Consider the following 71,174-nt stretch of genomic DNA (forward strand, 5'->3'; position numbering starts at 1 on the left):
CGGTAGAAAGAAAGCATGGGCGGCTCGCTAATGGATTTTGCTTCAGCACATTGTGTAGTTCAGCTAGGTTGGCACCCTGGTCTCCAAAAAAAAGTTTATTTGCACCTTGCGATCAAAGTGGTGTGACTGAATTCCTCTCGACAGACAAGCCTAAGATTTTGGTCCTTGTAAGTAATTAAGTATCTCACAGATAATGCTGAATATTTATTGGAACCAATTTTTCAGTCTAATGCCTTCTTTTTTGTGTGGAATTGTTGGTCTAATGTCTTATCTAGCTAGACGAGTGGTCGTTGTCAACTCCGTCAGTTATTGTTCCCGGCAATGGAGTTGTCATCAATTGTTGTGAAAATATGAATATTTATTTAGAGGGGATAGGGACTAGAATGCCCCTAGCCTTACAAGAAGGCCACATGACCAGGGATGAGTCGGTCAGCTCTGCCTCTACTTGAATCCTAGCCGGTCAGCTCTGCCTCTACTTGAAGACTGACCAACCGAGCTCACACCCATTCTCAATTAAATGAGACACATGAGAAGATCCTAAGGATCCAATATGAATATTTATCACCATTATTTCTAGATTTTCGTGTACAGTTCTAGCATCAACTACGCAAGAGGTGGAGCAAACAATTCATTGGCAGCATCAACCCATCGCCAAAGAGATAGTGTACTATTTGGGCAAGGCACATGATAGACATTGGCTATCCCCGGAGAAACATCTACTGTGCAAAGAATTGAAATGCAAATGCATTGGTCTAGCACTCTAGCATCGTTGGTCCACACAATTGTGCGCCAGAGCTCATGGATTCTCTATCTCAGATATGTGTCGAATAATTATATTAAGTTAGTTATATATAGGATTTGAAGTTGTATTAGTGGTATATAGTAAAATTCTAGTATTACTCTAGGTAAAATCCTAATAGAATTATTGTAACCATACCTCCTCATAAATATGAGAGAAGGGCTACTATTTGTAACCATGACGATATAACGATAGATTTGCAAGGGCAGTGAATCTGTCGGAACACCGGAAAGCGACAGGTGTTGCTAATTGGGGAGGAGCGTCCGTAATCATTTCTATAGGGATGTAGGCTTCGACTGAACCTCGTTAACAAACATTGTGCATCTGGTGTCGTTTGTGATCATGTGTGTTATCTTGGCAGATCAATCTGTTGCTTTCGTTGATAGCTAATTTCCTAACAATAGGTATCAGATATATGATTGGATTGGATCCAGAGATGTTGCGTGAAAGATCATGTTGAGATGCAAGGATTATGCTTCTACAAGACATTGTGCAACGCACAAATAGTACAGGCGGACACAGCGCAAGGTGAAGCAGCGATGGTGATAGACATGGTGGACTTTGGAGGTTGAGGAAAGTGTTCGAGGGTTGTGCAATGGATGGTGGTTTGGTCTTGCAAGAACCAAGTGGCACGTTTGGCATAGGAGCTCGTGATGGTACAGAGGTACGCGACCAGGAGACTGATCTAGGTTCGTGAGGGTGCACGGCTCTAGCCCAGGACATCGACTTGGATGCGAACGTACATGCCTAGGAGAACTGGAGCGTGCATGGCAGACACGGTGCTAGGCTGGAGACACATACGACGCGTGTAGAGCTGGTCTGTGGACAGAGCGCCAAGAGTTTTGGGCGGAAGCTATCGTGGCTCGGTTGTGCACGCACGTGCGATTGAGTGGGAGCTAGGAGGCCGTGTGGCAAGGGGCACGTGCTGCGAGGTGAGCAGACCTGGTGGAGGTGGATGCAACCACCCTCACTGAGTCGCCGCATGGTGGGTGGTCGTGACCTAGCGCACGGAGATCGGCCCGACTGGAGGCATGGCCCGAGTGGGCATGGCCTGGCTCGGGCGGGTCAGCCCAGACAGGCTGCGAAGTGAGGAGTGGTTGGTCGAGGTGGGTCAGGGCAACTGTGTCGCGACCCAGCTGAGTGGCCAGGGGCACCATCGTCTTGTGAAGCGTGTGGGCTGGACAGACGGCTTGGCCTGGTGAGCGATTGGTTGTGGGCTACTGTGTTGCGCTGGCAGGTGGCGATCGGGGTGGTTTTTTGAAGTCCAGATGGAGTTGCGCACAGGAGTTGGTTCTGGTTTCAATTGAGAGATGTTGGTGTCAGAGTCCAACACAAAATCAAATAGGGCTTGTACAGTGTCGGCGGCCGAGCAATAAAAATAAGAGTCGTGCAACAAAGAAGAATGCGAGGGCAACCAAGAAGGAGTCTATGCATTGCAAAAAAATTACAATCGTACTATTTATGAACTGTTGCTGGTGACGGTTGACGGCGAACGACATGTGGCGATCGAGTGGGTCAACTTCATCGTACGCGTGCAGCATGGTTGTTGACGTGGCTTGAGAGTGACGGATCATGCACATGCGATGTGCACATGGTTCGACGTGTGCATGGTGGTGTTTAGCGATGCAAGATTGAAGTTTTGGTCAGCCGCTGGATGAATTAGCGTATAGGTGACAAGGCGTGTTGCACGGACGTGCATGAGATGCACAGGTGTTAGAGTGCGACAGGAGGTCGCATACACGAGGTACGCAGGTGCTGGAACATGATAGGAGGTCACATACACTAATGAATATTGCAACAGATGAAGGAGGAGAGGCAATTGACTGGTTGGCCAGACCTCAAGGCGATGTTGCGGTGGTCGATGATGAGCATGGGCTGTCGATGGTGTTTGGTCATGATGCACATAACGACTTATAAGAGTTCGACAGTAGTAGCCGGACAGTTTGCGGGCATATGGCAGACCGTCCAAGGATGACTGACGGATAGTTCACTTGGAGGGTGAACATACCGTGGTGCAGTGTGGAAAGGTTGGTGACGATAGGCTAGTTATACCACGGGATAGGAAAGATGAAGAGACTGGCAACAACGACATATGAGTATGAGGGCCGGTGGTGGCTATTCTATGTGGCATGGCAACACGTGGTGTGAGCTCAGGATGCAGGATGTCATTGGATAGGACTTGCGTGCTTCCAAATCAGCAAGAGTGCGGATCGATTCGAGTTGTAAGCATGGGTTTCTGAAGCGTGGATTGATGGGCATGAAGAAGCTTCATGGGTTGAATTGAAAGAAAGTAGAGATTATGGAGATCTTTATTTGCAACTAGAGTAATCTGATTGGTCTAGGACTGAATGAGGTTACGGTGTAAGACATTGAAGAATCGTAACATTAACAGTCAGGTGAAAGAGCAATGCTAGTGTGACAATTTCTATGTGTGACTCGAAAAGCAACAGTGAAGTTTTCAGTATCAAGAATCGGTCAATTGGGAGCGTGGATGTCAAATTCAGTTGGCGTTTTCATGTAACGCATAATAAGGAACAATTTTATTCATGAAGTCTGGTGATTCTAGTTTTATCTACTTATGTGATGATTTAGGCTACCGTACTGTTGAAGTAAGGTACTGTCAAAATCAAGATTTATTATGGTGTTACATGCTTCGGGGAGTCAAACATGTGTCAAGGCTAATGAGGAATTTGATTTCGCTCAAGGGAGACTGTGTTGATAGAAGAGAAATATGCTTAGTTGCATGTGGAGTCATAGAGTCTGAAGTTGCAGGGATGGCAGTATCTCTAGAATGTGGTGAGTCTGAGTAAAACTCATCGGGTAGCTCTCGTTAAGAAGCAAAGGCGACAACTCAAGTCTGGTGTACATGGAGGTTCGCGCATAATGGCTTCAAGGTGGTAGATTATTCACTAAGGTGAAGTTTATTGGATATGTATCGAATAATTGTACGAAGTTGTCTATGTATAGGACTTGGAGTTGTATTAGCGGTATATACTGAAATCCTAGTAAGACTCTAGGTGGAATCCCAGTATGATTGCTGTAACAAGACCTCCTCATAAATATGAGAGGATGACTACTGTTTGTAAAAATAACGACATGGCAACAGGTTCGTAGGGGGCAGCGAATCTGCTGAAACACTGGGAAGTGGCTGATGTTGCTAATTGGGGAGGAGCGTCCGTAGTCATGCCCTAGGGATGTAGGTTTCAACTGAACCTCATTAACAAATACCATACCTCTAATATCATCAGTAATTGTATACATTGTGTCATAGCTAATTTCTTAACACTCTGGCTAGCTAGGGGTGACGCGAACACCAAGTTCTTCCATGTTCAGGCATGTCCCCCACGCCACAAGAATTACATTGACTCGCTTCATGGCCAGGGAATGACGATTGCTCAGGAGGAGCAAGAGGCAGAAGCGGTGTTCAGTTACTTCCATGAGGTGCTCGACACACAACACACCCGATCGTATCCCTCATTTGTAGGCCCACCCAGCATCGACCTTGCAAGCTTAGATTCCTGCTTCTCTAAAGATGAGATTTAGCGGACAATTAAGGACATGCCGGTGGAAAAGGCGTAGGACCTAATGGTTGCACGTTCCTATTCTATAAAGCGTCATGGCCAATTATCAAGGAGGATGTCGTATGTTGCTCCAACACGTTGTGGTCGCTAGACAACCGTAGTTTTCACCTAGCAAACGAGGCTCGAATGATCCTGCTACGCAAGAAACAAGACAACCATAGTTTTCGCAAACTCGATGAAAATATTCAGCTTCTCCTTATGCCACTTTGCTAACTCAATCTAGCGCATTGTCCAGATTGTTTACGTATTGACAAACCTAGGGGCATTCGCAGAAAAAAAAAAATAGAGGAATCATATGATGGGCAGTTGGGTAAGTGATGTAGGAGCAAGCAAAAAGAAAATGATTTTAATTGGGGTGACAGTCCTTTTTTTGCTATTTGGAATTGACACAATAATATTATCTTTGACAAGAAAACAATAATCATTTTTATGCAAGCATTTTTCAAGGGCACCAGGCATGGACCCGGCTAATGCATGCACATGCATGCTAATGCCAGCTGGCACGCACACCCCTAATTAGGAAATTCTCTAATTAGTTGCTTTCCTAATCAGGCCAACTAACCCATATTAGGATCCCACGCGTGCCCACCCCTAATTAGGAAATTATCTAATTAGTTACTTTCCTAATCAGGCCAACTAACCCATATTAGGATCCCACGCGCGCAAACCCCTAATTAGGAAATTATCTAATTAGTTACTTTCCTAATCAAGTCAACTAACCCATAGGATCCCACGCGCGGACCGCATCCACGTGGTGCACACGAGGCGATCCCTAGGCTGGGCCCACAAAACTAGCATCATCGCATCGCCGATCTGAAGAACTTGCTGACTTGTTGCATATCATGGCCGACCTAGGAACTCGTCACCCTCGCATGGTAGCCATGCCCAAGCATCGGTGATTAAGCCAAAGACCATGTTGCATCCCTCCTCTGTATGATGATGATGCATCCCTCCTTCCCCAGACGGAAAAGCAAATCAATACAAATCTAGAAATCAAGGTTGGATCATCCAGATAAGCAAATCAGAAAAATTGAGAGGCAAATTGATGCAAACAAGAAAACAAATCAATATACAAATCTAGAGAAAGCAAAATGATGAACCCGAAAGAAGCAAATCAGATAAAAATAAGAGGCAAGTTGATGAATTGATGAAAAAACAAAATTGCGATCAGAAAGCAACTTTTCAATTTATGAAAGCAAAATTTAACAACTCGAAATGTAAATTAGTTTAAACTTTGGAGAGGAGAACCAACTAACAAACATATATCAGTCCAGGCCTCAAAAAACCTCACAGTAGCAGCGTCACCTCACCCCTCAAATCCAGACAACTCCATCTATCCTCTCCATACTTGCAAGTAAATCACACAATCTAAAATAGCAAAAATATATATAATTCGGGCATTGCTACAACGCAAGATTGAGACACATTGAGTTGTCGGTGCCTAGATCTGTCAGCCTGCTCTAGCCCTTTTCGCAAGCCGGGTAGCCCCGTTTGCACCCTGCCCTGCAAGGGCAGTTACATGTGGATGCCCCACGCTCACCGCGCAGGCCTGCACGACACATCATGTCACCGCGATACGCTTGGCGTCCACAGCATGAACTCGTTGTACACCATGTCGCACACAGGTTGGCAATGGGCTGGCTCAGCGCAAAGGAGCACGTTGAGCGACACGGCCAACTCATCGCAGAGGAGCCCTTCAAGCGTGTGCTACCCAGCTGACTTGAGCCTTGCTAGAGGTGAGGGAAGAGAGAGAAGGCTAGTGACCTCGATTTGGGAGTGGAGAGAAGTAGGTGAGAGCAGAGAGAGGATCGATGTGCTCGATTTGGGGGCAGAGAAAAAAGACATCGAGGCTGCTGGAAGCTGGACCCTAGAAGAGATAAGGCACGTGTGGGGCCCATGACGATGGGGAGTGCATGTGAATCGGGTGAGAATAGGGCACATATTGAAACTTCCACGAATATGTTCCCATCGTCAGATGCGCAGCGAACGGAGGTTGGAAGCGTGCGTGCCGAGTGACAAACAGACGCACGATCGAAAATAAGTCTTTACCATAGGTCAATTATCTTGATTCATAGCTTCAGCAAGCCATGCTCTAAGGTGCTAGCATCCCATGTGGCGCCATGGCTACACCTCATGGTCAAACCCAATCTGAGCACTTTGATAAAAGGTTGACACATATATGATAACTAGTTAAGTGCATGTGTGTTGCAATGAAAACATAATCATTGGAAGCAGAACATCAATCACGTACTCAAGATATGAAGATGTAGATATGCCATGGGAGCGCTGCCGAACGAATATGTCAGGAACGATGCTGTAGTTTGATTTCAGACAGGATCCAAAAAAAGAGGAGAAGATTATCCGCTAATTTCACTCCTATTTTTTATTTTTATTAATAAAAAGGTCATATATCTGTAGCCAGTAACAAGGTAGAGAGACTAGAGGATGAGACTGAATGGCAAAATGAGTAAATTATTCGAATTTTAGGAGTTTTATTAGATAGGAGGATAGTAGAAAAGAGATGACACTGTAACAACTCGTGTTTTATATACATGATAACTTCCGAATGGTCCAACTAACTGCCAAACAGCTGCATAACAAGAAGAAACCAAACATATTGCTCAAGGTAGAAATCGCTAAAGCCCTTTTGATTCTGTTTCTTGGGCCCACCTCTTGGAGATCCTACAACATTTGGGCTTTTTGTGGCAATGGAGGAATTGGATCTCTACTCTCCTTGCTACTGCCAGCACCAAGATCATTCTTAATGGTCGTGCTGGTCACCATTTCTGCCGTGCCCGGGGACTACGCCAAGATGATCCGCTATCGTGCATGCTCTTTTTATTGGTTATGGAAGCACTGAACACTTTGATCTGTCGTGTCGAAGTGCATACATTTGTCAGCAATCTTGGCCATGCTGCAATCAAGTATTGAGGGTCGCTCTACGCTAACAATTTGGTCGTTTTCCTCGCCTCGAAGCGATAAGACTTGCTTGCGATCATGGTGGTGTTGGACGTGTTCACGACGGTGGCAGGATTGCACACCAACATGTCCAAATGTGTCACGTCCTAATTTCGTAATCACGTCAATAAACATAATCATGCATCATAAGTATCATGTCTAATTGTTGAGTGCTTGTTAATTTCTTTTGGTGGTTTAAATTTTTTTTAAGTGTTATGAAATACCCAACGTTAGAGTTTTCCTTAACTTTAAACTCTGCTTATGCGTTGTGGGTGAATCCATTTAAAATGGGTTCATCTTATTTTGTTATCATTGCACCATAATTCCTAAAATTATTGGAGCACTAGAGCATCCTTGGGTTAATAAAAGAGACAAAGATATGAGAGTGCAGCTGAAATACTTTTCTCTCTTGCAAGTGGGACCGACCTGGCCAGCCCCACATCACCTCCCCTCTCCCACACGGAAGTAGCAGCCCCTACCCTCCACTTCACTCTCTCCGTCACGTTCACTCTCTCCCTCTCCAACAGTAAGTGCAAAAGAGACAACACTCTTTCTCATTCTCTCTCTCTCAAACTCTCTCACTTTCTACATAAATCCCACCTCGAGCACTGGGATATGAGGTATGCATGTTATACTGCGGTTTTCCCCTCCTTCTTAGCTTCCTTTCCATCCAAGAATCTCTTGCATGCATGGAGTATTGAAGGAATTGCGAGCAATTTTATCACCACCTTTTATCTAAAATTTCAGCAGCACTTTGGTTTCCTTTCTCCAAGTTCTTCCCTTCGGTTCTTCCCCAAATCAACGGTCACAACCCTTGGCAAAGGACTACGGGTAAGTCTCTAGTGTAACTTACTAGTAATGTACATTTTAGCTCGGTTTTGGATGGATTTGTGGGTTGCAATTGAGGAATGACGAAGTAACGTTGTGTTCTTGAAGTGATAGAGCTAGAATGAAGGTTTGGATGAGTTAGAGCTAGTAATTCGTGTTTGTAGAGTGGATAAAATAGGTCTAGAACCCTTAGTTTAGTGCCTATGCATGTTTAACTGGTTGGAAATTTGACATGCAAGTTGAATCAGTTGAAAAAACATCACAAAACATGTATTTTACGGGAACTCGGAGATTCATAGTAACAACCCGGAGGTTTCGGGTGATTCTAACCAAAAATACCCAAGGACCCCCACTCAGAGATTCACCCAAAGACTCTGAAACCCGGAAGGTCCGAGTTCAACCCAGAGGTTCCAGGTGATCCTAACAAAAAAATACCCTAGGATCCCCACCTGGAGGTTCATCCAGAGACTCTGAAACCTAAAGGGTCCGAGTTCAACCCGGACAAAGCTGTCCAAGTGGGTTGTGCCTACTAGGCCAGCCCGAGGCACGATACTGTAGTCACGGTCCCAGTGTAGCTGGCCCGAACCGACACGGCACGGTGTGACGGGTCATGTCTAGGCCAAGCGCGCGGCAAGCCGGGCCAGCACGACACGGCCTGAGCAGGCCGGGCCAGCCCGGGCACGGCCCACCCCACCTCGCCCCGGCCACCCCGCCCCAGCCTCGCCGCCACCACCCACCCCGCCCCAGACGCCTACCCAGCCCCGCTGCCCCCGCCCTGCCTCGCACCGGCAGCCCGCCTAGCCATGCCAACTCCGAGCCGCTCTGCCCCGACCACCTTGGTCGTGCCAACCCACCTCCGCCCGCCCCTCCATGCCCGGCCAGCCCACCGTGCCGCAACCGTGCCCGGGCTGGCTCGGCAAAGCACGGTCAGCCACGGGCTGTGCCTTGGGTCGCGCCGCCGGCACGCGGGCTGGCCCAGCAAAGCACGGTACGACCCGTTTGCTTAGTCAGGCCTGTCGGGCCATGCCTTAGCTGGGCCGTGCCTAGTCGGGCCCGTATCGGGCTGGCCTGGCAGGCCCATTTGGACAGGTCTGAACCCGAAGCATCCGGATTGTACTATTTATCAGACATTTTTTTTATTTACTTTGCTGATAGCTTGTAAATTTCATAATTAATTCATACAAACTCCAAAAATCATGAAAGTAGTTGCATTAGCTTTGTATGAGTATAACTGCATGTTAAAAATGTTAGAACTCAAGAAAATACCTTTTGATCAATTAATTAAATGCATTTTAGCTTAATTAAATCATGGTTAATTAATACTATATCCTAAAATTATGAAAACCACTTGGACAATTCATTTTTTGATCAGTGCTATCTAGGAAAAATATACTTTGGTATGAAAGTATTGTTTAAATTATTGAAGTTCATTTAATCTTGATATCTAGTTTAGTTACGGTTCTTTTTGGATAGCTCTTAAATAAATCATTTATACCATGAGTCTATGTGCTTCAATTTAAGTGTTTCTTGCTGCATTATGTTCATTACCCAGTACCACATCCCTATTAAAATTTTGTAGCATTTTTATAACATCTTTTTCATGCTCATCATTGCATGCGTTCTTCTTAGTGAACGAAGGATCGAAATTTGTTTCCCTTGCTTGTGAAGCTAATTAACAAGGCAAGCATCGGAGCATTTTTATCTCATTACTTTATATCATATATTGTGTAACTTAGTAAGTATGACCCGAGAATCGGGCGGGCGATAGATGGCTCGAGAATAGAGTCTCGGATGCTATAGACTCACTTGAATCGATTAAGCATCGTCTGTTGTTGCAGTTGGCTTTATTACTTGTCCGTACTTACCACGTATCCATATATGGGACGGATGAGCCAAATATCTTATGTAGCTGTGATTTTTTGGCGTACTAGTCTCGGGTGTTGTTGGCATAATAGGCTTGAAAGGAGTATATAGTTTGCTCTAGGAGTAGTTCTAGATGACAACCGCATGCTGAGGCACATGTTCAAACGGTTAGAGCTTATTTAGGAAAGGTTGACATGAGTACCCCTTGTGTGGATCTGTGTGGTCGCGCAAGCCGTATGGTCCTCAAGTCGTGTGTGTAATGGAGTACCCCCTGCAGGGTGTAAAACAATTCGAATTACCATGCTCTCGGTTATAAGTACGTTTCTGTCCATTTGCATCAATCTTAGAGTTCCGGTTGTGGTTGTGATGGTATGTTGGGAAATGTATGGTGATGTTGTTGAAGTTTTGATACGGTTTAAGTTATAATTATGGTATGGTAACGATCTCAGGATAGAAGTTTGTTTATGGTCAGGTGTAGATGCTTACATTTGAGTCAAAATTGCTCTTGCATATAAAATTCACTTAACCTTGTGGTCGGGTCCTTGCTAATTATCCAAATTGCATTCTCCTTGTAGTCGGCCTATTTATAAGTCCTCATTATGGATTAAGTCTTATGAGTACCTTCGTATTCACGTGCTTCGTTGCTTTTCAGGTGAGAAGGTCTAGTCTTTGGCTACTTTACGCCCACCGATGTTGGCTACGGGCAAGAGTAGTGCCATTCTACTCAAGTGTTGTTATTTTGGGGTGGTGTCTTAGGGCAATGGCGCTACCTATCTTTTGTCGTTATGTAACTCTTTCCGTTGTGTAGCTACTCTAACAATATTCGGTTTATGCTTTAGTTGTAAAGTTAATCTACTTAAAGACTTGTAACTTAATTTAATTACTCGCTATTTATTATGTCTTGTGATGATGTGCTTGTTGTAAAGACGTGTGTTACGATCTTGAGCACAAAACACATGTCAGGACTGCCAGAGTGATATTCTGGTTAATCATATAGTCATGATTACACAAATGATCGACTTAATGATTAATTAGAATATTATCTGGACCGTTCTGCACAAAATGCTAGGGATGGTAGCCAGACCCGTGGGTTTCCCCACGGGTACTACACCCGTCGAGTGCAGGCTCGGTTTAAAATGTCGCCCACAGGTTTAGCGGACTGGGTACTCGACATGAATCGGGTGCGAACACGGGTTTGAAATTACCCCCGTGGGTGACCCATGGACACCCAACGCCCAAAAGACTGTTCGCCTAGACGCAACTACGCGGCCCCACTCTGTCGTTCATATCCACCCACCGACCCCATCCCTAATTGCCCACCCATCGTTCTTATCCATTTGCCCTGCTCGTCACTCCATCAGCCATTCCACCCCCATCCCTATCACCCACCTGTGCCACTACGTGTTGGCCCCCCTCCGCGCCACCCCTCCCAGTGCCACCCCCATCCTTTGCGCGGCCCCCTCTCCGCTGACCCCCTCCGCACGGCCCCCTCCGACAGGAGAGGTGGACAGATGGGAAAGGAGCGGGAGCGGAAGGAGCAAGTGGCCACAGTGCACGTGGTCCTAGGCGAGGGGATGTCGGAGACGAGGTCACCATGGCCGCTGACGAGTTGCAGGAGGCAAGGGGGAGGGGGACAGGGCTGGTTGGCGCATGTGAGGACGGCGTCGATCGAAGGATACAGAGTCGACCAGTGGGGCGGAGTCGACTGGAGAGGGCGGAGACAAGGTGGCTCAGCGCGGCGGCGCTGGTAGGCCGGTGCAGATGCCAATGGGGTGGTGGCATCGGATGCTCTGTCGTGTTTGTCCCGGTCGCCTTTATGCTTGTGCCTGGGCCTAGTCGCCATTGTGCTTGTGCCCGGGCCCGATTGCCACCTATTCTATCTCTGTCTACTATTGCCAGCCACCGTTGTGCTTGTGCTAGTGTCCGACCGCCATTGAAGCATGTGCTCCGGCCCACGCCATTGTAGCGCGTGCTCTGGCCACTTTAGTGAGTCTGGTCGACACATTGTTGACCTATGTGCTGGTCGTGTCTGGTCTTAACCCTATGGGCACCCGAAACCCGACAGGCACCCAGCGGGTGTGGATTCAGGTGTCAATTCTCACCCATTTGTCATTTCAGGCTCGAGTCGAGTTCATTCTAGTGGGTTTCAGGTCGTGTGTGATTTTGCTCCACCCGGCCCTGACCCGACCCGACCCATTCCCATCCCTACCAGATGCCAAGTGTCACCAATCCGTTGTGGGGATGATGAGCTAGCCTTGGTTCAGTGATACTTCCCATGTCAGGTGGCTCAATTCCCATGTGAGTACATGGGAATTCTACTCTCGGTATGCAAGTTGAGGAAATCTAATCTGCAACCTGTGGTACAGTGGCAGAGCTAGAAAAAAAAAAAGAGGGGGCCAATCAGATTAGGAGCCAGAATAGAGATCAAATTAGTAGTTTATTAGCATTTAGTAGTAAATTTAAGTGTTTCTAATTTTCAAAGTTAGAGAAGGTCATGGCCAATCTTGACCCACTATCCTGCAGCACTGATGTGATGCCGTCGCGGACAGGATGCCGACATGAAAGTCGGGGTTGCTCTCCTCTGCTGGTCGGACAGTACTCACCAAGGTGACACTACCATCCATTCCCACATATCTATCAATCGCAACAAGTCTGTCCCCATGGATCATCGAAGCTATCAACAAGAAACGGCGCGCTTTCCTATGGCGTGGGACAGAGATGGTCTCCGAAGGGCACTGTTTGGTCTCTTGGCCAAAGGTTTGCAGGCCGCTAGAGCTTGGGGGCCTCATCAGGATTCTAAACCTGGCAACGCTCGGCTTCGCACTTCGCCTGTGCTGGGAGTGGCTACGCCGGGTTGACGACTCGAGGACTTGGGCGGCATTGCCTTGCCGGACAGAACATATCGTCAAATCAACGTTGAGGCGTCAATCACGGTCGAGGTGGACGATGGAGCCAAGACTCTGCTCCGGACTGATTGATTGCTTGGTGGCTCGTCCGTTCAGGATTTGGCACCTCGTCTGTTTCAGGCGGTCCTCAAGAGAACTAGGAAGTCAAGGCTCGTAAAAGATGCACTGACATGTCGTCGTTGGATTCACGACGTCACCGGACCACTCACGGTGCAGGTGCTGCTAGACTATCTCAGACTATGGAATCGGACTGAGCAGTTTCATCTCAGAGATAACAAGCCCGACGCACTCATTTGGAAGTGGTCACCTTCTCAACAGTACTCGGCTTCCTCGGCATCTCGCGCCTTCTTCCACGAGCCACGAAACAACAACAATGGCCGTAGCTTCGCTTTTTTGTTAGATAGCCACCCAAACATTTAAGTTGGCAATATACCATATAATCTTTCTTCTTCTTTTCTACTTACACTTTATCACCCGAAACTGAAACTGCATGGCAGATTTGAACTCAAGCACGCTATACTAAAATTACATGTGGTAAGCTGTCACAAAGTATCGGTTAATATGTCCCGTGCAATTTCCGTCCAGCATTTTCTTTATCAAATTAACTTGAACCAAATATATTCACAAACAATACTAGAAAGTTAAAATATAAACAATACCTCGCATACAAACCATTACAGGTGAACAGTCCCAACAACAACCTACTCCTATATTGTGATCGTAAATATAACAACATATATTCCAGGTAATTTCAGTTTTCCTATATTTGGATTTTCGTTTGGTCCTTGCAACAATCTTGTACACTTGGATGCAACCACATTCTTGTCGATAGGCAACGGGCCCCCGTGCCATTCTCAGCGCAGCCAGCCAATCTATCAGGCTAGGCAGTTGGCCAAATGGCGCGAGAAGGGAAACAACCAGATCTGTATGAGATGCGCGCCTTCTTTCTCCGACCCGAACATCCACTCCTCCTCAACGCGCCTCTCAACCATGTCGAACGCCAAAAGCTTCCAGGGTGCCCACAGGTACACCACCTCCCTCTCCGGGTGGAACGCCATGAACAGGAAGGTGACGGCCTGGCTCGAACCGTAGATCTGCTCGTCAGCGATGACGTCCTTGACTCCGATCTCGTGCTTCATTGCCCAATCGCCTCCGCCCGCGTCCCTGAGCTCCCAGATTCTGAGGCGCGAGCCGTCGCTGGACGCGTAACGAAGCCGGCCGCGGCAGTGCCCGGCGCGCGCCCGGCAGCTCACTGGCGCCGGGAGCGCGGTGACCGCACACGCCATGGTGTCCAGGTCGATGCGGACGACGTGGCCCGAGTAGGCCAGCACGTGGAGCGCGCCGCCGAAGCAGTGCATGGTGGCTGACATGGCATTGGTGTCGAGCCCGAAGTCGACCTCGTGCTCCCGCCACGCGCCGGCCTCGGAGTCGAACACCTCGATGGACGCGCCCCGGGGGAGCCACCCGGTGAAGCACACCACCTTGTAGTGCGGTGAGGCGCTGGGGTCGAACGCCAGAACGGAGAGCAGCGTCTTCCCGCGCGCCGCCGGCAGCGCCGCCCACCGCTGCGTGGTCGGGTTCACGACGTGGAACGCCGTCGGGTACGACGCGTAGTAGAGCAGCAGGCCGTTGCACCCGTCGATGATGGTCGACGTGTCGTGGCACGGGAAGAAGCTCATGTCGGCAGCCTCTGCGACGCCGCCGCCGTCCGACGCGCACGCGTACGTGTACGCCTGCTTCCTGCCACCGTCACCACCGCGCGGGCCGTCGTGGAAGAGCACCCCCGACGTGATGAGCCGCAGCCTCCGACGGAGGTAGTCGCTGGAGATGATGCGCTGCCACGACGTGGACACGCACTGGGACCGCGCCAGCGACTTGCACGGCAGCCTCGCGAGGATCTCCGTGAGCACGTCCTCGCTCATCTCGCCATCCATCTCTGATCTTCCAAAGACTGTACTAGATCTCGAGCTTTTCTTCAGATAACACTACACCTTCATACCGGTAATCAACAACAGAGTGCGATATTTATATGGTTTTGGGCTAACCTTTAATTTGGTTTCTCCACCGAGGTTTGGATGGCGACGACACGCAGAGGATTCCTGTGGTGCACAAGAACTGCGTGTTATCAGAGTACCAGACAAATCAAAGGCGAGATATAGCGATAACGAATCCGAGTAACCTGAAATGAATTATACACAGATTTCAGGGCTTTCTGCAAACGTGAAGCCCTTGCCCACTTGATACATACTAACAATTGTACATATATTTCACACACGTGAAATTAATCTAGGATATACTAATATATAGAAGGTAAGTATTGGATGTCTAAGTATGTAAGATAAATAATAAGATATTGAATATATTTTTAGAATGTATAGAAAATAAATATTAGATGTTTAGATATGAAAGATAATTAATATGAGATTAAATGTAGTTTTGAAAAGATGAACGGAGAGAATTTTTATATAGTGACTGTTTGAGCAACTCAGATGAACGGTGGAGATCGTCCGTTTTTATAATAACTCATGTATTTTATAGTAATATAGAAATATAGATATAGATATGCGTATATCACTTTTTGACTTTTCGTGCCGAAACTGATAGTATCAGATATTCGTGCTGAGTTGGGGTGAGCGGAAGAAACCCCAGACGCGACGCTAGGTTTTTAGCGTGTTTTGCGTGTTGTTGCCACTATAAACAAAAACGCAAAAATTTATCCGGTGGTGCCACACTATTGGATTTGCGTGTGTAAACGGAGAGCGATCTATCATGAGCATCGGATGGTTACATCTGGAAGAAGAAAGCGAGTTTCATAGGTAAAAAGATATCTGGGCGGAAACACCTGAAGCGTTATTGTTTCAGTGACAAGTAAAGCTCCATTTTTTTTTTCAAAGATAATGATTAAAGTTCACTGATCTGTAAGAATAACCGAAAGGCTTTGCGTGCTGTGAATAATTGATTCAAAGAAATCGTTCGATGGAGTTATAATCTCCACTATCTGGCGGGCAATGAAACAAAAAGGAAAAAACTCTTTTTGTCCTTTGCCTACAAGCAACAACCGGCTAGCTAGAGATCAGGCCGTCGTGATCATGTCCGGCCGGTCATGCACGCCTGCACGGTGAGGCGTCCACGTAAAGAGTTGGGATCATCGAGCTGCCATTTGTGCATATCTCATCAGATATCGCCCGTGTCCTTTTTTATTTAACAGATAGAAACAAGAAGCACCAGGGATGCTCAGCTAGGTCCTTTGCTTAAGGCTTCAAGGCTGACGCATCTGTTGCTTGGACGCGATGCCACGCCTTTCTCGCGACAATCTCAGCTCATCGCCATTGATCGTGCCATGTATCCAGGAGAGGAATCCGGCACCTGTCCCGGGCAAGCGTTCTGCTACTGTCTACGAACATTTTCGCTTCGAGACTGGAGGGTGCTGTGGGATCTCGATCGGAGCGGTTGCCCGGTCGGGGAAGCAAGGAAGTTCGGCGTGCTGTTTTCGGCGAAGCTTGTGTGGATGCCACTCAAAGTTTCTTCTGCCGGTGCTCGCCTGAACTTGGTGGACTGACGTTGACGTGCTTCTCAAAAGAATGTTTCGACGTTTCTTGGAGTGTGCAACTTCTCTGCCAGGCCACCTTCGCGAGTGGCTGTTTCATCTTGTCTTGGCACAGCACGAAGCGTTTCACTCACCACTTGATACAGATGGTAGCGATGATTGAGGGCTGCACGAGACGTGCCAGCTGAAGGATGCGATGCCTACAAGGCTACAAGCGAGACCGCTCGTAGCAAGGGAGAGGTACATATCCATCAATAAACAAAATTGCTACCCAGTAAGTTTAAAGTTCCTGCGAAATCTTGTATTAGAATTTTTTATGTTCATAGTCCATACATTCTTTTTTTGTTCAGACGACACAGTCCATTACTTTCAGAGCAACGAGGCCTTCCTCCATGGGCCCAATTGATAGAGCAAACGCCAGTACGATGACAAAATCAACCAATCTGGGCTTGACAAGTAGGCCCGTTTGACGGATGGAGTCATACGCCCTCCGACGAATGGTCAGAGATTCATGAGAAGGCGAAGCTTTTTGATGTAGCAAGATTCTGCCATGAAGGAAGGATACCCAATGTTGAGGATCACAATCTAGCTAAAGCAGCCGTTACTGACGTTGACACTAGGCATAAGTAATGTCCTATGGAACTGAATATCCGTCAGGCAAGAAAAACATCTTCACGCAAGCAAAAAACTAATAGGCCTGGGTATTGCATGATCGCTTCACGTAATCAGGTTATCGATGATACCATAGTTAGAAGACTAGTCTTCCGAATCCTAGGATGCTTTACTGCTAATACAAGTATAGAATATAAGCTATATCAAGTTGGAAGACAGATTGGAACTCCGTATCAACTGTTGCTTTACTGAGGTTGACACTAGGCATAAGAGAATGTCCTGTTGATCTGAATATCCGTCGGGCAAGAAAAACATCTTCACGCAAGCAAAGAACATGCTCAGCAACAAGCAGCTGAATTCTAGACACAAGCTGCAATTAATCAGCTGACCAGAGGCCGCAGATATATTATCTTCCAATGCAGTTCACATTTTCTATGCATATGAAATGAAATCGTCAACCATCATGTATGGCCTCTTCTATATTTATTTTCAGAAGTCTCCATCAGGTAAACCGGAAGCAGCAGCAACAACAACAAAACACAGCAACCTACTGCAAAACCACTATTGTCTCAACTCTCAACTAACTTAAAAGAGCTCTAGGTTTATGCAGGAGTAAACTTCAATTCATATAGTGCAATATTTTCGGCATTGACTTCACTGCCAATAGAAGATATCTCACTGATGCCTTTCCTGGTGGAAACCAACGGAACACTTGGAGTGTGCAACTTCTCTGCCAGGCCACCTTCGCGAGTTGCTGTTTCATCTTGTCTTGGCACAGCACGAAGCGTTTCACTCACCACTTGATACAGATGGTAGCGATGATTGAGGGCTGCACGAGACGTGCCAGCTGAAGGATGCGATGCCTACAAGCGAGACCGCTCGTAGCAAGGGAGAAGTACATATCCATCAATAAACAAAATTGCTACCCAGTAATTTCTCTAGTTTAAAGTTCCTGCGAAATTTTGTATTAGAAATTTTTTTATGTTCATAGTCCATACATTCTTTTTTTTTTTTTTGTTCAGACGACACAGTCCATTACTTTCAGAGCAACGAGGCCTTCCTCCATGGGCCCAATTGATAGAGCAAACGCCAGTACGATGACAAAATCAACCAATCTGGGCTTGACAAGTAGGCCCGTTTGGACGGATGGAGTCATACGCCCTCCGACTAATGGTCAGAGATTCATGAGAAGGCGAAGCTTTTTGATGTAGCAAGATTCTGCCATGAAGGAAGAATACCCAATGTTGAGGATCACAATCTAGCTAAAGCAGCCGTTACTTTTCATTTTGGCCACCATGTATCCACCTAATATCTCTCGTATACCCATGAATATTGTCATTGGTTAATGAAGTCCTTCAAAGAATGGAGCCGGAGTACGAGATCGACTTCGAATTTGCAAGTGTGCCTGAGGAGCCACATGGCAGCTGCGGACTTGCAGACAAGCCACAGGTTTTGTCCGTGCTCCAGATTCTCCCCAACACAAATGCATCTCCAACCTACTAGTCGATCCAAGACCATGACACAGCAGTCCCGTGTGGGCTTGAGTCACAGAAAGCAACATGGAGAAGGCTGCAACAGTCAACAGGTGATAGCTCCAGGTAATCAGGTTCCGGATGATACTACCATAGTTAGGAGACTAGTTTTCCAAATTCTAGCATGCTTTACTGCTAATACAAGTATAGAATATAAGCTATATCAAGTTGGAAGACATATTGGAACTCCGTACTAACGGTTGCTTTACTGAGGTTGACACTAGGCATAAGAGAATGTCCTATGGAACTGAATATCCGTCAGGCAAGAAAAACATCTTCACGCAAGCAAAAAACTAATAGGCCTGGGTACATGATCGCTTCACGTAATCAGGTTATCGATGATACCATAGTTAGAAGACTAGTTTTCCGAATCCTAGGATGCTTTACTGCTATACAAGTATAGAATATAAGCTATATCAAATTGGAAGACAGATTGGAACTCCGTATCAACGGTTGCTTTACGGAGGTTGACACTAGGCATAAGAGAATGTCCTGTTGATCTGAATATCCGTCGGGCAAGAAAAACATCTTCACGCAAGCAAAAAACATGCTCAGCAACAAGCAGCTGAATTCTAGACACAAGCTGCAATTAATCAGCTGACCAGAGACCGCAGATATATTATCTTCCAATGCAGTTCACATTCAATTAATCAGCTGACCAGAGACCGCAGATATATTATCTTCCAATGCAGTTCACATTTTCTATGCATATGAAATGAAATCGTCAACCATCATGTATGGCCTCTTCTATATTTATTTTCAGAAGTCTCCATCAGGTAAACCGGAAGCAGCAACAACAACAACAAAGACAAAAAGCTACGCGCAAATTCTCATTGGATCTCGGTTGTTCTTAACAGCGATGGCTATTCATTTAAGTCTTCGGGTAGCACCACCAGATCTTCAACAAGGTGGAAATTCTCGTATTTCGTATGTACATGTTCCTGCGGCTCGGATGAGTATAGTTATTTATATCGCGACAGCTATAAACAGTTTCTTGTTCCCATTAACAAAACATCCCCTTTTTCTTCGCTCTTCCGGAACCGGTACAGAAATTGATGCTTTTTCTACTTTGTTTACGTTAGTGACTGGGCAAAACACAGCAACCTACTGCAAAACCACTATTGTCTCAACTCTCAACTAACTTAAAAGAGCTCTAGGTTTATGCAGGAGTAAACTTCAATTCATATAGTGCAATATTTTCGGCATTGACTTCACTGCCAATAGAAGATATCTCACTGATGCCTTTCCTGGTGGAAACCAACGGAACACTGCCTTGTAAGCAATCCAATGTTGAGGCCATGTGCACAAGACAGGAAACCAAATCAAGAACATGCACTGCACAATGCTCATGGACGATACTGGTAGTATATTACCCCATCTCTTCATGGCAATCATACATGGTAACATGAAAGCCCATGGAGGGACCATGCCTTGTTCCTTATAAAGAAGTACACTACTCCAGTTGCATGCACATGCTTTCCAGGTAGATTTGCTTCTACATTCCCCTGGACCTGGAGTGGAACATGGACAAAATAATCTAGTTCTAGTAGTCTACTGCAGCTTTAAAATGACCACAGCATCACAATGTACACCTTCCGTCTGAACTGAGATCAAAGATGATGTTGGATAACTGCATTGTAAGCTTGTCTAAGATCTTTATTACCTCAAAGATGTTAACTTATTTTGAATCAGAAATCTCATGCAATTACAATGTACAGCCGCGACTATGTGGAGTTGTATGCATGTATTACTGTATTACCAAAATGGAGGCTATAATGCAACTGCTTAGCAGCAACACAAGCCATCCGGATCTTACATTATGGAACTTTTCAAAGTTATAGAATCTACAAATTTTGAACATGACACCTATAGACAACCTAGCAATAGCTAAACAAGCGAAAACAAAACTGAGAAATATAACAGCAAAACTCCTGTTCTCCATATCAGTCTGTTTTTGCCAAAATATTTCAAATTCCGATCTGCAGAGACATAACAGCATCATTAGCAAAGTTAAAAACGTATCAAACATTATTTGATAAACATGGCTACAGAGGAACTCAAGTTGCGTATATCATGAATGCAAATATGACTACAGAGGAAAAGCAAAATAAAGACGATAGCTATATGAACCTGAGTAAAACATTATCGAGGAGCAGTTGGTTTAATTGCGAGGAAGCAACTAGCTTCCATGAGAGGATCCCTTCAATTTCCTTCGCCTGAAACGAAGGAATATGATTAGATAGAGTTTTAAGGTAGCAATAGCTGAAGGAAAAGATAAGAAAATTGCATACAAGGCTATCTTTGCTGCTCTCAAGATGCTTCAACTCCAATTTGATCTTCTCTAACAGTACATCTTTGCTATCAATATCAGCATCAAAATCCTTAAAGATTTGCCCGTATCTGCTGTTCAACTCCTCTAGGTACCTCTCCAAGACAGAGAAGCTCACATCAAGAGATTGAACTTTCTGCATTAGCACCTTAAGAACTGTGTCTCCAGGAATCCTGCCAGCCTGAAGTGTCCTTGTCTCTGAAATTTCATCATGAGCACCATTCTTTGATGAATCACCATTTATTTTATCATCTAGTTCAAATTCATCTTCATCAAGGGACTTCTGTGAGGATTCTTTTCCTCCAGTAGGCTCCTTCAAAGGCATTTGCTCAACTGGCTCATTCATTTTATCATCAGGTTTGGGTTTTTTATTCTCAACTGGGATCAAGTTCTCCAACATCTTTTCAACAGCATCCATTCCGTATACTTCAAGCATACTGAGAGTACAGTAGAACTCAGAACCATAATGGCTTAGAAAATTCAGCTTCAGATATCTAGCCCACTTTGGCTCAGGAAAAGTCAAATTCTGAGCAAGTTTCACATTCGCGACAGTGAATCTCCCAAGTGTTTCCCAGTTTTCTGTGGGATATGTCAGACTGCTCAGCATTTCAAATTCTTTCAGATTAGAAGAATAGTGCTCAAAATTTGCAATTGCGATGGTATCCACTAAGGTTTCTTCAGAAAGCTCTATGATGACAAATTTCTCCTCTGCTGAGCAAGGATTGCGGAGATACTTGTCTTTGTCTTTGTCTAAGATGTTGGAAGCACCCTTAGCCTCCTTATTGAAGTCCAGGACCTTAGCTCCTTTTGATGCTGAGGCGTAGTTATACAACTTCCCACTGGGCTCCCTTCGGTGGATCACATTTCCAGTTTGACTAGAAACACCAGTTCCCCTTTCGGCAATTGCTCTCGTCTTGAATTCATCGAGGCCAGGAGGGACAACCCACGATGATCTTGCTGGTCTTGGGACATCTTCACTCTCCACCTTCTCCCCTGGATGAACTCCAGAATCAACATCTGTCTGAGGAAGACTCACACCCTGGCCTCCTGAAAGCTCAACCTGATTATCCTTGGTTGGAACTTCCGTGTCCTCACTCCGTGCCTCATCCTTGGAGCACAACTGATCTTCCTGCATCACCATCTCCTCTGAAAGCACGACGTTTTCATCAGATTTAACACAAGTGTCACCTGACACTACCAAATTCTCCCCATGCCCAGCGGGGATAACAGAACCTTCACTCAAGGCAGGCTCGACAACAGCAAGAGTAATAGCAGAAGCTCCTCCATCTGCAGAAATCAGACAACAGAGATGTAATCCCATTCTTTTAAAATATAAGAGAAATTAGCAGGACACAAGGACATGCAGATTTCAACAACTCGTCTAACAACCATCGGCTTGTATTCAGAACGAGCATAACAACGCGCATGGATCTACCAAGTTCTGACGGAATTCGACTGCGCCGCGCAGTTCGATCAACTCCACCAAACAACCGGGGCCATGGCTTGCGTCAACCGATCACCAATACGCAACCAGCCACATGCCTCATCGAGATGGATTAAAAAACGGTAGAGAGAGAAAGAGCGCGCGCAAGAGAGAGAAGAGGGCAGTTGGCTATACCGCGTTGACCATCGCCGTGTCCGACGAGCGAGTGGAGGAGGAGCACCGCGACCCACGACGAGACAACGAGCGAGGCGGAGAAGCCGTAGAGCCGCCTCTTCATCCCGTTAGCGGCGGCCTCCACTTCCGCGCTCTGCTCCTGCGCCGCTGCTTCCGCCCTCCTCCGCAGAAGGGCTCTCCGCGACCTCTGCATTCCTTCCCCTCACATCCGCGCCAAGGAACCGCACCCGCCCGCGTCAGGGACCAAAGGAATCCGACCGGGCCAAGCCCGAGTAGGAAGGAACACTCAGAACCGCGGGGTCCGACGCGAGGCGGCGCGGGGTGGGGATCGGGGCTGCGGGGAGGGGGGGCGCCGGGTGCGTGGGGGGTTTTGAAACGGCCGGAGCTCCATCGGGGGAAGGTATAGGAAGAGGAAGAGGGAGAGGGAGTCGTTTAGAGCATCGAAGGGGCAGCGTTCGGTTCGCTAAAATATTTTCTTCTCTCTCCCTTCCTCCTTCACGCGTGCAAAAATAAAAAATAGGCGACAGACTGGTCAAAAATATATCGATGTATTTGTAAATATAGTATAGGTATTCGGTACCTTAAATTCTGAAAAATCGATTTCGATATTTAAGACATCAAAAACTTCTATATTTGATACCTGATGTACCAAATACGGTATTATCAGGTGCCGAATATAAGCTGGTTGCTCACGTTGTGTTGGCTCGGTGCTCTCGGTGCGACGGTTGTGTCGTGACGTGTCGTTTCTTTTTTTTAACTCATTCGCTGTCGTGTTTCGTTATAAAATGAGAGCAAACTAGTTTTGTAGCACAATTTAATTTTATCAGGATACGAGCGAATAAATAAAGAAATGAACTAGATGAGTGAGTGTGTATAAATTTGTTTCAATGTAATTTTATCAATATTTTATTATTCATTTAATGTATTTATGTAGGCAGCTTTTTAGAGAAGTAACGTTGAGAAGATACAAAATCTAATTTGTTAAACAATAATAGTTATAAAGTATGATTATCATAGAACTCGGTATAGACGTTATATACGTTGATAAACATTACATGTGATATGGGTTTTTTATCGCTCCACGAATTAATCCTTAATGAGGAGCCTAGGCCGCACTGTCTTCATAGGTGCAAGCTCTCTTCGCACCCACGATCCCCTGCCCTCGAGGTACTGGTCAGTTGGTAGGACCTGAATTCTTAGGATTCTTTTAGATGGAGCTAGCTGTATGGCTAAATCGAGGGGTTCTTCCTCTCGATCAGCAATTGAGTTATTGCGGTGGGTTAGATTGTACGAGCTATTCTGCGTTTCACTTGTTTTACGCTTAACCAGATAGAGCAGTAGCGGTGGCTGGTTTCCTATGGTTGATGGGCTTGGTTAGGACTGGGAAGGCATGGGGTTATTATTGCGGATGAAAACAGATGGGAACGCTCGAGAAAACCCTCTCTAAGTATTTTCACTTTCAGATTTTCTTAGCCGAACGGAAACGAAAATAGGATAGGCAGGAACGGGAAAGGTCAAAACATAATCGAAGGGTTGAAAATGAACCAATCCGATCGAGAAAATACCGGTATCGATAGGGATTCAAAAATACAAAACGAAAACATCGACTTACAGAACCATTAAGACATACCAATATGTATAAGTTTAACATGATCTTCAGACAACACCGAACTAATAAGTTTAACAAACCAATCCAATCAACAAGTCGCATGAAAGTAAAAAATATATCATATAATTTTTTGATTCACATGATATATTATTTTTTTATCAATACTTGACTTAAACAATACAAGATACAAAGATACAACCACATCAATTTTGATGTCCGAGCAGTAGCTCGCTTGGTTCACTCCCAGTGGCAGGGATGGCCCGTCATGCGTTCGATCCCTGGGATCGACCCACGAGCCTCACCGAGGGGTTTCTATGCATTTAGCAAGAATATGCTTGTAGTGTGTGTGCTTAGGACACGCACGTGTGTTCGTGCGTTAGATATGAGTATAGTGTGAGTGAGTTATATGCGTCCTGTTTTGTACCTCTCTAAAAAACCACATATGTCTGAACTCGAGACTCGAGCATACAATAAACATAAGTGATAAATCTTAACCAAAAATATAAGTGAATGATAGGGACGAAAATAGACTGAAACGGTCGAAAAATCCCTAACCGTTTTCACTTTCACATTTTTTTCAGCCGAACGAAAATTGAAACGTGATAGGGGAACGGAAAAAAACGAAAACGAACTGAAAAAACGGGATACGGCACCGGGACGGACAGGATTTTCCCGTTCCGTTTTTATCCCTAGTTATTATATAGATGTTGTGGAATTCCAATGCTTAGTGCTTCTATCCTTTTGGGTCTGTAGGTGGTTTGTGATTTAATCTCGTTTGGTGCACTGCTGATTATGTATGTCTTATGCTAGTGTCACTGACTTGAGGCATCAAGCTTGTATGCTTGTAATTTGTCTGCAGAAGGATTCCCTATTTTTCAATATCACTATTTATTATAGATTACTGTTATGTTCGATCACTCTATTTTGTCTGATCCGTTGTTGAACTGCCCTCTTAGTTACTAGTAAGTAAATCTCCGTTTCACTGCAGTGTCATACCAGCCAACCTTGTTTACCACCGAGATCCCTTAGTAAAAACTTCTCTCTCCTAGTAATGAAATGTCCCAGCTGCTGCTCATGTTACAGAAAAGAGTTGCGCTATCCTGTTGGGTTGTTTGCCCTTTTGATTGAGCACCGACGACAAATGTATATGTGATCAAACTGTCAGCAACTGCAGAGCTAATGAGCTTTACTCACTAACTAGTAGCGTGGTATGACCATCATATATGGATTTATTTGGACAAATGACATTTCAAATTATAGATGTTACTGAAACTTGCCTGGTATGGACATATGAGACTCTTCTATTGCGCTGTTGAGTTTAGAACTGGCTTCATTGTCTTTTTTTGGTGTCATCTCTACGTATGAGAATATTGTAGCTAGGTTGTGTTGCTGTTTGCCTGTTTCCAAGACCTTATCAAATTCATGAACATGATATCTCTTATGTTCTCTGGACCATCCAGGCAGCTGCATTCTGTTGCATTGATTCAGTCATTATCTATGTTTTATTAATTTTGCAACTGTTTTTCTCTCAATAGGTAACTTGGATGAAAAGAGATTCTTATTCAGGCAGGTCATGTAGTAGACCTATCTATACCCCGTGACAAGGAGAGTAATCGTCCCATAGGTTGTGCTTTTGCTGAGTATGAAACTGAGGAAATTGCCCAGTATGCTGTTAGACCTTCTTCGTACTTGTTCGGATCAATGATAAAACACTTAAATTCATGGTAGGTTTCCATCTTATAATCTTCTATCTAGATACATAACTTATGTATATTCATTAATTCTAGATAAAGTGTACTCACATGATTACTACTTTTACCTAGCCGAAGCTCAATAGTAGCTGTTATGTTATCTGACATACTATTTGCAGAAAGATTATAATTTGCTCCGAGTTCCTAGCTTCTTCCATTTCCTTCAAATCATGCGCTAGTCGTTTGATTATATCTTTATTTGTTCAGATATAAGCAAGATCAAATGCTTTTTTTTCTTATTATCGTTCACAGATTGCCTAAGTTCAACCCTACACTGTTACCAAATCAGACTCAATTCGTGAATTGTAGTATTATGACTGTGTCTCATACCCCAGTATATCCAGTGGTAAACGGCAGGATTACAGGTTATGGTTTTTCTCCCAATCCTTATTCATATGGTGTTCCCCCTCAAGGTGAGATTTCTTACCTGGCCCTGTTAATACATGTGCCAGACATATATGCTCCTCTTAATCTAAATTTGATCATCGTTTGTTTCCTCTTACGACCAGCTTTATCAGGTGGACCGGTGCGGAGCCATGGTGAGTTAAGCAACGGTACGTATGATTACAGTAGACAGGCATTTGGTTCTGTTCTGAATGTTGCCTATAGATGTCTTGTTCTGAATGTCTTTGCCCATAAAGCTGCGAAGCAGCCAATGATGTACCCATCCTGCTAGAGGATTGTATGCTCCGAAGAATGGAACATGGTATGTTGACAGAGTAGTCAGGTTCCACATAATGCCGGTTGTGCATATTGTTACAAACCAAAAGTGATCAATAACCGCTAATGCCGGTTGTGCTTGTCCGTTGGGACACACACCCGTTCATCTTGTATATATTCTCGAGTTCTCCCTACTGTCCAATCTCTTTTCTACTTACAATACACATCATACCATTACTCTGTTGCGAAACTACTACGTAGATAAAACTTACTCACAAAAAAGAAAAAGAAAAGGAAAAACGTGGAAAAATTGGAAGTTGGCAATTGATAGCATAGCACCGAAGCACTAAGTTTCACTCACTGAACTCCCTAAACGAGAATTCTTCAAGGTCAGAACCACACTTCAAGCCATGCATCAGAATGGTATTCCTTTCCTCAAGTAAGTTTACTTCTGATGCACCCCAGCACCTCTACTTACCTAGCGCCTATGGCTTCCTTCTCTCCTACCTTTGCACCTACTGAAATCATTTTTGCATAAGTACAACTGCAGGCTGCAGCAGCTTTCTTCTGCACCATTTCTGCCTCCAAACTTTTGCATCTTGCAGCTGCAGCCTTTGCACCTCCGATTGTTTGAAGCTGTCCTTGAGCATTGCAACGATAACACACAGTGACACATGCACGCACATGAACACTTGTTGCTCAGCCTCAAGTAAGTGTGAATGATCTCGCAGCGACCAGAGCCTAGAACTCTCGCCAGTCGTGGGCCGATGAAGGTGGAGAGCGCCGGGATGCAGGAGGCCGCCGCCGGCGACGTCCCCGGCAGCGAAGACGGCGCTGACGATGTCTTCTTCTGCGTGGCCGCGACGTCCAGGGGCAAGAAGAACAAGATATCGTACTTCCACACCAACGCGGTCGGCGAGGACGCTGAGGCGGCCCGTGCGCTTGTGGCGCTCTGCCTCGACCACGCGCCGGAGCACCACCGGTGGCACCACCACACCATCGACGGGGCGAGGTCGTTCGCGTTCCTCTCCGCCGACGACGGCCGCACGTACTTCGCCGCCGCCGACCCGACGCCGGGCGGAGCCGAGATGGTCCGGTTCCTGGAGCGCGTCCGCGACGCGTGCAACTCCGAGCCCATGTTGCGCCTGCGCGACGAAGCGGTGGCCCCCGTCGCGCGGCAGTTCGCGCAGGCCCTGCGGGCCGTGGCGGGGGCGACGTCCAGCACGGCAGACACGGCGCTTCCCGGAGCCTCACCGCGAGCGCGAGAGCCGTCCACGCCGCTAGCGCCAGTGTGCGCGGTCGGCGCCGGTGGCGAGAAAGGCGAGGAGGCCCCGCGGATCGGAGCACGACATCGCGCCGTGCAACCGGAGGAAAGCGCGCAGCCAGGGCGACTCTCCTGGTGGCGCCACTCGGTGGTGGTGATCGGCGTGGACGTGGTGGTATGCCTGGTGCTGTTCGCCGTGTGGATGGGGGTGTGCAAAGGCTTCAGGTGCCTTACGCGATGAATTACATCCATGCATGGTTTTCTTCAGTGTAGTGTCCAGGGAAAAAATATACTATCTGTCATATCTTCTTTATCTTTTCTTATCACATCTACAATTCGTAAAAAATCGGTTTAGGCAAATAGATGTGTCATGCTTCAAGCCTTCAACACGGATTCTTAGCTTGAGCTGGAAATCGATCTTCCGCGTCTACAAAATGCAGAAAATCTACACTTTTATGCATGACGAGCATCGCATGGTCTTTGATCAAAACCCAATGCTTTCAAGCATGTGCTATACTCCAAAAACAGAGATGTGTAAACAGTACCTGGAGATAGCCTTGTCTGTTGTCTTTTCTTTTTCTCACTCTGGTAGTGCTAAATTAGTACTCTGCTTTTCCCCTTCCTATTTATAGTTGTTTAGGATATCAATACAGTACAACATACTTGTTTGACCATTGTACTACAGCAGTCTATATGTTTATGAAGTCATTCTTCCAAATTCGAAGAGTCCTTAAAAGGCTAGATCGGTTAAGATCAGATTTTTCTAGCAGAATGATGGTCATAAACGAAAATATAGGCTTCAAAGGTGGCAAATTATGTGCAACCTAAGGATCAAGTGGGCTTGGGTATAGTAGATCTTTAAATCCAAAATAAATATTTACTTAGTAAATGGCTATTTAAGATATTAAATGTGGACGTAGTTTGACAAAAATATGTTACAAAAGAAATACGTTGGAAATAAAACCCTCACTCAAGTGGAAGGTGATCCTAGGGAATCACAATTCTGGTTAGGATCAATGAAGATCAAAACAGAGTTCCTAAAATGCAGTACACACTTCAAATACTAGTACCCAAATCAGATTTGGATAGACAACTGGATAAATGATATTCCACTTTGCGAGCAATACCCTTCGTTGTTCCAAATTGTGAGGCACAAGAATGCCACGATGGTTGAAGTTATGAGCACCATACCGCTTCATGTATCTTTTCGCAGATCAATTATAGCGGATAAACTTCTAGCCTAGTAGAATCTAGTCTACAAGTTACTTAGGCCACATTTGGTAGGGTTCCGGATTCTACCAGAAACTTTTCGGTTCCAGTTTCTCCTTAGAAATATTTTTCTGGTCAATTAAAATCACTTTGTGCAATCTTTTGGCTAGTTAGATGGATTATGATCCTCGAGAGAGGATGACAGTTGTAAATAAGAAGGAAGTGATTCAGAAACGGGAGAAACCACGTTTTGCCAGTTTCTTTCTCGCAGTGTAAAAAAGAGAAATGTTTCTCCTATTTTGAATTCGGATCACTTACTAAAAGAATCATTTGGTAGGGATTCCACGGATTCTAGCCACAATCCGAAATGTTTATCCCATCGAAATGAGCCCTTAATACGCATTTATCTCAAGATAGAGACATTTTTAAATGGAATCTACATGTTGAAGGGCAATTTTTGTGCGATCCATGTAGCAGCATATGGCGATTAAAGCTTCCTCTGAAGATAAATATATTCCTTTAGTATGTAGAAAAATGGATTATCTTAATAAAAGATAATTTGGCAAAAGTGTAAGTGGAAGGGAATACCAATTCTTGCTTCTGTAATCATATTGAAAGTATTAAACACATATTCTTTGATTGTCATCTCTCTAAATCAGTTTGGTGAATTGTCAAAATAGATCTGGATATAAACATACCTAAAATTGTTACCTACATGATGGGTAATTGGTTAAGGAGTATTGGGCAACAACATAAGAAACTAGTCTTTGTTGGTGTAGAAGCTGTATGTTGGGCTATTTGGCCATGCTACAATGATGTTGCTTTTGATAAAAAAAATTAACAATCATTATTTTCTTGTAAGTGCTTTTCAGAGAAATCTATTGGTTACGCTATTGGAGTTTGCTACAGAAAGAAAAGGAAAGAGCATGTGCGCAAGGCATATCAAATATTGGAGATAGTAGAATTGGAGGTGTTAGCCAAGAATAGGTGGTGATTTAATTCTAGAATTTGTGTTAGATGATGACTCCATCCGTCTCTATATAGTTTGAGCTCTTAGTTGCTTATTCGATATTGCATGTATTATGTAACTCAATTGTAATAATGAACCAGCTTATGTTCATTATGCATTATACGATGCATACATATTTTTTACTAAATCTATTTTGGACCGGGGCAACAGTATTAGGACTACATTAGAATAGTGTTGTGCATGGAACTGGTCACGGTCAGCATGTCTTATGGTACATTTGCTATGCTCTCCAGAAACAGAGATACACAGGAGTACGAAACAGTAACCGAAGATCACCTTGTCCATCGATCTTCAATCCGACAGCGGTATCAGAAACACACTGAAACATCGACACAGATGGAACCCGTTCATGGTCGGCACCGCCAGAAGCTAGGTCAGGGAGTGTGTCCTCGTGTAAGTGCTTTGCAGTCTTGCAGACTTGCAGTTGCAGCATCGGCGGTTAGCACAGCCATCTTGCTCGGTACTACAAGAGAAACAGTTCATAGTGTACTAGCACTGATGATGGCCCAGTTTAATGACGTATGTTTAGGAACAGAGCATCTCTGAAATATCTCGTTCGCTAACACGATTGCTTGTGATAACGTTGTACTACGATAATTAATAATAACTAGGGACATATATCATCTTTTGAGAAATACATAGAGACTTAGAGAGTGGTGCATAATTGCGAAGTGAAAAGAGAAACATCACTATAGCAGTGTAGACTCAGAAATACATAGAGAACGCTGGATAGTTTGTATTGGGCCATCTTCTTCGGCCCATTAGGCCGAGAAGCAGATTATCAAGGCTGTGGTTGGAGCTGGGCAGCGGTGGTTGACGAATGGCGATCAATCTAGTTCCAACACTCCAGACCAAACTCAAAAGGGTAGCAAAAAAACATCTACCTCTTTACATTAGCCCTACGAGTCTATGACCCCGACAGGAGATCGGAATCAACTTTGTTGCACTAGTACCAGCTCTTCTTTCCTCGAAAAAGACGCAGAAAAGAAAAGGACACACCATCTTTTGCTGCTCCTTCTTGTTCATGTTGAACTAAGATTAGTTGTTGTTGTTTTCTACCTTTTGTGCATCAAAAATCAAATTACTTGTCTCTGTATGATGATATATAGATATAATAATATTGCATTGCTTTGCTAGTTGCTAAGCATGCATGGCAGAGAGCAAGGCGCGTGCGTGCTCTCACTTCCTCGGCGCAACGCAAGCAAGCAAGCAACGTCGCTGCAAAGCAAAGCAGGGGGGGGGGGGGGACGTTTCAGTCCCCTGCTAGTAATAGTATTTCAGAACGGGCACCGCCTTTACCCGGCCGGGCGTCCGTCACGTGCACTCATGACTCATGAGCACCTTCGTTTTCGTTGCCAACAGCTGCAGCAGCGCGTCATGGTGCTTCGCCACGTACATGTCATCCTGATCTCGCTGAAAGTCCTTGGTGGTGTGGTGTAACTGAAGGGAGCAGAGCACGGGCTGCAGTGACAGTGTTGTACATGGCAAGTGTAGTCAAGTGTAGCATGGATTAATCTATGCTGTGCTGCCGACGCTTTCAACCGCCTGTTCTCCTGCTGCTACCCCGACCACCGGTGGAGCTGAGTGCTGCTGGGCTGTCATCTTCCAACCCTGCGGGTCAAATAAGCCTCTCTTTCCTCACGGTTAGAGCCAGCTGCCACCGGCTATTTTATGCACTCCTGCTCCCTTCCCGCAGTACTCGGGACTTGTGCTCATGGTTCCATGTCCCTCTTGTTCAAGCATTTTAACATTTCTCACCATGCACAAGGCAAACACCCTTTAATCTTGTCTAAGCAATCTTCAACAATCATGGTGGTTCGTAATTACGGTGGCTGGCCAGGGTACATAACTCATGGCCAATGACCACGGATATATGCACGGGGTGATGGCAATACAAGTGATAGTAAATGTGAAGCATCAAGCATGTATCAACTCACGGCACCAGAGATTGAACGAGTGCTTGAGAATACGTGACGTAGTCACTTGTTTGGTCTGGCCGGCCGGAAAGGTGGCTGTTTGTGATCTTTCACAGGTCCCCGTTGGGACGCAGCATGCTACCAGCCGGCGCACTGTTACCTGCCAATGCATGGCGTTCGTGCACTCGCGGGATGCCACGACGAAGATCTACCTCTGAGCTGTCGCGTCCGATTCTATATGCTGGCCCGTACCTGTAGTTCCAGACGATAGAGACTAGGGAATCATGCACCATGCATGCATGGATCCATGCGCTTGTCCCTGCAGGCGTGTAGTTTACCTGTCAGCCTGCAGCTCGCGTACGTAGCCAGCAAGCGAAGCGTTCTGCTGCTTTGACCGTTCTCCTCGTCGTCGGCCACCGTGGCCACGCGCCGCCGGCAAAGAGTGCAGACGACGGCCCTGCGTGACGGCACAACAGCGTCCAAGCTGGAGGATCGCGTTTGTCACTAACCAACCGCCGCCGGTGGCTTGGGTGTGGCGCCGTACGGGAAAGAGAGGGCGGAGAGAGACGGGTAGGCCTACAGCCCCGGGACGGGCGCGCGGCGGCCCCAGAATCTCGCGACGCTTTGCCCCCACACCACATGCCTCGAGATCCGCACCCACAGTGATTTGACCGCCCGGGGGGACTCCGCACTGGCACCGTATCAGGAATTGCTTCGCGGCACCCGCCACCGCGTTGATCACTGCACTGCGACAAAACCTTGCGCTGCTCCAGCCTACGGGATGCCGTTTCTGCGTTTCGGTCTTTGCCATTAGGCATCAGCGATACAGCTTTCATACTCCGGTGATATATTATCAAGCATAAATGACGGTGGGTAATGGGGAAGTATTATTTTTATATCCATGTATCGTCCTCTTATCAATTTTGCTACCTACTAGTTTGTACAATTTTGTAGTATAGCTCAAGGTCGATTTGCTTTAGTTTTAGATGGTAAGAATCTAATCCAATATGTAAAATTTGTGAAAATTTCTTTCCACTATACTATGAATTGTAAGATTTTATAGTATAAATTGGCTTATAGATTAAGGATCAGTTTTTATATTGTGACGGTTTGCTTTTGTTTTTCTTTTAAAACTAGAATTTATAATCAAAATAAAAAACAAACAGATCATTATCTTATAGATTATGAGAATCAGCTTCTAAATTGAGATTTTTTTTTTTTTACTTTTAGAGCTAAAATCTATATTCAAAATAAAAAAAATAAGCAGGGCCAAAGTTAAATTGAAATACATGAAGCATATATTCAGTGCAATAATACTTGCAAATAGAGAAGCTGCTCTCATCCGATTTCTCAAAAACATGCTGCAAATCAAACAGGGATAAATTTGCCAATATGCCAATCAAAGTTGGAATGCATAAACATGTGAACGCTGTAATAAATTTGCTGCACTTCCTATATTTTCCTATTCCTTGCAAGGATCAAAGAACGTTTTCTCTTTACCACAGCGGTCGTTTCTTTTCTGGAGAGCAATTACCAGAGCAGTCCAAGACCGCAAGCAGGGTGTGCACTGTGTGGGCAGCTTTCCTCTCGCGCCGGTACAGGGAGGAGGATCCACTCGGCTCAGCAGCAGTCAGCACGCGGGCCGTACCTGGACCGCACGTGCCGCCAAGCCCGGGCAGGGAGCCAGTGGACGGTGGCTTTTTGGGCACAAGTGGGGGGACCTCGATGGCCGCGCAGACGGGCGGGCCCGCTTTACAGCTGGCTTCGTTCCTCGCAGGGGGACACTCTGTCCAGTCACGTGGGACAGCCTACTGACAGTGGGTGTGCGTCGCGCCAATTATTTCAAGAATTATTGCGCCCGGACGGCGGCTGGCCCACAGGCAGACGATGAGACTGCATACAGCCTCTTAGAAATGTTTTATAAAGAAAGCTGTCACATCAAGCTGAAACAACCTTTTACCTTCGACTCCTGCGTATAATGCAAGCAGGCAAACAAAAGTACTTTTTTTTACTTGTCACAGTATTTTATTATAGTAATTTTAATCTTATATTTTTTTATAAAAATATATAGATATCTAAAACTTTTGCATCATTAGATTCGTTGTGAAATATACTTCATTAATATTATATACTTTTAAGTATTATAAATTTTTTATAAAAAACCAAAATTAAAATTGTTAAAATAAAAAGTTAATGATAAGTAAACGAAGACGGAAGTAGTATCAAATTAAAAACAGACATTACTATAAAAAAGAGAGCATGTCTACAATAAATCGATTCTAGTGGAAGAGTTTTAAAGCAAAGATTAGACTGCCAGTCAAATCAGGTATAGAGTTCCATGTTCACTTATTCCAAGTATGCACATCCAAATATAATCAACAGCCTCTTAGAAACGCATGGATGAACAGAAAGATGTGCATGTGTGCTGTTTTTTATTCGGAATACATGCCTGTGTTTTTAAGAGAACGGTAGTGCAACAAAAGTACATGAATGTGTGCCAAACAAACCGAACGAGTTTGCAGTTCTTCATTTTGACGTGTAGCGACTTATTCCATTGTACACTCGATTCCATCATCATCTACCTAAACCACTCAACTACCACTCAAAACCAAACTTGCTCACGTAGATCAAACGGGCCAACGCCGCAGAACAACACACGTCTGAGAGTTGCGTGGACCAGAGTACCAGACGTTGATGGATTCTAGGCCGGATGTCTATCCACTGAATCGTGCATTTATGTACTATTGGAGTGGTCGCTATTTGGATAAGTGGACACAGAAGCCGGTTTAGGCAATCAATAAACAAATATGAGAGTACTCAGAGTACCGAACTCATATAAATGATGCACGATTTTCTGACGTCGGGAACAATGGGCTATCCAGAGTGCTGAACCCGTGTAAATGAAGCACGATTTGGCGTCATAACCGTGCCAGGTAAAAAAAATAGCTAAGACTTTTACCTTCATTATCTTGTCCTTAATGGCTGTAAATCTGCTGAGCGTGGCTTAAGTGGAATTTGTTCCGAAGATGCTCCCTATGCTTCACCATGTTTGCGCAAGCCCACTGCACAGACAGATCAGACAACAAATGTGCAGTCACTACCACTGAATCGTGCATTTATGTACTATTGGAGCGAAGATATTGCAATAACTATGCTATTCATTTTCTCGATGAACAAAAGTTGTGAAAGTAACACATGTTATAACATATTACAAAAGTACAAAACAGATGAATATCTGATAGTAGAATTCAACGCTCTACCAATAGAAGATTGCGATGATTCCTAAGGCAACATTTTCTTCCAATGGAAAGAAAATCAAGCTTTTTCCTACATCACTGCCACCGCCCAATATCGCCTACCGGAAAAGGTTGAAACTTCGGAGAGTGGGATCCAAAATGCTGCACAGTATGGCACGAGTTGACAACCTTTTTCAAACTAGTAGGCTTCATTGCCGCCATTCTTTTCCCTATTCACCGGGTGAAAAGTGGCATGGCACGGGAGAGTTGGGAATGGAATGGTGGCCAACTCAAGCCACGTTCCAAGAAAAATAGCCAACACTTGAACCACGTTTCAAAGCAGGAAGATGGTGCAAAAAATACTAGCTGAATCACGCAAAGATTGTGCGAGTGAAATACCAATTGAATCTCGCGCAACATGCGAGTATAGAAGTAGATTAGACAAACCAAGATTTAATTTATTACTTGGATGCCGCATAACCAAATCAAAAAAAAAAAAACACCAAGATGGGGAACTATCAAGTTTTCAGAATCATGGCTCAGACTTCTGAGGACCAACATGCAAAATTACTTGGGTACTCTCGTCCCAGGTCAGTCAACCAGTCAACAAACACAGCCAGCCTGAGGAAGCTAATCTAGGATACTGATACATACGTCATACTATACTGGACCAGACTTGATTCCTCCCTTGTTCAGAGAGGAAATGCTCCTGCAGATTGTAAAAAGAAAAAAGAAAGATTCCCTTTGCGATGAGCCAAATGACTAGATAAAGAACCAAATAGGGGGAGAGAAACAGCAGAAGAAAGAAAACTGTACTCAGAATTTTCTTCTTTGTGTGAAATACTCCACTTTTATGTTAACACCAATTACCGCGGTTCAGGGGAGCATAGGATTAATAACATCGGAGAGAGGATCACCTCCTCTACAAAAAGGATTAGGGGCACATTTCCGGAGAAAATCGCAAAACTGCCAGAATGCATGTTTGGTGAAATGAAGCATTCACGGAAATTCCGGATGAATTCTGGGCACAAATAGTAACATATTGTACCTTGTCCAAATATAGAAGCTAATGGCCTTAAATCACACGTTCACACTTCCGTCTGCTAAAAGCCAAACCATAGTCCCCCATACTGATACTATGGTCCGATAACTTTCTCCAGATTGGACAAGGACATTCCATCCTTCTTGATTGAGGATTTCTCTAATCTCTCCAACGAAACACTGATTCTAACATTACCTTTTCCCCGCAATTAAGATGAGAATCCATTGAAGTCCACTCATCATGTTATATTTGATATACACCTTGGAAAATAATTTTATGCATAATAGCCTGTAGATATATACTTCCTGTGTTAGTAAATCAATTAATATTCTTGTGCCATATATCTTTTCATAAGTTCCTTTTTATATATTCCCCTATATTTGTCTGGGACAGAAAGGGATGACTAGTATTCGGCAGCAAGATATTGCATGGATAGGTACATACACACGGCCACACGGGCGTCAAAGATTGTATTAATTGTTGCTGTCTGAGAGATGACCGAGTGATGGACGAGGCTGTTGTTATCATAGGTGGCTTAAAGGGCACGAGAGATCTAGAATTGGGAGCTAGGAAGAGGCAAAAGCTTTGGCATATCGCGTCCTTGTTGCGCCACGGAACAGATGATTTCCACCCGATCACACCATCTGGGCTGGCATCTCCAGCCGTCCGTCTCCAGATCAAATGGCACATCATGCATTCCCTTCAGTTTGCCAGGTAATGCACATCATCAAATCTCTCACTATTGGACAATGCCTTGGTGCGTGTTTGATGTACTACGCTACGAAAAAGTCTCCGATCTCCAATACAATTTGTTGCTCTAACTCGAAGTGGCTAGGATCATGAGCGCTCACGTTAACATCAGTGTAGCCTCTACTATCTTTCAATTGCTAATATATATACAAATGGCATTAAAAAAATGGGCCATGGTCTGTGTGGGATAGCACAGGGGTAGGAAACATTGGATAAACAACCCAAATTTTGCAAAAAGGGATGGACTTCAGAAAAGCACCGGATATACGAGTAGAATAGAATCGACTACCGGTACGTACTTTTGTACCCATGCAGTTTATTATAGATAGCCTCTTAACCACCTAGAGACATGGCACAACATATAATCTACTAACAGTAATGGAGCGCCTTAAAATATTTATGTATATTTCCTCAGCCCAAGCTTCTCTACCACCTTCCAAGAAAATAATATCTACGCAGTTAACAAATTTTGCTTGATAACAAAGTATATACCAGATATGATGCTGCTATAGCCAACTTCATAAACCTCCAATTGCCAGAGAACGCAGACCATGGATCACCGGTGAAGTGTATGTGCTCGCCAACTATGTTCTGCCAGAATACATCAATAAAAATAAGAACTATGCTAATCACTCATTAATTGTTTTCCCTCGTATTAGTATACTAGCTAATCTAAAGAGGCATGATCAATTAGCAAAGATCCAATGACCAATCAAATCCGAATACCAAAAGAATAACGCATGTTAAGATTCAGATAAGTTCGCAATGCCAATCCTCCTAAGCCTCCCCTAATACCGTTGGAGTCATCCCCATCCTCCGTTCCGTTTCTGCCACCCTCCAGACAAGGACAGCCCAACGCCACCCTGTAACTACTGTTCACTCTAATAGGGGCAGTTCGGTCATTTTACTGACTATTGGAGGGGATGGGTGTGTCTCCCGGTGTGTGGTATTTTTATAGCAAACACCAGTATATATTGCTGTTCTGTACCCTCCCTCTCTCTCCCCACCCATTTTCCTCTAACCTTTAGCTTTCCTCCCTCTCCCCCTCCGACCTCGCTCCTTCCGTCTTCTCTCCTCTTTCCTTCCTCTAACAAGAACTAGTTCTAGCCATTCAGATCCTAAGTTACTGATTTTGCTGCTTCTTGTTGGAGTTAGATTTGTTGTTGCTGAGTTGAAGCTAGTATCATGAGTCCACCGAGTGTGATGGGGCAGTTTGGAGACACAACCTACACCAAGGTTTTTGTTGGGGGACTGGCATGGGAAACCCAGAAGGAGACCATGAGGAAGTACTTTGAGCAGTTTGGGGAGATCCTGGAGGCCGTTGTCATCACTGACAAGAACACTGGCAGATCCAAGGGCTACGGATTTGTATGATCCTACACAGTTCATCTCCTTTATATGCATTTAATTACAGTTCAATTTGTAAACATTTCAGTTCTCTGTCATGCGTTCTTTTCTTTCTTTCCTGATGCAATATGTAATGCTTGCTTACTTTCAATTAAATACGCACCGTAAATTCGCACTGTAGGTTACCTTCCGGGACCCGGATGCGGCGACGAGGGCTTGTGTTGATCCCGCGCCGGTGATCGATGGGAGGAGGGCAAACTGTAATCTGGCTTCCCTTGGGGTTCAAAGATCTAGGCCTCCGACCCCACAGCATGGTTAGATATTTACCATTATTTCACCAGCTATACAAAATAACATAGACGAAACAGTAAGGTACTTGCTTAATTGAAAGGCTTTGATAACACGTTCTCTTGAGTTGAATAGAGCCCATCGCTAAAAGTTCTTGAAAAAGAAAAGTCATAATAATTATAGATGCACTACCTCTTGTATGTTAATAGGATTTTAATATATAGTTTCATGATCACAAATTAGCTATCATGATTTTTTTAGGGGAATAGCTGTCATCATTTTATGCGCTGAAGGTTCCTTCATGCCATTAGGATAAACGAAGAGCTTAAAGAACAAGATAACAAGTTGCCTAACTTTGATAACTGGCCTAGCCTCAAGTGCTAAATGAGGATCTTGTGTTGGCACCAAGTAGAGAATAAAATGCTCAAATGTCTAACTTTATCTTAGTGCTACCTTATTTTCCTAAAAACAGTGATTTTGCCAAAATGGTTCATGTTTGTCGAATTGCTTTCAGTAAGAAAAATAAATATCTATAGCCTTAAAAGGATATGCTGCTGGGATTACTTGCTGGAAAAAGGTGCAGCGCAAGGAACATCAATGGTACAAAGATGTTAGTTATCCTCGAGCTAAGTGCCTTGTTTCAGATAATGTAGTATACTATTTGTAATTCCTAGGCGTGGATAATAATTCTAGCCGATGAAGCCATAATCATAAAGTAATAAGGACAGAAACAAGAATCTTTTACTTCTACTATGTCGTCTTGCAACTGATAGACTGGAGACTGTCAGAATAAATTCACCAGTGGTGCATCTGACATGTGAATGACTGATTTTAGTGCCTTTTCCTAATAAATATTAGCAAGCAATGTGGGTAAATTTGCTTCTGTTTTGCTGATTATGTTGCTACAGGAGGGGCTAGGAGCTTTAGGGTGATGAAATCCTTTAGCCAGCAGACAGGGATCCAAGGTGGACTGGGCGCAGCTTTTCCTTCTCATGCCACCTTCCCTCATTATGCCATCCCACAAGGCCTCCCTTACCATGTCTATGGGTAATCTCTCCCTCCCTCGGCCCCCCCTCCTCTCTCTCTCTCTCTCTCTCTCTCTCTCTCTCTCTCATGTGGTCAGAGTCAGGACCCTATGAAACTGGAAAGTACCCAAAGGACCAACCATGAACCGGAGGGGGGGGGGGGGGCCGTATCACATGCATGACATGCCACCTTGGTCAATGGTGAATGGGCATGTAAGCTTTTTATCTTGCATGCCTCTCACACACAAACATAAAGTGGCGGGGCACGTTCTAGTGCCATATGATAGCGGCCCAGACATAAGATCGCCCGTAGGCTGTGTTTGGTTCGGTTTATTCTGATTTTTGCTTCTCTGAAGCTAGATGTCGAACTAAACAGCTTAGTTATTAAGCTGTTTTTGGATAGCTGAAAAGTTAGTTTCTGATAAAATAAACAAAAAGCTGAGGAACTGGTTAAGATGACCTTTTCCGACTTTCGGTGTGTTGAGAAACTAAAAATTTATTAAAAAAACCAATAGAAAAAGCCTACAGCCAGAAACCAGAAAAGTAATTTTTCAACCAAAAAAGCCAAAAAGCCTCAGTCCAACCAAAAAGTCCCTTAGTCAGCATACATGCGAGCAACAATCTCTCTCTCTCTCTCTCTCTCAAAATCAAGTGGCTCGCTCTAGCACATTGCAACATAAGTACATGATTAACTTGTAACGAACAGAGCTAATCTATGCTCCTTTCCTTCACTCTGCAGGTACTCTCCCTATGCTCCAGACTACGGTTATCCCACAGTAAGTACCTAGTTAACATTGCTAATAAGCTCTATTTACAAAACCAAAAAATATAGTATGGTTATTTTTATTCATTTCACATTGGTCGGTTTGTGGAGATCAGAAACATAAATCACCGTACCTCGATGTTTGGCATGCACGCCATCAAAAGTGCATCAAAAGTATTTGTTGTGCTATGCATTTATCACAAGAATTATGATATGATAAACAATGCATGGAAAATTGCAGTGTATAAATTTTCTGGCTAAAAGAAACTATTATACAACACAAAATACTACACAAGGAACATTAAATGCATATAATATTTTTCCAGAAAAAATGCCTATATTATACAGTAAGCAAGAAATGTAAGAATTACTGACCATCTTAGCTTCTGCGACCTTTCAAACCAAAGGTTGAGGATTGGTACTCATGCTTTTTTGTGCTTAATGTAAACTTCATTTATGCTGGAAACAAGTCCTGCACTAGTTTTACAAAAGAACTGACAGTTAGCGTCTGCCTTTTCTTAAAAGCAGAACTGCAGTAGTATATACAGCCCATCAAAGTAAAACATACAAATGGTATAAATACTGGCTCAAGCGCCGTTATCCTTTCTGTTCATATTGTAAATCACAGAATTAATAGCCAATCCACCATTAATTTCTTGAACATGAATAAAAATAAGTTTTTAGTGCCTTTCTATCATCAAACAAATATAGCAAACATGGAGATGGAAAGAATACAACCATATCATCTGGAAGATCATCTTTCCTACTGGAAAATATAAAACACCAGTGGTCTCAATGTTACTGAAAATATAAAACACCAGTGGTCTCAATGTTACTGAATTATCTTAACTGCCACATAATTTCACATAAACGATGTGTGGTCTAATCATTTTTGTTTTTGCTGCTGACGGAAATTTTCTTCTCCCTTTTCTGCTGGAGTTATGTAAAATTAAAGGCATATATTCAAGTACTGCCAGAGAGCTACTGAATTAGTTTTTCTTCTTTTTTAGGGGTGACACATCTAGTTTTGGACAAGCATGAGCTAGCTGCCTAGCCGCTCCTATTATCATCTTCTGCCTAGCTATCCTGCGTATTGACAATAATATGCATTGACAACATCTAAACTATCCTTTCAAAATCATTCCCTTTCTTCAGATTTGGGAGGAAAGAGGTATTATCATGTCGACTCCAATATCTGCTCGTGGATAGACAGTTGCTTTCCAATCTTCCTCAAAACAATCATTCCGAATGATGAAGGGCCCAGTTTCTACTATGCCCTTGTCCACTGAAAAACATCAATTGATTATGCATCCTCTATATATGAAACAATGCAGTGCTCAAAATATAGTGGCTTTTGGTCCTACTGACTTCTATCTTACCCAGCGGCACATGATATGGGGCCCTAGTTTGTCCATCTCTCATCAGCAGGCCCACTGTTATTCTGTTAACCAAAGAAGCTATGACAGCACATGCTTGGGCCCCTCTAATTCTATCCAGAGACAAACCTCTGATTAGCTCTATAGATCAAAAATATCTGCCAGCAGGATATTTCCTGGAATAGTATAATAAAAGCATATCTTAAAGTAGGTATATGGAATTACACAGTGATTACTGGAACAAGAATTGGACTATATTAAGCTTTCTAAAACGTCATATACTTACGAATGGAGGTACTAGATAACAGAGTTTGATCATGAGCATAAAGACTTAAATATGTTTCTCCTGTCTGTTAAACAGAACTACTACAACATCTACGGAGGAGCCCAGTACCCATTTTATGGAGGAGCAGCAGCTGGCATGGTGACTGGAACAAGTCCCTTTTATCCATATTTCCTGTTTGGGCAGTCAGGAAACACTACAACCAACTACACAAGTGGACAAGGCTACAACTTGCAATACCCACAAATGTTTCGCTTCTCCACTGTGTCTTCTACAGCTGCTGCAGTGACGGGTTTTGCTCAGCAGTATGGAGGACCATTGTCACTTGCACTGAGCCCTCAAGCCCAAGCAGGTACTACTAGATTTATTGTATGTATCCACTTAAAAACATTATAAAAAACTCATTGTTCACTATTCAAAACCTGCTTGTGCATTTGTGATCCTAGCTTAATGTAGCATTCGTTACAACTTCTAGACTTCATGTCGCATATTGTTCTAATAATGGGGAAAATGCAACCCACAGTCTGCTCTAGTGCATTTCTAAGAACAAATCAACCACCAGCATTTTGTCAATCTGTCAGGTTACAATACAAGAATTTAAACAAGTGTGAGTGCATTGAATACAGAAGAAAGTATGATCATACATACATTTGCATTGGTTTGCTAAGAAGACTCAACCATGTTCTCAGAATTAGTTATCAGTTTCTTTCCTGCTCAGCTGTGGTACTAATATCTTGACAGTGTGTGTCCCCATTAAACAGGCATGACTACGGCTCTCACATCTCCGACCCTGCCAACTCCAACTCAGGCTGCTCATCCTTACCGGCTGATTCCCTCACACTTTGCAGTGTCTGCCGCTCCGGAGCAACCCTTGGCCTAACCATGGTCTCCCTTCCTATTGTTGCTGTCTTGTTCTTGTTTCCAACATATCGAGTCTATGCATCCATCTCTAACACCAAAAGGCACTATGTTGATCATGATCATCAGTCAAAGTGCTCACCTCCATATCCCACATGGTCATGTGGTGATTGGAAATTAGCTTTAGCTCCAGGATGGGCTCAAAGCTTCATGCCCCAAGGATGGGGTGTACTAACAGACATGCACAAACCCAAGCATTCTAACTATAGTCCAAGGAAGGACTTCATCCAGGAGAGTTAGTTTCAGCCTTAGCAAGAGAAGGCTGCAGCTAAAAGAAACTCTAACAATCAAGCATGAGCGGGTTCATGCTGATACTAGTCAAATTGGACAAAAGTGGCAGCTAAACAACTGATTGAACTAGCATGCCACTCCCAAATTTCATCAGTAGAATTCAAACTGTATTTAGCTTAGGACTGGTGCTTCTGGGTGAAGCATGAACCATTTAGCAAACTCTAATCTTCTAGTCTTGGTGTTACCTAGAGCAAATGAATTTGACATGTGACCAGCATCTATTATCTCTTTCCAATGCATATTCACCGCCCACCAACTTTACTGACACATCATGTTGTAACTTCTTGTGTAACCAACCGCTCACCTTTTCTTAGCAAATGATTAGATGCACCAACTAACATTTCGTTTGATCTTTCAGTTGATAGCTTGCATCTAGGTGGTTAAGGCTCTAAGGAGAGCCTGTGCCCCTAATCAGAGACAGGTTCAGAGGAGTGCTAATGTTTGTTTTTAGCACTTGGCACTACCTCCCGTCATTCCAAGCACAGTATTGACTATCAGGGACTCCAAAGAAGGCTTTGGAGTAGCCAAGCACTGCTGTTTAACTCGTTAACACAATGGACCCATAGATATATTTTTATCGTCTTGGGTCATCCACTCATGTAGATGTTATTACTTCCCCGGTGTCACTACCATGGTTAGGTGAGGTCCAGGTCTTCCCCTTCCCACCCCTTTCTTTCCCTCCCTCTCTGCACAGGGCAGAGACCTTAATGTTTTTTAATCTACTATTACCAGACATGGTGATTGTAATAATAAAGTAGTACTATATACTGCTTGTAGGTCAAGCAGAACTATTTGTTATTCCACCCTGCATAAGTACTTGATATTCTGTCCATTTCAATTCAGTAGTGGGTACCTTATTTCCCAACATTGTAGTTCACCATATACTGTTGTGTAAAATATGTCCACTGTGTTGTGCATTTTTTATTCATCGGTCTTTGAATTGCTTATGTTCCAGTTGAATGTGAAATTAGACCCGTGAAAGTATGCCTTGAAAGCACTCACTTCATATATCATGCATTGGATGGACATTGGAAAGGCTAAGAACCTTGAGATAAAACTCAACTCCATCCAGTAGTATGTTAGTTGAATAAATTCCAACAACTGGGTGAGCTAGCAATTTCGCAATGCATCAGTTTCTATTGAACAAAACACTTCTGTTGCGTTATAGTGTATAGAGATTCTAGTACTAGCAAGGTCCCTCGAGAGTTTTAATAATTTTACAAGAAGCCATGCCAAATGGTCATCATGCTCAGACTACTATGATCAAACTATGAATGTTTAACAATTGAAATATAAATAAACAGTTTACCTGGCCTCTGCAGTTCCATATGCAGATGAAAATGACGACCAGCTTATGATAACTATATTCCCAGCAAACCTAGACCATTCGATAGTTGGACATCATGGACAAATATGGAATAATCAGTATAACATCGTGAACGATTTTTTTTTTTGGGGGGGGGGGGGGGGAGTGGGGAGGGCCAGTGGTCACCAGCCTCAGTATAAGATTAAGCAAAAATTAAAGCAGTACATTATTTGAACATAGTAGCAGAGATCCTGGAAAGACTTACCTAATAATCTCGCAGTTGAAAACACACTAGCAATGACTCACATGCAAAACAGTTCCTCTAATCTGCTACCTACTAGCATGTGAATAAAATATCCAGTTAAAGAATGTTAAGAAAAGAAAGAAAACAGAGCAATCAAGCTTCCATAAACATGGAGTAAGGAACTTAGACCTTGGACAAAGCTGCTGCATAATAATCTAACAGTTCAGAACAGTAGTTGCAATAGTAACTTACATATAGTCCCTTACACGACAACCTAAGTTTTAAACACTGGTGCATTCATATCACGTATAAGAAAAGCATGTCCAGTGCAAACGGGTAGCCCATTAAAGGACAATGGTCCGCATACCACAAACTGGAAGCATGCCAAATCTCATACCACAAACACTTAACATTAAGAATCTATGACATATCTTCATGATAGAGATGAAGTCCAAGACCAAGACGTGCACATGCACGACGAAAAGCCATTGCTTCTGCCTTCTGTACAGGATCACCATAGCTTGTATCATCAACAGAAGCAGTTCCAGTGGCCTCTCTGTAGATCTGATAAAAAAGAGCACACAACATTGTCAAGATACTCTTTATGTTAGTTCTAGCCATATAATAAATACAACTACTTGCACTTACAACAGCATAACACAGAGAACCCGTCATCAACTAGTTAACAGTTCACCGTTCTCGGTTCATGTAATACAACGATGATATACTTAGTGATCTCTTAAATCCTCACATTGTCATGTACGTATAAAATCTCATCTACTCATGAATCCCCTGCACCTTGCGTATGTTTATTGAAGTTTTAATTATGTAATAGAAGACTGTATGGAAAAATAGTATCATCCAAAAAGGGAGTAGTAAATGCCAAAATGGATCCATTTTTCATTAATAAAAAACGGAACAAACAGTTTTTTGGCATTGACAAACAGGCATGGCCAGTTTACAAAAAGTACCGTAATAATTAACAAGCAGAAACAACTAAGCAGCAACTAGCTGTTTTGTTCAGAATGCAAAAAAGCCAACAGAGATGGAAAAAATGGATCCAATAATAACAACAGGGTTATGAACACAACTTGCATTATAAAAGCTTCAGGAACTACTAGAAAAGAAATTCAAAATTCAGCATCAAGCCAATTAAGCATTAACAGAAGAGAGTCAGTGGACACCGACATACTTAGAAAACAAGGGCTCAAAATAACAGCGAGGGACATGCAAATCTAAACACGGCTTGTTAACATCAATATTCTATAGTTACGTTTAACCATGGATGCAGTAGACAGTCTTTGGGTAGGTTATTGGACATTGTGTTATGCCTATTTCAGTAGAATATGGTAATCATAAAGGTAACAGTGGATCAAAAACAGAACGGAACTTAGTTTGAATTTATCAATAGCCAGTAGGTTGATAAAGATGAATGAAAGCACATTTATCAGTAGATTGCCAAAATACAAATGCAGCCACAAAATTCGGACTTCAACCAATTTTTCAGATTTCTATGGCATTGAGTTATAGAGATCAGTCATGTAGATATAAAAGCATTTGCTAGGAGAAAAGAGGTACCTCTGCATCAGTCCCATGAAGAGTCACACGATAGACAACAGATACAGATTTCCCATCAGATGAATAAACAATGCTGCGGATCTCACCGGACCATTCTGTAATGGATTACAAAAGGATAGAAGTAAAATAGGAAATGTAATTCCTCAACAATTCAACCTCTTCAAACTTTACCATCAACAAGAGAGCAAACAAATATCTGATTTAGTGAATAGTGATGACCAGAAGTTCACCTGGAGCATGTATGTTCAGAATTTTGTTGACAATGTGCCTGCAAGAGGCATCAGAAATGAGATCACAAGGATACAATGTGGTTCCCCTTATATAAAAAAATAAAATGGACTGGGATAATACACATATAGCTTCCACAATCCAGCATCTTTTTCTCTAAAATGACAATGGTATCAAAATCAAAGCACTTATTAAACATAAACCAAAAAAAAAAAAGTCTGATTCTCAAACTGCAAAGGAGGGCCCTCGAGTTGTTGAGAGGTAAACAAACGCCAAAATGGTGAAATTCTCAGTTTATTTTTCTGATGAGAGATTCTGTCAGGTTCCTTTAACAGGACGATGGATTTCACCTAAAGATATGCTCATGTTCATGACAGTTCCATTGAAGTTGTGCTGCAGTAGCAACCTCTTCGATTTAGAAAACCCATAGATCAAGTTTGCTCTATAGAAGTGTGGCAGATGTCGTCCTAACTAGTCATGAATCAGCCATCAAGGTTAATCAGTCCTCTGTTAATCAATCATCATTTGCAACTTTGAGAACATCACTGAAGGAATGAAGCCTTGAACCAACAATCAAGTCACTCTTACTAGATGTGATTCCCACTACACAGAACTACATAACATATCTAACACGTTTTTTCCTATGAACTTTTTGGAAAACACTATGATTCAACTAACCTACCCATCAACTCAGTAATATCTTACTCCAACACAACCTAATGCTTACACATAACTCTGCAAAATAGGCCAAACTTAAGCGAAAACGAGCACAAATCTCCGTACTTGCCCAATCGTTAGCATCATTGCACGACAAAAGCAAGGTTCGATGGGTGATCAGCTGATCGCGACAGATCGAGCGGGTGGGCTCACCATGGAATGTACTTGATGGCGAAGCCATCATCCTCGACGCGGGACTTCACGAGGGAGTCGGGAACCCTCTTCCCGAGCTCCTTGAGTACCTCGGCGAGCGGCTTGCTGATGCCCTCGGTCGGGGCGACGACCCCGCCGCCGGCGAAGTCGTCGTCGTCCTCTGACAGGAGCTCCGGTTCCTGCGGGTGCCGCGACGCGCGGGCCTTCGCAGCGAAGGGGCGCGCGAGGCGAGGGGTGGGCGCGCGGCGGAGGAGGCGGGCTAGGGCACCGGGAACCATGGCGGGGAGCGGAGGGAGCAGGGGAAAACGAGGGAGCGGGTTTGGTTGGGTTTTGCAAAGGATGTGCAGTTCGACCTAACAATAATATGGTGCAGGTTCATGCATTTCAAAGGAAAACGGGAGGTTTGAATTGTTTCTTTTAGCAAAAAAGAGATATTTCAACTATAAACCTAGGTGCTTAGTTGTATATGTGTGTTTCACTGGCTAAGTGTACCTATGTTACAATAAAAATAAAAATATTAAGTATAGTAACATTAAACATAAATTCAAAGACATGTAGATGTGGATGGACTATGAAAACGACACTGAACAAATACGTTAAGAGGAATGTTATAGTTTGATTTTAGATGAGATTTGAAAAAAAGAAGAGCAGATTATTCGTTAATTTCTCTAGTATTTTATTTATTTATTTTAATTAGTAAAGTGAGTATATCTATAGTCGTTAACGAGATAGAGAGACTAGAGGATAAGGTTAAATAGTAAAAGTGAATAAATTATTTAAATTTTATATGTTTTTATTATATGGAAGAAGAGCGAGAAGAAAATATAATATGATAAACAACTCATATTTATATAGTAAAGATTTACTTCTCTTTGATGATAAGTGCACGGATAAAATATGGAGACTCTTCTCTTCTCCTTTCTCATACCTCCTTTCTTTCTTATTTTCCCTCCATCTCTTTCTTCCAATGACATTCCAGCCAAGTAGGAGGGCTTGAGCCCCTCGGCCCTTTGAATCTGCCCCTACTTCTTCTGTGATGGGAAATAGAAACTAGCTGAGACCTAAATGTTCAAAGAGTACAAAGAGCCGCAAAGTTAGTAGGATATGTCACTCGTTTTCGGACCGTTAAATCGGCATCAATGGTTATGATTGTTTGAATATATTGCTCTAGCTTTCTATGAAGCCCGGACTTTCCCAGCTTCACGCCACCCCTATTGACTTTCTCTCCCTTCGTCACCTCCTCCATACATCACCACTAACGGTTTTATTCAGAGTCTGTTTGGCAAAACTTTCAGAACAGCTTTCTTGCTAGAATCAGGGGAGCTCTGTTAAACAGCACATTTCATCTTTTAGCTCCATGAGTGCAATTCATGAGAGTGATTATCTGAAATGAACTAAAAGCTAGTGAGTTGAAAAAACAGCTTCTCATGATTCACTTCCCACACAGAATCACTTCTTCCATATAGTTTATTCTAGAGAATCACTTTCAACCATAGAATCACTTCCCTCAGAGAATCACTCTCCACAGAGAATTTGAATCAGGGAGAGCTCTATCAAACAGACCCTTAATGTACTTATCGGTCCTAGCCACTCAATAGTCCCAACTGCATCTGGTGTAGCCTTGCCGCATTTGCAGTTTCTCGTTGCTTATTTTTCTTGCATTGTGTCTACATTGTGCTGCAAGTCTGCCTTGAGCTGCTAGGGCACATCGTCATCGCCTATCGTCCAAGTTTTCAAAGTTCACAGTTGTTTCCCCGCTCCGCGGGTCTGGCACCACATATGCGTCCTTGCTTCACTGTAACACCCTGTGTTTAGCATATTGTATAATTACAGAATTAGCTCCAAATTAAAACTTTTTGAGGATAATTAAGTAAGCTAGTACATGTACAGGGATGTGTATGTATGCCAGTACATACACCTTCACACATGTTGGAGGTATGGAGTTGACTAGTTGTTCCAAAGTTTACCAGTGCAAATTCTAGCAAGTATCACTGCATTAGGTTGACTGTCATGCATTATTGGATTTTATGATTCTTTATGTGGAGGTTTGAAGTGAATGTCTCTCAACTCAAACCTACTCTTAAATTCTGGTCAGCTCAAAAAAATCAATTTCAGATTCAAATTCCCTTTAAATTAGAGATCCAGATTAAATCAACTCCAAATAAATAATTGAAGTTGATCTTAATCCAAAGTCAAGTTCCAAATTCAAATTTCCAATTTGAATTATTCCAAACATATGTTTGATTCTCTTTCTCTTTTTTTTTTCTCTCTTTCTTTTTCTCCTCCAAATTCTCACTAGGCCGGTTTCCTTTTTTCCCCTCTCTTTTTATCCGGCCCAACTGGTCTTCTTTCTTCTTCTTTTTAGCACGGGCTAGCTGCCGGCCCGTTCGGCCGCTTCCTTCCCCGCGTGGGCCGCCATCGCCTTCCCGGCCCACTCGGCCGCACGCCAGCGCGCCGGGTGCGCCCGCGCGCACGTTCGCTCCGGACCGTCCACCGATGCCACGTGTCGCTCATCCACCCGCGCCACACCCCTCTTCCCTCTCCCCCCTCCCTTCTCTCCCCGCCACCGTGAGCCCCGTTTTCTTGCAGGAAGAACGCCTCCCCGTGCAGGGGAGGTGCTGCCGAATTTTGCCGCGCCGCCGCTTCCCCCCCCCCCTCAGGCGCTGATCTGACACAACCGCCGCCTCTCACCGTCGTCGCCGTTCTGTCAGTCGAGTTCGTCGTGCTGTCAGTCGAGTTCGTCGTGCCGCGTAGTGCCCCGGCGTCTAGCTCTCGCGGCGAAACCCTAGCGGAAACTCGTCGCCGGTGAGCTTCTCCGCGCCACGCCGTCGTAGCCCTCGCCGCCGACGCCAAATCCCCCTCCCCTCCACGGCGCGCTGCGCGCGTGCGCCGTGGGCTGCCCTGCCGCGCACCCCCGCTTGGCCCACCCGCCGGCCAGTCGACTAGGCCGGCGTGTACCGCAAAATGGGCCATGCCTCCTGGGCCGGCCCAGGTTCTAGAGGCCCGGATGGAGCCCAAGTGGGTCCCACTTGGTCACTGTTCATATGGGCCCCTTTCACTGTTCAGTGGGCCCCACATGTGAATAGTATCTTTTTCATATTTTCCTGAATTAAATCTTCCAGGAGCCGTAACTTCTCCGTTCTGGCTCCGATTTCGGCGTTTCCTTCGCCGAAATTCCTTAAAAATCAAGATCTACTCATTGGCCAACTTGTGTTGTCTGTTAGGGCTTGTTTGGCTTTTCAATTGGTATTAATCGGTTCTTCTTTAGTTTAGCCGTGTTGATCGTAGTTGTGAATTACAGAGGAGCAAGAGCGGGAACAAGAACATTTGTTTTGCGAGATCTGTGCTGGGATTATTCAGGCTGAAGAGGATCCTGACTTTGACCAAAATCAAGAGGAGAACTCCGGAGAAGGCAAGTCCTATTTTCCTTGATCATATTGAACCTATGTTTTCCGATAATCTACATGCTCAACTAAAACTGGGAATACTACTGCATGTGCTATGTATTACGCTTTTGCAATTGTTTGTAGTAGTTAATCCTATCAACATTTGCCATGCCATAACTAACTTCACCCAGAATACATATCACCCTAGGATTACCTATTGTTATCTATATTAACGATGGAAGACGTCTTGATATCTAGCATGCTTAGGATTGAATACGTCTCCTCAGAGGCGTCGCTTTTAAACTGCATCTCCTCGGAGATGATAAATTATCATTATCCAATGACAAATCATATACCATGAATCCTTGATGGATATGAATTTCGTGATGGATGTGAGATCCTTGTTAGTGTGTGGGATATGGTGGGTGGTGTGTAAAAATTAGTGAAAACTGTTTTGGCGGGGGCAGGTAGAGTAGTCCTCTGTGGGAAGGGATGCTCTTGGGGGCATGTGGTATTGTGGGAATACTCGTGCTGGGAGATGCCCACCCCGGCCGCTTAAGGACCGAGTCATTGCGGCCCGTCTAGCCTAGCCACTACGTACAACCATACGTCCTGTATGGGCAGGACTTGACTTTCCTTTCACTGGACTGGATCGGACATCATACCAGGAGGCTGAGAGCAACGAGCAGGCAAGTACTATCCTGTCCCGCATGCTTGGAGGTTTCTAGTACCGGCCAAGGCTTAAAAAGGGATGCTGGCCTTCAGAAGCATGCAGCTCTGGTACTTGGGCGTGTCTCGTGGAAAAGCCCGGTAGGAAAGGTGTTATGGAGGGTCTCGCTATGATTCGCTCCCCTGCATGCAACAGTGGGAGGCTGAGCATATCGCGTGGGTAAAGTTGTACAACCTCTGCAGAGTGTAAAACTATTCGAATAGCCGTGTCCACGGTCATGGACATGCGACAGCAGCAATCGCGTTGACTAGACTCAGGGTGCGTGTGTCTTGATGAGTGAGTGTGTGGACTAGATGTCCGTATGTTAATGTTCCTGGCTCGATCCGCCAGAAGCTGTGTGGTACTAGAGGTATACTAGTTGTGATAAAAGGGACTGCGGAATGAGGTATAGCCCCTCCCAGGACCGAAAACCCCCAGATAAAGCTTGTTACTGGTTTTGAACTATTAAAACAGTTTTAAAGATAATCATTGATGATACAACTGAATACCTACATAGATTGCTTTACGCTAAAACTATTCCGTAAAGCCTTATCCTTGAAATACTTCATTATGCATCTATGAAACCCTTGAAAGTAGTATAGGGCTTGCTGAGTACCTTTTGTACTCACTCTTGTTGTCATTCAGATGAAGAAGATAACGCCGACTTTGCCGGGGGCGAAATCGGAGACGAAGAGTAGTCCAAGCGTCGTGTTCGCACCCTCGCTGCTTGTGGCTTGGGTCCTTTTTCTGCTGTGCTTTTCATGAAGGCCGCTAGACCATGTTTGTAAAAGACAATATAGTTTGTAACTTAAAGTACGCTGTACTTTAATGTATTGTACGAAGTTTGACTGTGATACTACAACTGTTGTACTGTACGTATCAGCTACGTAATCCAGGGACTGATACAGGAGGCACAGGAGATCCCGGCAACGCGGGTCTTACAGGAGTGGTATCAGAGCCACGCTTGGCTGTAGGATGTGACCTTAGGATAGTCTTGCCGTGTCGGTGTGCTTGTCAAAAACTATGTTATAAAACTTCCTTCTCCGATACTTTCTGGCTGTTTAGTTGGAGTTGTTATTCTGGTTCTGATCTGCCCTTTTTCCTGGCAGATGGAGGACGAGGACTGGACGACAGTCCGTTGTGAGCGGGTGCCGTACTTCCCCAAGATGTTGTGGGAGGCCTGCATGCGCTTGGGGTACACCAAACGCCCCGAGTACATTGGGCGCGAGTACGAGGAGTGTGGCTCCTAGATGTGTGAGGTGTACCTATAGGTGTTCGACTGCTCGAGAGATGTCAGTTTGCAGCCGTGGCGCGTCCACACCATAGGCGTCCGGTTCACTGACACCTACCAGTTGGTGGCCAGTCAGGCCCTTCAGCACCTTTGTGGGATTCACGTGCGAGAGGTGACTCGCGGACCTATGAGGCACCTTCCAGCGAATGCTGGCCAGTACGCCGCTTGGTGCGCGCGTATGTCAGCGATGGAGGACTCCGGACGTGGAGACGTTGAGGACGACACCACTGCAGTAGTTACAACCCAGTACGTCCACGCTCAGGAGCACCTGTACGACGACTACTACCGGCTGTTTGAGGGTGCCCGTCAGAGGGTAGTGGAGTCGGAGATACGGGAGCGAGCTCTCCGTATCTTGCTAGATGAGGCTAGAATCCAGGCAACCGCCGCAAAGGACACCGTGGTGAGGTACCGCGAGGGTTGGCAGAGAGCAGTGAGGGCCCACACACGGGACCTCAACAGAGGGCACGCCATGAGTGGCTCCCGGACCAGGACTACCGCGAGGAAGAGTACCTACTGTCTACCGGTGAGTCGGACTCAGGACGTCTTCATCGCAGGTGTTCCCCTCTTACCGGCTCGCATAGCAGAGGCCATAGCAGATGGCCGAGTCGGACCCTTCCCAGTCCCAGCAGCCACTGGAGGTTTAGCGCCTGCGGAACCGATCCAGGACGGTGACATAGAGTTACCAGTCGACGGCTCCGAGGAGGAGGACCCCAGCGAGCGTGAGCTCGTTGACGACGACAACGACTTCGACATAGACGGGGGCACCGGCCTCGCCACCACCTCGACACCAGCCAGGACTTACTCACCTACTGAGTCAGCCGTCGGCAGTACCGCTGATAGGTCCCCAAGCGACACTTGAGGACGTCGCATAACGTGTAGTTAGCAGTAGGAATAGGCCCTGATATAGCTTTTGTTGTAGATAACCATGTAGTCAGATGCTCTGCGAAGCCCGCTTTTGCTGTTGTAGATCGAGAGCTTTTGTACTAGTGACCTAGTTGAGATAGTCCTAGGTTTGTTTAGAACATGTTGCTTGTATATGATATATGGTGTTGCTTCTACCTTACTTGCCCCTGCCTTATAGCTGTATCTCAGCTTTTACTCCCTCTCTTGTCACAGAAACAGATGGACTCGTTTGAGGGATCTGCTCGTCATCGTGCGGAGCGCCAGATAGTACCTGTTGGTGAAGTCCATAGGAGAGGATCTCGCTCGGGTAGTACTGATGGATCACGAGGAAGGAATTCAGGAGAACAGTACAGAAGGAGAGATAGGAGTGCTGGTCCGCAGCCCAGTCATGAAGTTCTCCAGAGCCATCACAGCAGTTAGAGAACCCAGCTGCCCCCACCACCGGAGAATGATCTGGTGGCAGTAATGGCAAATCAGACCCGTCTGATGGAGGCAATCGCGCAAGCGGGATTCAATAACAGAGGTTATGGACCTCAGAGTAAGATAGGAGAATTCATGAGAGTTAGACCTCCAAGCTTCGACAGTACTGATGATCCCCTTGAGGCTGATGATTGGCTCAGGGCAATCACTAGGAAGCTGCAGGTTATCAATTGTGAAGGCCAGGACAGAGTGAAGCTTGCCGCTCACCAACTCACTGGGTCAGCAGCAGAATGGTGGGAAAATTACTGCGAGGCATCGGCAGATGCCGAGGCCATCACTTGGGAGGAATTCTGTGAGGAGTTCAGGAGGTATCATGTGCCAAATGGGATTATGGAGATGAAGGCTGACGAGTTCCGTGAGCTGAAACAAGGGCCAATGACTGTCAATCAGTATATTCGGAAGTTCATCCGCCTTTCCCGATATGCGCCGGAGGAGATATCAACTGATAAGAAAAAACAAGATCAGTTCAAAAAGGGGTTGCGGCACAGCCTGTATGTGCATCTTTTGCCAGTGTTCTATACTGACTTTAATGCATTAATGAACAAAGCTCTCCTATTAGAGGAGGCTTGCGCACCTCTCGAGGCAGAAAAAAAGAGAAAGTTTGCTGACCGGAAACAACAGGGCAATAAGTCCCAAGGAACCAAATTTGGCCAGAGGCAGAGAGTCCAGTATCAACAACAGCCGACCATGCAGTATCCAGCTTCGGGATCCATATCCCGTACAGCAGCCTCAGGTTCTCGCAGCTCCAATACAGGAAGGTCTCAACAGAGCAGTGCTCAGACGCCAGCGGCTACGCAGAGGACTTGTTTCATCTGCCACCAGCCAGGGCACTATATGAAGGACTGCCCCCAGGCTAACTCGAACAATGCACCAGCCCGTTCAGCCCCAGCAGCAGGAGCAGGACGAGGAGGAAATCGATCAGCGGGTCAATCCAGAAATGTTGGACAAGGCCGCGTCAATCACATTGACGCTCGAGAAGCTCAGGAAGCACCGGAAGTTGTACTCGGTGAGTTTCCCATTAACTCAACCCTTGCAACGGTTTTGTTTGATTCTGGGGCTTCGCATTCGTTTGTCTCTTCAAAGTTTGCTACACTGCATAAGTTGCCTACTGTGGTTCTTAAGAACCCTAAGATGGTTCAATCCCCTGCGGGAAATATCCTGTGTCGTTTAGGATGCCCCCGGGTTAAACTCCAGTTAAGTGGGGTAGAGTTTCTAGCAAACCTGGTAATTCTAGATTCAAATGGAATAGATGTCATTATGGGAATGAATTGGTTGACCAAGCACCAGGGCAATATAGCCTGTGCAAGCAGAAAGGTTACACTAGTCAATCACAAAGGGGTCAAAGTAGAGTTTGAGCCCAAGAATCCCCGGACTGACCCAATGGCATAAAGTATGGCCGAGCAGTTAATTGAAGATGTGCCAGTAATATGCGAGTATCTAGATGTGTTTCCTGATGAATTACCTGGTATGCCACCGGATCGAGAGGTGGAGTTTGTGATTGATCTCTTACCAGGGACAGCCCCAATTGCCAAAAGACCTTATAGGATGCCAGTTAATGAACTGGAGTTGCTGAAGGAACAGATTAGAGAATTGCTAGCAATTGGCTTCATCAGACCAAGTTCTTCACCTTGGGGTTCGCCAGTTCTTTTCGTAGAAAAGAAGGATGGGAGTCAACAGATGTGCGTAGATTATCTCTCCCTGAATGAAGTAACCATCAAGAATAAATATCCACTGCCAAGAATTGATGATCTATTTGATCAGCTCCGAGGAGCTATATATTTCTCGAACATAGATTTGAGATCTGGGTACTATCAAATGAAGATCAGGAAAAGTGATATCCAGAAAACCGCCTTTGTGACGAGGTATGGATTATATGAGTTTACAGTTATGTCGTTTGGACTAACCAATGCCCCGTCATATTTCATGAATCTGATGAATAAAGTATTCATGGATGAATTGGATAACTTCGTAATAGTATTCATTGATGATATTCTGGTCTATTCAAGGAGTGCAGAGGAGCACAAACAACATCTGAGAGTGGTTATAGAAAGACTAAGAGCACACCAACTTTATGCCAAATCCAGTAAATGTAAGTTCTGGCTTCAAGAAGTGGCATTTCTTGGACATATTTTGACGGCTCAAGGAGTCTCAGTGGATCCTTCCAAGGTTGAGACAGTAGTTGACTGGATTCAACCAATCAATGTCTCGGAAATTAGAAGCTTCCTAGGAATGGCAGGTTATTACCGCAAGTTCATTGAGGGATTCTCTAAGATAGCCAAACCAATGACGAAGCTTCTCCAAAAAGATGCCACATTTGAATGGGATGAAGCCTGTGAAGAAAGTTTCCAAGAGCTCAAGATGAGGCTGACTACAGCCCCAGTATTGAAGTTACCGGATATCCAGAGGGATTTTGTGGTCTATTGTGATGCCTCACGCCAAGGTCTGGGTTGTGTGCTGATGCAAGACGGCAAGGTTGTGGCTTATGCCTCTAGACAGCTAAAGACGCATGAAGAAAATTACCCAACTCATGACTTGGAATTGGCAGCAGTAGTACATGCACTTAAGATATGGAGACATTACCTTCTCGGGAATAAGTGCGAGATCTATACTGATCACAAGAGCCTAAAGTACATTTTCACTCAGTCAGAGTTAAAACTGAGGCAACGGAGGTGGTTGGAGTTGATAAAGGATTACGATCTAAGTATCCAATATCATCCAGGCAAGGCTAATGTTGTGGCTGACGCCTTAAGTAGGAAGGTCTATAGTCATGGCCTACAAATGCAGGAGATAAGGCCAGAGCTTTTTGCGGAAATTCAGCATTTAGATCTACATATAGTACAAGGGCAAGCCCACACTCTAGTGGTGCGTCCAACATTAGAGGAAAAGATTCGTGAAGCTCAACTAGGAGATAGTGAAATTCTGAAGGTCAAGAAGAATCTTGGGTTGAATAAAGCACCTGGTTTCAGAATAGATCGACAAGGTACTGTTTGGTACAAAGATAGGATATGTGTGCCAGATAAAGATGATCTTAGGGAGTTGATTATGGATGAAGCCCACAACTCTCCCTATTCCATTCATCCCGGATGCACCAAAATGTTCACAGATTTGAGAGTCAAGTATTGGTGGACAGGGATGAAGTTTGATATAGCAGGGTTCGTTGCTCGGTGTGACACCTGTCAAAGGGTCAAGGCAGAACACCAAAGGCCAGCAGGATTACTGCAACCACTACAGGTTTCGACATGGAAATGGGATGAAATCGGCATGGATTTCATAGTCGGGTTACCCCGAACTCAGAAGGGTAACGATTCTATATGGGTTATTGTGGATCGTCTGACTAAAGTGGCCCACTTTATACCTGTCAAAACCACCTATAGTGGAGACAAGTTAGCACATTTGTATATTGATAATATTCTGAGGCTACATGGGATACCAAGCAGGATCGTTTCTGATAGGGGTCCCCAATTTACATCAAGATTCTGGAAGAGTCTGCATATTGCCTTGGGAACTAAATTGGACTTTAGTTCTGCCTACCACCCACAGACTGATGGTCAGACAGAAAGAGTAAACCAAATCTTGGAAGATCTTCTGAGAGCTTGTGTACTCACCTATAGCAAGGACTGGGAGAAAAGCCTGTCATATGCAGAGTTCTCCTACAATAACAGTTATCAAGCCAGTTTGAAGATGTCACCCTTTGAAGCATTATATGGGAGGAAGTGCAGAACACCCCTTCTGTGGTCAGAAGTAGGAGAGCGTTCACTCTTCGGACCTGCATTAATCAAGGATGCTGAAGAACAGGTTGCCAAGGTCAGGGAGAATCTTAAGACGGCTCAAAACAAACAGAAAGGTTATGCAGACAACCGAAGGAGGGACCTGACCTTCGAAGTAGGAGACTATGTCTACCTCAAGGTGTCCCCAATAAGAGGTACTCGGAGGTTCCAAGTCCATGGTAAACTGGCACCGCGGTATGTGGGACCCTATAAGATACTAAGTAGGGTTGGTACAGTGGCTTACAAGTTGGCGCTTCCTGCAGAAATATCAGATATACATGACATATTTCATGTTTCACAGTTAAGGAAATGCTTGAGAGTACCAGAAGAACAGATTCCCTTGGAAGTTGAGGATCTACAGCAAGATCTCCAATATAAGGAAAGACCCATCCGAATCTTGGATGTGACAACCCGTCAAACCAGGAGGACAGCTGTCAGGTTCTATAGAGTACAATGGAGTAATCATACAGAAGCTGAGGCAACTTGGGAACGTGAAGATGATCTGAAGAAGGAGTTCCCGGATTTATTTAAGGGACTTTCTGAATCTCAGGGTCGAGATTCCGTTTAAGTGGGGTAGATCTGTAACACCATGTGTTTAGCATATTGTATAATTACAGAATTAGCTCCAAATTAAAACTTTTTGAGGATAATTAAGTAAGCTAGTACATGTACAGGGATGTGTATGTATGCCAGTACATACACCTTCACACATGTTGGAGGTATGGAGTTGACTAGTTGTTCCAAAGTTTACCAGTGCAAATTCTAGCAAGGATCACTGCATTAGGTTGACTGTCATGCATTATTGGATTTTATGATTCTTTGTGTGGAGGTTTGAAGTGAATGTCTCTCAACTCAAACCTACTCTTAGATTCTGGTCACCTCAAAAAAATCAATTTCAGATTCAAATTCCCTTTAAATCAGAGATCCAGATTAAATCAAGTCCAAATAAATAATTGAAGTTGATCTTAATCCAAAGTCAAGTTCCAAATTCAAATTTCCAATTTGAATTATTCCAAACATATGTTTGATTCTCTTTCTCTTTTTTTTCTCTCTTTCTTTTTCTCCTCCAAATTCTCACTGGGCCGGTTTCCTTTTTTCCCCTCTCTTTTTATCTGGCCCAACTGGTCTTCTTTCTTCTTCTTTTTAGCACGGGCTAGCTGCCGGCCCGTTCGGCCGCTTACTTCCCCGCGTGGGCCGCCATCGCCTTCCCGGCCCACTAGGCCGCACGCCAGCGCGCCGGGCGCGCCCGCGCGCACGTTCGCTCCGGGCCGTCCACCGATGCCACGTGTCGCTCATCCACCCGCGCCACACCCCTCTTCCCTCTCCCCCTCCCTTCTCTCCCCGCCAGCGCTGCAGGCCACGTCGCCGGCCGCCGCTCTTCGCGGGACAGCTCCGCCCCGAGCCCATGCCTCACCCTTCTCTCTGCCCCTGCCCCGGCCACTGTGCTGGCGCCGCAGTACGCGTGCTTGTGGTAACCTGCCACGCGTCGGCCGGCCACAGGCCACCGCCGCCGCGTCGCACGCCTCGCTGCGCTCCACCTCGCCTCCGTCGACCCGCGGTGGACACCCGCGCCCGCTCGCGTGTCCCTCGCCCTCGCCTTAGTGCCGCCTCCCCTCCCAGCTATAAATAGCAGGCCGGCACTCCCTCCTTACCCATTTCACCACTTCCGCCACCGCCGCCCCATTTCTCGCCTCGCCACTGCTCGCCGTCGACCATACGCCACCACCGACGAGCTGCCGAGGAGGACCTTAAGCCGACGCTGCCCGCGTGCCACCGTCCGTTGGCCCGAAAAGCTCGACGGGAGCTGCCTTCGCGCGAAGCCCGAGCCGCCGTCATTCGTCGTCCCCACCGCCGACCACAGCCGTCGCTTGCCACCGTCCGACCTCACTGGTGAGCCCCCTAGCCTCCCTAGAGTCCCTAGGCTAGCTAAGTAAGCCACCCCATGCGCCAATTTGGCTGATAGCCGCACACCGACGCGTTTGTGGTTCGGCCATCGCGTCTGGTCACCGCCGGCACGTGCCTGTGTCGTATGTGTGTTCACCGGCCATCGTGCCGAGTTCTTCGGGACCGTGAGCCCCGTTTTCTTGCAGGAAGAACGCCTCCCCGTGCAGGGGAGGTGCTGCCGAATTTTGTCACGCCACCGCTTCCCCCCCCCCTCCGGCGCTGATCTGACACAACCGCCGCCTCTCACCATCGTCGTCGTGCTGTCAGTCGAGTTCGTCGGGCCGCATAGTGCCCCGGCGTCTAGCTCTCGCGGGGAAACCCTAGCGGAAACTCGTCGCCGGTGAGCTTCTCCGCGCCACGCCGTCGTAGCCCTCGCCGCCGACGCCAAATCCCCCTCCCCTCCGCCGCGCGTTGCGCGCGTGCGCCGTGGGCTGCCCTGCCGTGCACCCCCGCTTGGCCCACCGGCCGGCCAGTCGACTAGGCCGGCGTGTACCGCAAATGGGCCATGCCTCCTGGGCCGGCCCAGGTTCTAGAGGCTCGGATGGAGCCCAAGTGGGTCCCACTTGGTCACTGTTCATATGGGCCCCTTTCACTGTTCAGTGGGCCCCACCTGTGAATAGTATCTTTTTCATATTTTCCTGAATTAAATCTTCCAGGAGCCGTAACTTCTCCGTTCTGGCTCCGATTTCGGCGTTTTCTTCGCCGAAATTCCTTAAAAATCAAGATCTACTCATTGGCCAACTTGTGTTGTCTGTTAGGGCTTGTTTGGCTTTTCAATTGGTATTAATCGGTTCTTCTTTAGTTTAGGCGTGTTGATCGTAGTTGTGAATTACAGAGGAGCAAGAGCGGGAACAAGAACATTTGTTTTGCGAGATCTGTGCTGGGATTATTCAGGCTGAAGAGGATCCTGACTTTGACCAAAATCAAGAGGAGAACTCCGGAGAAGGCAAGTCCTATTTTCCTTGATCATATTGAACCTATGTTTTCCGATAATCTACATGCTCAACTAAAACTGGGAATACTACTGCATGTGCTATGTATTACGCTTTTGCAATTGTTTGTAGTAGTTAATCCTATCAACACTTGCCATGCCATAACTAACTTCACCCAGAATACATATCACCCTAGGATTACCTATTGTTATCTATATTAACGATGGAAGACGTCTTGATATCTAGCATGCTTAGGATTGAATACGTCTCCTCAGAGGCGTCGCTTTTAAACTGCATCTCCTCGGAGATGATAAATTATCATTATCCAATGACAAATCATATACCATGAATCCTTGATGGATATGAATTTCGTGATGGATGTGAGATCCTTGTTAGTGTGTGGGATATGGTGGGTGGTGTGTAAAAATTAGTGAAAACTGTTTTGGCGGGGGCAGGTAGAGTAGTCCTCTGTGGGAAGGGATGCTCTTGGGGGCATGTGGTATTGTGGGAATACTCGTGCTGGGAGATGCCCACCCCGGCCGCTTAAGGACCGAGTCATTGCGGCCCGTCTAGCCTAGCCACTACGTACAACCATGCGTCCTGTATGGGCAGGACTTGACTTTCCTTTCACTGGACTGGATCGGACATCATACCAGGAGGCTGAGAGCAACGAGCAGGCAAGTACTATCCTGTCCCGCATGCTTGGAGGTTTCTAGTACCGGCCAAGGCTTAAAAAGGGATGCTGGCCTTTGGAAGCATGCAGCTCTGGTACTTGGGCGTGTCTCGTGGAAAAGTCCGGCAGGAAAGGTGTTATGGAGGGTCTCGCTATGATTCGCTCCCCTGCATACAACAGTGGGAGGCTGAGCATATCGCGTGGGTAAAGTTGTACAACCTCTGCAGAGTGTAAAACTATTCGAATAGCCGTGTCCACGGTCATGGACATGCGACAGCAGCAATCGCGTTGACTAGACTCAGGGTGCGTGTGTCTTGATGAGTGAGTGTGTGGACTAGATGTCCGTATGTTAATGTTCCTGGCTCGATCCGCCAGAATCTGTGTGGTACTAGAGGTACACCTGTTGTGATAAAAGGGACTGCGGAATGAGGTATAGCCCCTCCCAGGACCGAAAACCCCCAGATAAAGCTTGTTACTGGTTTTGAACTATTAAAACAGTTTTAAAGATAATCATTGATGATACAACTGAATACCTACATAGATTGCTTTACGCTAAAACTATTCCGTAAAGCCTTATCCTTGAAATACTTCATTATGCATCTATGAAACCCTTGAAAGTAGTATAGGGCTTGCTAAGTACCTTTTGTACTCACTCTTGCTATCATTCAGATGAAGAAGATAACGCCGACTTTGCCTGGGGTGAAACCGGAGACGAAGAGTAGTCCAAGCGTCGTGTTCGCACCCTCGCTGCTTGTGGCTTGGGTCCTTTTTCCGCTGTGCTTTTCATGAAGGCCGCTAGACTATGCTTGTAAAAGACAATATGGTTTGTAACTTAAAGTACGCTGTACGTTAATGTATTGTACGAAGTTTGACTGTGATACTACAACTGTTGTACTGTGTGTATCAGCTACGTAATCCAGGGACTGATACAGGAGGCACATGAGATCCCGGCAACGCGGGTCTTACATTCACCTTCCCACATCGCCCTGGCCTGTTGCCATCTCACGGTGTTTGGTCCGACTAGTATTCAATAGTTGTCACGCCCCTAACATGGGCCCATGCGACAGCCGCCACATAATTATGGATTAAAAACCCATAACCATGTTAAGGCAAAAAAATACTCAAATAAAATCAGTGATTTACAGAGCAACTAGCGGAAGCTTTATTTATATGAGAAGTTATAATTTACATGATTAAGTGTCTACTTATACAACTTATTTTGATGTAAACAAATTATTAAACACTACACTATTGATATATCCCAAAATTTCTCGCGTATAGCATCTAGTTGTCGTTGTCTTGATCATAACCTTGAGATTCTGCGTTTAACACCCAAAACAATTATGAGTATAAAATACTCAGCAAGATAAAGACATTGCATGTATAAATAAACCTGAATTATTATAATATCAAATTTTCATTGTTTATTTAACTCTGCAGAGATTGTCCAATCACTAATATTACATCGTGTTTTGTACCACGACGAGGCCTGAGCTTTTCCTATGGACAGTCCCAAATGATACTTTCAATGCACGTGCCACACCATACAGGTGAATAATATAGTCCCGGCTACATGACTAGATCTTTCACTAGGCACTCCCGGTAACTCAAAATGTATCGACTGTCCACGTCAGTATCCACTCTACCATTAGTGATTGACAACAGTATGAATAATTGATTGAATATATGTATTTCTATTCTAGAAATACAAACATTAATTAAAATGTAACATCAAACTGTAATATTAATGGATAATAATTCATAATAACGGGAAATACAATATTAAAATATAAACAGACAATAATTCTGATATAAATATGTTACTCTAAGAGGGTATGAATGCAGCTTATAGATAAAAGCATCATAATAATAAAATAGAGTGCCAACACAGCTTGCAAATAAAAGTATGATATAAATAAGACGGATGTCAACGCAGCTTGTAAATAAAAGTATGATATAAATAAGACGGATGTCAACGCAGCTTGCCTCTTACTAAGAAAACCAAGATATAGCGCCTTTGTCCTGATATGAAATTTTGGCAGAACCGACGTTTGAAAACCGATGTTTATATATCTCGACGGGAAACCCGAACTATAACTTGACAGAATACCCGGACTATAGTTTAACTATAGGCTATAGCATCCTAATGGTACACTAATGATCTTGACTAATAATAATATGGAAGTGCAAAAGTGTGTGTACGTGTATATTGTATGAGGAAGACTTGAGTGAAGGTGTGTGAGTATTAGAAGAAGACTTGCTGTTGTGGATACATGCAGGAGCTGCTCCGGTGTTCTATTTATAGATGAGGAAACTTGGCTGGTACGGAAGCCAGGACGTCATGCCATGATCCAAAAGTGCAAAAAGGATAGCAACTAAATTTCACTAATCCGTTGACCATAGAAAGAAAATCCTGCTGGCTCTCATTCATGGTCCCACATAGAGGTATCTCAAGCTACCTTACCAACGTTAGCAAACAAGGAGCAGGTTCCTGGTATGTGTTAGCCAAAGGATTAAAATACATTTTTTTTTTAGTCGGTAGAACAAAACTGTATGCGCTGCTGATTATGATGACGTGTAGGATAAATTTCAGTCACTTTTTACTTGGTGCTGTTGCTGTCCTATGTAGATGGTAGTATTTGTCTTTGGTTTGGATAGGTCTGATCAGCAGACAGGTCCCATATGGAAGCCTCTCCCTAATAGCGGATATATATATAACTAAAAGCTAGCTCATGTGGAAAAAAATATAGCTTGAACATTATCCGTATGAGAAAAACAATGAGTGCTCAGTTGTATGGTTTATGTTTGGGCCCTCAAGGTAAAAAAAAATCTGAAGTACTACACTCATCCTTATCCAACATGATTGTAGATTATATCTAATATGCATGTCAGATGGGCCATAGGTAGAATTTGGCTTCCATCGGGTGCAATCATTCCTAAGTACTAAGTTAATATATATGGATCAACTCAAGTACCATAATTAATTAGTCAAACATCTTATTATATTATATCTAATTATGTTGTTCCTCACAATAGTAGTTGAAAATATTAGCAAAAGGTCAATGGAATTTACACAACGGGATCCTCTGACGTAGTTGGGGCTATGTCAGAGTGCAGTCGCGTTGTATCTGCCGTCCGCTGGATCAAACGCTTGTCTGCTCTCGTGCCTTGGTACCTCCGATTCCACACGGCCCAGTTCAATCGAAAAACATCCACGCGGGGAGGCCCTCGCTCGCTCGTGCTCGCCATTCCGTCACGAGAGGAAAAGATGGAGGGGAAAACGCGATCGATTGGCAGTGTGAAGAGGTCAGCAGCAATCTCAATCTATTCTCGTAAAGATGGAAGAAGAGGGGATGGAAGAGCACCATGAACCCAATAAATTAGTAATAATACTCCATGTATGCCCTTTTTGATATGAGATCATGATTTTGAGGTGTTCCTTTGGATGTTTGATTCCCAATTCCAAATCAATGTAATATAACTGATGGTAAGACCAAAATTTGAAGTTCTTTTTCATTATTGTTGCTGCTAACCTTGTATATGCATTTACAAAAGTACTACTACATGTTTGTTTTTTTATATGAGACCACACGGATTTTAGTTGCTTCTAGCCTTATTTCTCTGCATTTACAATGGTCTTCCGCTCATGTTTTTTTAGAGAGAATGTGCTGCCCAGTTTAGTACCTTACATTAGCATGGAATTCAGAAATTCAAATGAGGCTTGGATGTTTTGGGTTTGCTATGGAGGTCAAATAGGTTTTGAGGTCAGAAAAAGTTACATAGACAAAAGCAAGTCCGATGGCAAGGTTTCATCATGTAGATTTATTTGTTCAAATGAAGGTCATCGATCACAAGATAAAAGGGATCATCTAACAAAGTGTCCTCGAGCTGAAACTAGAACCGATTGTCAAGTCCGCATGGGTATTGTAATGGATCGAAATAAGGGAAATTACAAAGTGTTTGAGCTAGTTCCAGACCACAATCACACCCTTCACTTGCCAGAGATCTTGCACTTGATGGCATCATAAAGGAAAATTTCAAAATTACAAGGTTTTGAAATTGAAACAGCCGATGATTCAAGAATTGTGCCAAAAGCTGCACATGAGTTGGCTAGTCGCCAAGTTAGCGGACCACTTAATCTTAGCTACACCCTTCGTGATCATAAAAACTATTTGCGAAGAAAGCACTAACGAGAGATGGCATATGGTCAAGCAGGAAGCATGCTGAAGTATTTTCAAGACAAAATTGCAGAGAACCTGTCATTCCAGTATGCATTACAAATGGACTGTGATGAACAAATAGCAAACATATTTTGGGCTGATGCTAACATGATTGTTGATTATGCACACTTTGGTGATGTTGTCACTTTTAACACTACTTTTGGAACAAACAAGGAGAGCGGGCCTTTTGGTGTCTTTGTTGGATTCAATCATTTTAGAGAAACAATAATTTTTGGTGTTTCTCTAATGTATGATGAAACATTTGAGTCCTTTGAGTGACTCTTCGAGACCTTTCTAAGAGCACATAATGGAAAGCAACCCAAAACAATCTATACAGATCAAGATTTTGCAATGAAAAAGGCAGTTGAACAAGTGTTTTCAGAAGCATGGGATGGATTGTGCACCTTTCACATAATGCAGAATGCTATCAAGCATTTACCTCAACAGAAGGACGAAGACTCAAATATTATCTCTAATTTTAGTGCTTGCATGTATGAGTACGAGAACAAGGCAGAATTTGAAGAAGAATTTGACATCATGAGGAATAAGGCGCACAAGCAAACTTGGTTAGATAGCATCTACAAGTTGAAAGAACAATGGGCTGAATGTTATATAAAGGATGTTTTCATATTAAGAATAAGAAGCACTCAATTAACTAAGAGTCTAAACAATGACTTGAAAATACATTTCAAATCAGATTTTGATATCATTCGGTTTCTTAAGCATTTTGAAATGGTGGTGCAAAGAAAAAGAAATAATCTGGATTCAAAATTTGATTCAAGGAAAAAATTACCAAGGGTCAAAATAAGGATACCTATGCTGTTGCAAGCTAGCAAGCTGTACACACTCATTATATTTGAAGCATTCCAAGGTGAATATGAAAGAGCAATGACAGCATGCACCAAGGTATTGGATGGAAAAAATGAATATATTGTTGCAATTGGGAGTCTCGATGAAGATTTAACCTTTGAGGAGGAGTACAAAGTTATTGGTAATCTTTTGGAGCAAAACAACTATATGCAGTTGCGGACAATTCAATAGAATTGGGATATTATGTGCTCGTGCTTTGAAAGTTCTTGATTTGATGAATATCAAGTCTTCCAGCACAATATGTATTAAAGCGATAGACACGGGAAGCACGGAGTGAAACTATACAAGACAACCAAGGAATAAACATAATCGAAAATCCAAAGTTGGATGCTATGCTTCGTTACAGATTTTTCTCCCACAAATTTCTCAATTTGGCACATCGAGCAGCCAACTTTCCAGAATGCACATTGTTAATAAACAACACGCTTGACATTCTTAGTAAGCAAATTGAAGACCAAATCAATGCATATACAAGTACATCCGTGGATTCATGTACACTTCGCGCAGATGTTAGTCCACCAAATGACCTGCTGAGTAAGGCACGCCTAAAGAAAAAGGAGGTCCACATAAGTGGTTCAAGGAGAAAAGGAACTTGGCTCGATAAGAAGTGCAAGGCTAGGAAAAACGGATAAAGTAAAAAAGGGAAAAGTTCAATGGTATGTCCTTCAAACAAAAATATTGTATTTCACTGTTATTATTCAGTCATATGCTTTTCTTCATCCTTTGATATTCTTTTCTTGCAAGGAACAAAAGACTGGGAATGAGGCATTCCATGTTGGTGCAGCAGCACATGTGGTAGAGGATATTGCTTCTAGGCACAAGGAGAAGAAGTCTGAAGAATACATGGTCCTCAGAAACTTCACTCAAATGTTGCAGGGACCAAATAGTGACGATGTTTGTACTAAAGAAATATTTTAGTAATAGAGTTGTGTTCTAAAGAAAAACTCTATTTTGGTGCAATTCTGCTTTTGTGCAAGTATGTTGAAGTTGGATAGTTATGGAGAACAACTCTAGTTTTGGCGTAAAGAATTCTGGAGAGCAACTCTTGTTTTAGTGTTCACATACTCTATTTAGATAAGACTCATTAGGTTCATTTTAGCACTCATCAGGTTCAGTGACAAATGCCACATTGAATGTTTGTTCAGTGTGAAAGTTTGTTCTTCAACTTGGCACATTCTCATTATCAATTGTCAAAACATTCGGTGATCACAATCTCAATTGATAAAATATTTAGTAATCACATCATTCACTAACAATCTCAATTTATAGTACAATCAATCATCACATTCAACACAGTCACAATCTCAGAGGGCAGGGATCTGTAACGTGTGCATCTGAAGCCCAAAGTCACAAGAACAAGGAGATGCGACTGATGCAGGGATCGCACACTGCCTCCACTTGCATCAAAACGGGATCGGGGGACCGATGCAAGACGCGGAGCGAGCTCGGCGCTCCCACAACCTCCCACGGCATTGCGGCGTGAGCCCGACGCGAGCCCTCGTGCTCCGACGACCTCCCGCAGCTTGCAGAGTGAGCCCGGCGCTCTGACGTCCTCCCGCGACTATACGGGATCGGCGTTACGGCGCGAGCCCGGCGCTCCGACGTCCTCCCACGACTGTACAGGATCGGCGTTGCTGCGTGAGCCCGTAGCTCCGACGTCGCAAACGACGGTGCAGAAGCTAGGGTCAGGCCTTTGCCTCCCACTGCGGAATGGCGAGCGCGAGCGAGCGAGGGCTTCCACACGTTGTTGTTTTTGGCCGGACTGGGCTGTGTGGAAACAAAGGTACGAAGGCACGAGAGCGGACATATGTTAGATCCAACAGACGGCAGATACAACACGATTGCACTCTGACGTAGCCCAGCTACGTCAGAGAATTCGGTTCCAAAATTTACATGTACCACAAATCGATTTGAACTGTGCTGCATCAGCATTTTACCAGTAGCTTCTGAATCTGTGCTGCATCAGCATTTTGCCAGTAGCTTCTGAATCTGAGAAGTGGAAATTGTGCAACTAGTGATTCTGCATGTCACAGGCCAGCCGTCGAGTTGGATGCTCGCTTCTCGCCGTCCACTAAGTGTAGAAGGAAATAGTGCAAAGGCGGATTCTGTAATCGGTACCAGCACGCCCACCAAGCTCTGACTTTGGCCGATCGGCCACTAGAAAGCTCGGACGCCGTGCGCGATGCGGTTTTCCATGAATTGGTATGGCAAGACGCCACGTTGGGGGCCATTCCTGTGTGAGTACGCACGTGCGGCGTCGCCTCGGGGGCTCGTCAAAGAGCCTTTCCATCGCCAGAGGAGACGAAAAGGAAGCAAGGCTGAGCCGGCGTTTCGAACCCCGACCACGGCCGCAGAGGTGGTCGGTGCTTTCCCATCGCATATGCCGGTCGTCTAGTCCAGGAAGTCTCCTGCGCAGGTGCTCGTTTATCGGGAAGATGTGCGTGCACCGTCGCCCACCCAGTAGTGGTGGACCTAACATTTTAATAATAAGTATATATAGTTAAAAGAAATTATTCCATGATCAAGGTACATTACACGTTTAGGTTATCAGAAGCTAAAAGTGAAAGAGGAACCCATAGTTTCTAATGATCCGTGCGGATATAAATACAGTTACAATAAGCCTTTTTAGAAATTCGTACATAAGCAAGTGGGATATAGATAGTTTCATATAGATATGAATATATATGGTATTGTAAAAATCGGACAAATATAGATTATGCAGGTGAATTTGCATCCTCATGAAAGTTTATTCTAGTAAAAATGATGGATGTATTTTAAATGGAGACACAACCTACACAATCTTGACACTATCCTACTTGTTGCCTACATAGCCATGCGAGTGAGTAATATCCAACTATTTTGTCTATTTTTAGTATGACTTCAACTCTGAAACAATCCGTATTTGAATCTTTATCTGCAATATCTGCTCCCGGACTCTGAATCCGAAAAAAATGGATGCAGATATGACAAGAGCAATATCCATCCAAATCCGATATATTTTCACCTTATTGGAAGCTAATTAGGCTTTGAGATGATTGAGTGCGATAATGAGAAAAGATCCAGAAAAATATGAATAATCTGTTCAGTCAGAATGTAATACATAATTATTAAAAATTAACAACAAATTATACAAAATTTATTACATAGGATATATAATCAATTTTTTTAAAAAAAATTGAATGTACTTATGTACACCCATGTCCCAAGATGTGCCCGCCACTACCACAAAGCTCACTGGAAATCCTTGCTGTGGTTGGAGTGGACACATGTGGGCGCACGTGGGGAAGAAGCCAAGAAGGGGTGGTCGGTATCTAAGGTAGTGTTTGATTTCTTGAACAGTGTGATACATGTAAAGGGTGATACGGGATATGCTGATATCTCTGTATTTGGTTGGATAAATAGTAACAACATGTTCAGGATAGGGTTATACATATTATATGAATATTCTATCAATATGTTGAATCATCTCATGTGAAATTTTTGGTTGAAAGACCTCATACATAATTTGTCAGCTTTTGTAATTATATGTACTTAGTGATGATTAATGAGTATTAATAACAATTAGTTACAATTAAATATTATTAGTCATAGTTAAGTATTAATATAGGTAATTAGCAATGGATAATGACATAATAAGTTACAATTAGTAAATATTAGTACTGTTTAGAATAATTTGTTAATAATTATAATTATAAAATTATCATATTATAAATAAATTAAATTATAAAAAATATACTATTTATCTTTTTAACAACTAAACACATTCATATGTGCATTTTATATATCCAATCAAATAATCTCATGTACCATTTCATATGTTAAACTAAACATACTACTTATATCACCACATCTAGTAGCATCATATCCATACAAAATAATCCTATTTCATTCAACTTTATAGAACCAACCAAACAAAAATACCATCCAACCCGAACGGTATCACTTGCCGACCACCCCAAAGAAATACCAGTACTTGAGAATCACAACGGCCCAATAATATTTCATGGCCCAATCATATGTGGTTTAGTGCTATGCATAGCAAGCCCATGAGGCTAAGTTTGTTTCAAGCCTGGGCTCCGGCTAGATTCAGGGGCATGTTTGCTCTCCGGCGCAAGGGGCATGTTTAGTTAAGGACTTAAATTTATCACCTTTAAATTTAGTTATATCATAAAATTTTAGATAATTATTTAGTTGACTGTTGTAATTAATAGTAAGCTACATTTTATTAGTCTCTAGCCTATATGTTATACATTTAAATTTTTAACTAATTTTATTATATTTATAGTCAAGAATTTATTAGCCATATTTTTATAACACGTTATATTTGACTAACCTTAGGTAGATAAATTTAAATACGAATCAAATATGTCCTAATTTTATATGAGCATAGCGACCAGGTTTGAACAAACTAGCTAAATGTCGTATATTTCAATGACCACACA

General features: G+C 44.3%; 5 protein-coding genes, 1 long non-coding RNA gene and 1 pseudogene across 7 annotated transcripts; 3 read left to right on the forward strand and 4 right to left on the reverse strand.

Annotated features, from left to right (window-relative positions):
* Positions 1–6, forward strand: part of LOC133885897 (chloride channel protein CLC-c-like) — a 3,254-nt pseudogene extending 3,248 nt beyond the window's left edge.
* Positions 7–13,522: 13,516 nt separating this feature from the next.
* On the reverse strand, positions 13,523–15,169 carry LOC133925569 (F-box protein At5g07610-like). Its single transcript, XM_062371451.1, has 2 exons — positions 15,115–15,169; positions 13,523–15,034 (listed from the first exon to the last, which is right to left on the reverse strand). Exon 2 carries the CDS (start codon positions 14,867–14,869, stop codon positions 13,811–13,813), a length of 1,059 nt encoding a protein of 352 aa, XP_062227435.1. The 5' UTR covers positions 14,870–15,034; positions 15,115–15,169; the 3' UTR covers positions 13,523–13,810.
* A 5,191-nt stretch (positions 15,170–20,360) lies between these two features.
* Positions 20,361–23,003, reverse strand: LOC133925578 (SUN domain-containing protein 4-like). Its single transcript, XM_062371458.1, has 4 exons — positions 22,574–23,003; positions 20,918–22,242; positions 20,757–20,842; positions 20,361–20,605 (listed from the first exon to the last, which is right to left on the reverse strand). Exons 1-4 carry the CDS (start codon positions 22,764–22,766, stop codon positions 20,374–20,376), a joined length of 1,836 nt encoding a protein of 611 aa, XP_062227442.1. The 5' UTR covers positions 22,767–23,003; the 3' UTR covers positions 20,361–20,373.
* A 4,357-nt stretch (positions 23,004–27,360) lies between these two features.
* On the forward strand, positions 27,361–28,098 carry LOC133885907 (phytolongin Phyl1.1-like). Its single transcript, XM_062325676.1, has one exon. The coding sequence runs from the start codon at positions 27,361–27,363 to the stop codon at positions 28,096–28,098; it is 738 nt and encodes a 245-aa protein (XP_062181660.1).
* A 6,206-nt stretch (positions 28,099–34,304) lies between these two features.
* Positions 34,305–40,975, reverse strand: LOC133925615 (uncharacterized). Its single transcript, XR_009910937.1, has 4 exons — positions 40,839–40,975; positions 38,574–38,728; positions 37,533–37,631; positions 34,305–35,074 (listed from the first exon to the last, which is right to left on the reverse strand). It is a non-coding gene; the product is annotated as an uncharacterized LOC133925615 (long non-coding RNA).
* LOC133925588 (uncharacterized) lies at positions 38,021–44,254 on the forward strand. 2 transcript variants are annotated; one of them, XM_062371471.1, is made up of 6 exons: positions 38,021–38,408; positions 38,569–38,701; positions 39,584–39,722; positions 40,440–40,476; positions 42,201–42,474; positions 42,864–44,254. In XM_062371471.1, exons 1-6 carry the CDS (start codon positions 38,226–38,228, stop codon positions 42,887–42,889), a joined length of 792 nt encoding a protein of 263 aa, XP_062227455.1. In that variant the 5' UTR covers positions 38,021–38,225; the 3' UTR covers positions 42,890–44,254. The 2 variants fall into 2 exon arrangements, with proteins under 2 accessions (XP_062227455.1, XP_062227450.1); XM_062371466.1 differs by having other exon boundaries at positions 42,884–44,254.
* An 802-nt stretch (positions 44,255–45,056) lies between these two features.
* Positions 45,057–47,919, reverse strand: LOC133925605 (DNA repair RAD52-like protein 1, mitochondrial). The gene is made up of 4 exons (XM_062371476.1): positions 47,558–47,919; positions 46,690–46,727; positions 46,460–46,554; positions 45,057–45,445 (listed from the first exon to the last, which is right to left on the reverse strand). Exons 1-4 carry the CDS (start codon positions 47,833–47,835, stop codon positions 45,302–45,304), a joined length of 555 nt encoding a protein of 184 aa, XP_062227460.1. The 5' UTR covers positions 47,836–47,919; the 3' UTR covers positions 45,057–45,301.
* Positions 47,920–71,174: the final 23,255 nt, after the last annotated feature.

Source organism: Phragmites australis, chromosome 1, assembly GCF_958298935.1.
Source record: "Phragmites australis chromosome 1, lpPhrAust1.1, whole genome shotgun sequence".
NCBI lineage: Eukaryota > Viridiplantae > Streptophyta > Magnoliopsida > Poales > Poaceae > Phragmites > Phragmites australis.

What these genes read in the sequence shown, in the direction of transcription:
- LOC133885907 (XM_062325676.1), top strand. Translation starts at nt 27,361, where the DNA reads ATGAAGGTGGAGAGCGCCGGGATGCAGGAGGCCGCCGCCGGCGACGTC.
- LOC133925588 (XM_062371466.1), top strand. Translation starts at nt 38,226, where the DNA reads ATGAGTCCACCGAGTGTGATGGGGCAGTTTGGAGACACAACCTACACC. An exon ending in GATCCAAGGGCTACGGATTT is followed by an intron (nt 38,409 to 38,568) that starts GTATGATCCTAC and finishes TTCGCACTGTAG; the next exon opens with GTTACCTTCCGGGACCCGGA. An exon ending in GAGCCCTCAAGCCCAAGCAG is followed by an intron (nt 42,475 to 42,883) that starts GTACTACTAGAT and finishes CCCATTAAACAG; the next exon opens with GCATGACTACGGCTCTCACA.
- LOC133925578 (XM_062371458.1), bottom strand. Translation starts at nt 22,766, where the DNA reads ATGCAGAGGTCGCGGAGAGCCCTTCTGCGGAGGAGGGCGGAAGCAGCG. An exon ending in ACACGGCGATGGTCAACGCG is followed by an intron (nt 22,243 to 22,573) that starts GTATAGCCAACT and finishes TGATTTCTGCAG; the next exon opens with ATGGAGGAGCTTCTGCTATT. An exon ending in CTCGATAATGTTTTACTCAG is followed by an intron (nt 20,606 to 20,756) that starts GTTCATATAGCT and finishes ATGTCTCTGCAG; the next exon opens with ATCGGAATTTGAAATATTTT.
- LOC133925605 (XM_062371476.1), bottom strand. Translation starts at nt 47,835, where the DNA reads ATGGTTCCCGGTGCCCTAGCCCGCCTCCTCCGCCGCGCGCCCACCCCT. An exon ending in GCCATCAAGTACATTCCATG is followed by an intron (nt 46,728 to 47,557) that starts GTGAGCCCACCC and finishes TGCCTCTTGCAG; the next exon opens with GCACATTGTCAACAAAATTC. An exon ending in TCTGAACATACATGCTCCAG is followed by an intron (nt 46,555 to 46,689) that starts GTGAACTTCTGG and finishes AATCCATTACAG; the next exon opens with AATGGTCCGGTGAGATCCGC.
- LOC133925569 (XM_062371451.1), bottom strand. Translation starts at nt 14,869, where the DNA reads ATGGATGGCGAGATGAGCGAGGACGTGCTCACGGAGATCCTCGCGAGG.